Source organism: Chiloscyllium plagiosum, chromosome 40 (assembly GCF_004010195.1).
Source record: "Chiloscyllium plagiosum isolate BGI_BamShark_2017 chromosome 40, ASM401019v2, whole genome shotgun sequence".
Classification (NCBI taxonomy): domain Eukaryota; kingdom Metazoa; phylum Chordata; class Chondrichthyes; order Orectolobiformes; family Hemiscylliidae; genus Chiloscyllium; species Chiloscyllium plagiosum.
The window spans coordinates 12,902,482-12,965,835 of NC_057749.1; the positions used below are offsets into that span (position 1 = coordinate 12,902,482).

The following is a 63,354-nucleotide window of genomic DNA, read 5'->3' on the forward strand; positions in this document are numbered from 1 at the left end:
TCCCCTCTATACTTTCCTCCAACCAGCTTAAAACTATGACTCCTCGTGTTAGCCATTTCTGCCCTGAGAAATAGTCTCTGGCTATCAACTCTATCTATGCCTCTCATTATCTTGTATACCTCAAAACCTTCTATTTTTGTTTCAGATTTCCAACGTCTGCAGTCATTTATTTCATTTTAATGTTTCAAACAATAACAGGAATTGCTGGAGAAACCGCCGAGATTCTTTATCATTATTTCAGTCATTTTAGTGCTGTATGGGCAATTATATCACCTCCATCAAACTATACCTTATATCATGGAACTGGTGTCAAAGTATAGACAAGGCGTGTGAGAATAAAAATATTCACTGTCCCTATTTCTGGCAGAAGCAGCGACATTCCAGTGAAAATAAAAACGAGCATCTCTGGCCTGACCTTTTCATCATACTGGGCCATCCAATCATATCTGAGAAAGTGAGGACTGCAGATGCTGGAGATCAGAGTCCAGAGTGTGGTGCTGGAAAAGCACAGCAGGTCAGGCAGCATCCGAGGGGCAGATGAACAGCTTATGCCTGAAACATTGATTCTCCTGCCCTCGGATGCTGCCTGACCTGCACACCATCCAATTATATCCAAGTACATTCCAAATGATCTTCACTACATAAAAGTGACTGCTTCAAACCTAGTCTCAATGAAGTTCTACACTGTCAAACTTGCTCACAGACATTGCAGCTATCTTTAAAAAACAATTAAACTTGTGATCGCTTCTCAGCCTTTTGGCTAAGATCAAGTGTCTGTTCTTATCAGGACGGGGGTCGAGTTGCGAGTCATCAGAGCTAGTGGAGATCATCGCTGGATCGTGATTGGATGTTGGAGGATCGTTTGGTTGTGCTGACCTGCTATTGGTGGATCTTCATGCTGGCTTCGGCCTAACGCAAATTCAGGGACCAGCCAACCTCCGAGCTATGGCCTTAACAGCTGCCTGCACCCCGGGCCAGGGGGTTCGAAACACAGTCCGGGTGACTGTCAAGAAGGTGGAGGAGCGTACACCGGTTGATCGGACGGTGTTCGTCAAGAAGATTTTGCTCGAGTGCTGTGGGTTCACTGTAGCAGGATTTCCCTGGGGCAGGCTACTTTGACGTCACCTTCAGGAGCGTGAAGCAATGTGAGCAACTACTGAAGGTCTTCAACGAAAAGGAAGGGGAGCCGCTGTTCTCCATCTTGTCGGCGGTCCCGTTGTCTGTGCTTCCTGCACAGAGGAGTCGGGTTGTTACGATCCACACGTACAACCCCTATGTTCCAGCAACCGATGTCCTGACGTTCCTGAGAAGATATGTGCAGGTTGAGGGAGAAAGCACCGACGTGGTTGACCCTTTCGGGATCTGGACCAGCAAACAACAGGTCAAGGTAACCCTGAGGGTTGATGCCAGTGGGAACACCCTCCACCCACCCTCCAGCTTTGCTAATGGAGGGAGCAGAGGGTACCTGACATATGCAGGGCAGCCGAAAGTGTGCCAAACCTGCGGGAGGTCAGGCCACATGGCGGCGGAATGCAAGGTCACGATCTGTCGGAACTGCAAGAAGGAGGGCCACTCGACCAAAGAATGCAAGGAGGCCAAGAACTGCAGTCTGTGCGGGAAGGTGGGCCATGTGTACAAGGCCTGCCCAAAACGAGGGGCCGCCACCTATGTGCAGATGGCCAGAGGTGGGCCACAAAAGGACAGCAAGGCACCACTAACCAGCAAGGGAACAGTGTCTGTGGGCACGCAAAAGGAAGGACAGGCCGGAGCGGAGCAGCTGTCAGCTACAGGAGAGGTACAGCGGCCGAGCGAAGCTCCGACAGGACAGATGGAGGAGGAGGAGAAGGGAAAGAAGGAGGCAGAGGAATGGATCCTGGTACAAAACAGGAGGAAGAAAACCCGCCAAGCCGCCAAAACCTCCCAGAAAAGGGGGAAACGGCAGCTGCACGGGGAATACACGGACAGCTCCTCAGAGGGTGAGGATGGGCGCAAGGAGGGTCATCACCAAAAGAAGAGACAGAGCGCTGTGTGAGAAAGGAGGGCAGCACTTGCCAAACAAGGGACGAACCTCTTGAGGCAATGGGAAACGACCACCCCCCACCAGGTGAAAGCCAGGAGGGCCCCACCGTCACACAGCTCCAGGTCACTGGATATAGAAGCAGACAGCGTGGACCCTGGTCCCGGCCCGATGACACCGGAGCAGGCAAATGGGCCCCAGTGAGGAGCTGGACAGCTACCTCAGCCCCGCGAGGGTCCAGCAGTTCATGTTCACCATGGGGATGCAGACAGCTACCCCAGAGGGGCAGGACCAGCGGCAAATGGACACGGGTAACCTCACAACTTGTTAAAAATGGGGATAAGAATTGCAAGTATTAATGTGCGCAGCATAAAATCTGCTGCATGATGTGTTTCAACACTGGCCTTCCTCGCCAACGTCAAAGCCGATGTCCTGTTTCTGCAGGAGTTTGGGATACCACACCTCAGCAGTTACAGGAGATGGTTGAGCTTGTGGGCCCATGGGCCATCAGTTTGGTCGGGGGGCAACGATAACCGCTCCTCAGGCCTGGGTATTCTGTTGCGAGGAGGCAACTTCACCATCTCCGAGGTTAAGGAGGTGGTGGGCAGGCACCTCCTTGTCGCTGATATTACATACAGAAATGCTCCCCTGAGACTGATTAATGTGTACGCCCCAGCGGGTAAAAGTGAACGGTTGGCCGTCCTGCAGCAGCTTCCACTGTTGCTGGCTACGTCCAGGCCAGTCATTCTGGCCGGAGACTTCAACTGTATCATTGATGCAGATGGACGATCCGGTGGGGGGGGGAGGTTGGGACAGTAAACAGGATCCATGTCCAGAGCCCTGATGGAAACGGTCAAAGATGCCAAGCTGCACGACGTCTTCAGCATCCCTGCAGACGGAGCGCAGTGTAGATACACCTGGTCACGGGCAGACGGGTTTATCCGCTCAAGGATAGATTACCTGTTTGTGTCCCGAACGTTCTCGGTCAGAACCACCGACGTCTTCTCTGACCACTGCCTCCTGCTGGCCGACTGTCACCTACAGGACGAGCAGCAGGCTGGTAAGGGAACGTGGAAACTGAACACTAAGCTGTTGACCCCGGGAAACATCGAGGAGCTCAAGAGGGACTACGCAGGTTGGAGAACCGTGAAGCCCCTCTTTGAGTCCCCAGCGGACTGGTGGGAAACAGTAAAAGGGAACATCAAGAGGTTCTTCATCCTCAAAGGTGTTCAGGAGGCGAGAGAGAGGCGGGGAAAACTGTCCCAGCTCCAGGAAAGTATGCAGAACCTGCTCCTGCTGCAGACCTTGGGGGTCGATGTCACGGAGGACCTCAAGGAGGTGAAGGGCCAGCAAGCCTCCCTCTTTGCCTCGGAGGCCTCCAAGATAATCTTTCGGTCCAGGATCCGCTCCATGGAGCAGGATGAGACGTGCTCACGTTTCTTCTTCCAGAAGGTGCACAAAGAGAGCTCTGTGCTCAGCAGCCTGAAGGAAGAAGATGGCTCGATAACGTCATCTCAGGCTGACATCAGGATCAGCAAATCTTTCTATGCCAGTCTGTATGACTCGAAGCCAACCAACAGCGCGGCCTCCCAGTCATTCCTGTCCTCTATCACGGAGGTCGGAGATGACAGAACACGGGAGAGGCTGGACTAGCTGCTATCTCTGGACGAGCTGACCAAGGCCCTCGAGTCCTTCGAAAAGAATAAAACTCCCGGAAGTGACAGCTTACTGGTCGAGATCTATTCTGCTCTGTGGGACTTGATTGGCCAGGACCTGCTAGAGGTGTATGTCAGTATGCTTCGGGCAGGTACCATGAGTGAATCCATGAGGAAAGGCATCATCACCCTCTTCTACAAGTGGAAGGGGGAGAGGGAGGAAATTAGAAATTGGAGACCAATCTCACTGTTAAACACAGACTACAAAATCTTGTCAAAGGTCATCGCCAACCGGGTCAGGTCTGCTCTGGGATCGGTGATCCACCCTGACCAAACCTGTGCTGTACTGGGCAGGAAGGTCGCCGAGAGTCTCGCACTCCTCAGGGATACGATTGCCTACGTGCAGGACAGGGGGGTGGACACCTGCCTCATCAGCCTGGACCAGGAGAAAGCCTTTGACAGGATATCGCATACATATATGAGGGATGTCCTCTCCAAAATGGGCTTCGGGGAGGGAATCGCTAATTGGATCAGACTGCTCTACACCAACATTGTCAGTGCAGTCTCAATTCATGGGTGGGAATCAGATAGCTTCCCAGTCAGATCTGGAGTCAGGCAGGGCTGCCCCCTCTCTCCTGCCTTGTTTGTGTGCTGCATAGAGCCATTTGCCGAATCCATCAGGAAGGATGCGGGCCTGAGAGGGGTGACTATTCCTGGCAGCGGGGGCCTGCAGGTTAAGGCCTCCCTGTACATGGATGACGTCGCCGTTTTCTGCTCGGATCCGCTGTCCGTGCGCAGACTCATGTGCATCTGTGACCAGTTTGAGCGGGCCTCGGGGGCCAAGGTAAACCGAGGCAAGAGCAAAGCCAAGCTCTTCGGGAACTGGGCCGACCAATCCTCTATCACCTTCACCATCAGGACCGACTACCTGAAGGTGCTGGGTATTTGGTTCAGGGAGGCTGGGGCGTGTGCCAAGACCTGGGAGGAGTGGATCAGGATGATGAAACAGAAATAGGCAGATGGGAGCAATGGTCGCTCTCCATCGCCGGGAAGAGCCTGATCATCAGGTGTGAGGTACTCTCGGTATTGTTATATGTGGCACAGGTCTGGCCTATCCCCAGAACCTGTGCTGCCGCAGTCACCCGGGCCATCTTCCACTTCATGTGGAGATCAAAGATGGAATGGGTCCGAAGGGACACAATGTACAAAGACCAGAACAATGGGGGAAAAAACACGCCCAATACCATCCTCACCCTGATGGCCACCTTTATGTGTGGCTGCATCAAGCTGTGCGTGGATCCCCGGTACGCAAACACCAAGTGTCACTACGTACTGAGGTTCTACCTGTCCCTGGTGTTGCGAAGGATGGGCCTGGCCTCGCTGCCGCAGAACGCTCCGAGTAGTTGGACCGTTCTGTACCACCTCTCCTTCGTGGAGAAGTTTATGAAGAAAAACACCTTTGACCACAAGTCCATCAGGAAGTGGTCAGCACGTAGTGTCCTTGAGACCCTTCGGGAAAAGGAGAGGGCAGATCCTGTCGAGCGATTCCCTGAGCAGACTGTCAAAGCCATTTGGCAGAATGCTTCATCACCAGAACTTTCCAACAAGCACCAAGACATGGCATAGCTGGTGGTGAGAAGGGCTCTGCCTGTGAGATCCTTTATGTACACCCGGACTCTCTGCTGCCCCGCACGCTGCCCTCGAAGCGGCTGCGGGGGGGACGAGACTGTCACCCACCTCCTTCTGGAATGTGCCTATGCAGAGGAAGTCTGGAGAGGAATGCAGTGGTGTTTGTCGAGGTTCGTCCCGAGCAGCGCCGTGACGCGGGACTCCATGCTCTACAGCCTGTTCGCCGGGACGCACACTGAGACGAACATCAACTGCGTCTGGAGGATCATCAACTCGGTGAAGGACGCTCTCTGGGCGGTCCGAAACCTGTTGATCTTCCAGCTGAAGGAGTTGACCCCGACTGAGTGTTGTGGACTGGCACATTCCAAGGTCCAGGACTACGTGTTGAGGGACGCGCTGAAGCTTGGGGCAGCTGCCGCCAACGCATGGTGGGGAAAGACCACCGTGTAACATCTGCCTGCCTAACGAAGAACAGGGGGCCCACGCAGTCATTTGGGCTCCGCTGGCGTCTCAGCTAAAAATGTAATCGCACAGACCTGTAAATATGAATGATTACTCTGTTTCGGATTGCAAAGAAACTGAAGGCTTACATATGTATGGCATATCCAATTGTACAGATCATCAAAGTATTTTATGAATAAAGTATATTTTTAAAATAAAAAAAATTAAACTTGTGCAGTGAGACCCTGAAGGTCAATGCCAGTAGGAACATTCTCCACCCACCCTCCAGCTTTGCAATCAGAGGAAGCAGAGGGTACCTGACGTACGCAGGGCAGCCAAGAGTGTGCCGAACCTGTGGGAGGTCAGGCCACATGGCGGCGGACTGTAAGGTCACTATCTGTCAGAACTGCAAGAAGGAGGGTCACCCGACCAAGGAATGTAAAGAGGCCAAGAACTGTAATCTGTGTGGGGAGGCGGGCCACGTGTACAAGGCCTGCCCAAGACGAGGGGCCACCACCTACGCACAGATGGCTGGAAGTGGCAATGCGAGCTGTGGACCTCAAATGGCCAACAAGGTACCACAAACCAGGAGAACGGTGTCTGGGGGCACCCAGAAGGATGGAGCGGAGAGAGACGGCAGCCAGCGGGGAGGTGCAGCAGCCAATCCAAGCTCCTACAGGACAGATGGAGGAAATGGAGGAGGAACGAACCAAGGAGGCAGAGGAGTGGATTCCTGTAAAAAGGAGGAAACCTCGCGAGGCCCCCAAAATCACCCAGCAAAGGGGGAAATGACACTTGCATGAGGAGGATACAGGCAGTTCTTCAGATGGCGAGTACGGGCGTAAGGAGGGTCGTCATCAGTGGAAGAGACAAAGCGCCGCGGGGAAAAAGAAGGGCAGCACCCTCCAGACAGGAAAGGTCGAACCCTCTGAGGAGACTGGTAAAGACCACCCCCCCACCCAGTGAGAACCAGGAGGTACCTACTGCCCCACAGCTCCAGGTAACTGGGAGCAGCGACCCTCTGACAGCCCCGCTGTCAGACAGAGAACTGGACTGTGTGGACCCTGGTCCTGACCCAAAGACACCAGAGCAGGGAAATGCCTGCATTGTGGAGCTGGACAGCTACCTCAGCCCTGACAGTGTGTCCAGCAGTTCGTGTTCCCCACAGGAATGCAGATAGCTATCCCAGAGAGACAGGACCAGCAGCAAATGGACACTGGTAACCTCATAAACTGTTAAACTGGGGATAAAAATTGCCAGTATTAATGTGCGTAGTATTAAATCTGCTACGCAATGTGTTTCTATGTTGTCCTTCCTCACCAACGTTAAAGCTGATGTCCTGTTTCTGCAGGAGTGTGGGATACCGCACCTAAGCACCTACAGGAGATAGTCAAGCTCGTGGGCCGATGGGCCGTCAGTTTGGTCAGTGGGCAACGATAGTTGCGCCTCCGGCCTGGGTATCCTGTTGTGAGGAGTCAACTTCACCGTGAATCCCCTGTTTTGAGTCTCCAGCGGACTGGTGGGAAACAGTAAAAAGGAACATCAAGAGGTTCTTCATCCTCAAAGGTGTTCAGGAAGCGAGAGAGAGGTGGGGAATAATGTCCCAGCTCCAGGAAAGTATGCAGAACCTGCTCCTGCTGCAGACGATAGGGGTGGATGTCACGGAGGACCTTGAGGAGGTGAAGGGCCAGCAAGCCTCCCTCTTTGCCTCGGAGGCCTCCAAGATAATCTTCCGGTCCAGGGTCCGCTCGGCGGAGCAGGACGAGACGTGCTCACGTTTTTTCTTCCAGAAGGTGCACAAAGAGAGCTCTGTGCTCAGCAGCCTGAAGGAAGAAGATGGCTTGGTAACGTCATCTCAGGCTGACGTCATGAGGATCAGTAAATCCTTCTGAAGGGGGAGAGGGAGGAACTCAAAACTTGGAGACCAATCTCACTGTTGAATGCGGATTACAAAATTCTGTCAAAGGTAATCGCCAACCGGGTCAGGTCTGCTCTGGGGTTGGTGATTCACCCTGACCAAACCTGTGCGGGCAGGCAGATCGCTGAGAGTCTCGCACTCCTCTGGGATACGATCGCCTACGTGCAGGACAGAGGGTCGGACACCTGTCTGATCAGCCTGGACCAGGAGAAAGCCTTTGACAGGATATCACACATGTATATGAGAGATGTTCTCTCCAAAATGGGTTTTGGGGAGGGAATCTGCAATTGGATCAGCCTGCTCTACACCAACATTGTCAGTGCAGTTTCAATCAATGGGTGGGAATCAGATAGCTTCCCAGTCAGATCTGGAGTCAGGCAGGGCTGCCCTCTCTCTCCTGCCTTGTTTGTGTGCTGCATAGAGCCATTGGCCGAGTCCATCAGAAAGGATGTGAGCCTGAGAGGGGTGACTATTCCTGGCAGCGGGAGCCTGCAGGTTAAGGCCTCCCTGTACATGGATGACGTCGCCGTTTTCTGCTCGGATCTGCTGTCCGTGCGCAGACTCATGTGCATATGTGACCAGTTCGAACGGGCCTCGGGGGCCAAGGTAAACAGAAGCAAGAGCGAGGCCATGCTCCTCGGGAACTGGGCTGACCAATCCTCGATCCCCTTCACCGTCAGGACCGACCACCTGAAGGTGCTCGGTATTTGGTTCGGAGGGGCTGGGACTTGCACCAAGTCTTGGGAGGAGCGGATCAGCAAAGTGAGGCAGAAACTGGGCAGATGGAAGCTATGGTCGCTCTCCATCGCGGGAAAAAACCTGGTCATCAAGTGTGAGGCCTTGTCATTGCTATTATGTGTGGCACAGGTCTGGCCTATTCCCAGAACCTGTGCCGCTGCAGTCACCCGGGCCATCTTCCAATTTATATGGACATCAAAGATGGACCAGGTCCGAAGGGACTTGATGTATAAAGATCTGGGCAACGGGGGAAAAAATACACCCAATGCCACCCTCATCCTGATGGCCACCTTTGTGTGTGGCTGCATCAAGCTGTGCGTGGATCCCCGATACGCAAACACCAAGTGTCACTACGTACTGAGGTTCTACCTGTCCCCGGTGTTGCGAAGGATGGGCCTCGCTGCCGCGGAACACTCCAAGTAGTTGGACCGTTCCGTATCACCTGTCTTTTGTGGAGAAGTTTATGAAGAAAAACACCTTTGACCACAAGTCCATCAGGAAGTGGTCAGCACGTAGTGTCCTTGCGACCCTTCAGGAAAAGGAGAGGGCGGATCCTGTCAAGCGGTTCCCTGGGCAGACTGTCAAAGTCATTTGGCAGAATGCCTCATCGCCAGAGCTTTCCAACAAGCACCAAGACATGGCTTAGCTGGTGGTGAGAAAGGCTCTGCCTGTGAGATCCTTTATGTACACCCGGACTCTCAGCCGCACCGCACGCTGCCTTCGAAGCGGCTGTGGAGGGGACAAGACTGTCACACACCTCCTTCTGGAATGTGCCTACGTAAAGGAAGTCTGGAGAGGAATGCAGTAGTGTTTGTCGAGGTTCATCCCAAGCAGCTCTGTGACGCGGGACTCCATGCTCTACGGCCTGTTCCCCGGACACACACCGAGACGAACATCAACTGTGCTTGGAGGATCATCAACTCGGTGAAAGACACTCTTTAGTCTGTCCGAACCTGTTGGTCTTCCAGCTGAAGGAGCTGACCCCGCTTGAGTGTTGTGGACTGGCACATTCCAAGGTCCAGGACTACGTGTTGAGGGACGTGCTGAAGCTTGGAGCAGCTGCCGCCAAGGCGCGGTGGGGAAAGACCACCGTGTAAGGTCTGCCTGCCAAAGAAGAACAGAGGGCCCGCGCAGTAATCGGGCTCTGCTGACGCCTCAGCTAAATATATGGATAGTAAACGTACAGACCTGTATATGAATGATTACTCGATCTCTGTATGTAAAGAAATGCAAGGTACGCCTATGAATGGCATCACCAATTGTACAGATCATCAAAATATTTTATGAATAAAGCCTATTTTTGAAATTTAAAAAAAATTGAACTTGTGCAGTGAGAAAGAGAACCTGAAATCCAATTAGTTTGGTTTTCAGGAGTGTGAAAATCTGCAATTTGTCAGTTTAAAGCAGATAATTGTTCATCACCAATGGTTTTTAACTGATTTACTCATCAGTCAGCTGCCGATTCTAAAGAAAAAGTAAAGATAATATTAACATTTTTAAAAACTAAGTTCATGCAGAGAAAGGGAATTGACCGTGAACAACAACTTGGATCAATCAAACTTTACATTACAGACTGCACCTGGATTAATAGGAATCTGAAAACATATCATTTTCATCAATTCAACTCTTGAGCTTTCATTAGTAGTTTGAATCTGGAAGACAGGAAATGCAACAAATCAGTTGTAAATGAGATCAATACTTTGCTATAGGAAATATGAAAATATCTGGAAATTTCTATCGACTAGGGAAAAAGTAATAGGACATGGAAGAGCAAAATAACGTGGATGGTGGAGATTTGAAATAGAAATAGTAAATGCTGCAAATATACAGCAGGATGAGCATCATGCATGGAGAAAAAACAGTAAGCATTTCTAGTCGAGATGACCTTTCATCATAATTCTGTCTCTCTCCACAGATGCCACCCGACCTGCTGAGTGTTAACAATTTCTGTTTTAATGAGAACTGTATTGGAATCGTTATCAGAAATAGGAGTGTGATAGACAGAGAATGGGCTATGTGTGAATTGAATAAAACTATATAAAAGACCATAAGACATAGGAGCAGAAATTAGGCCATTCAGCCCATCATGTAGCTCTGCCATTCAATCGAGCCTGACATTGGTGGTGGGTAAGTTGTTGGAGGGAATCTGAGGGACAGGATTTACATGTATTTGGAAAGGCAAGGACTGATTAGAGATAGTCAGCATGGCTTTGTGTATGGGAAATCACATCTCACGAACTTGATTGAGTTTTTTGAAGAGGTAATGAAGAGGATTAATGAGGGCAGAGCAGTGGACGTGATCTATATGGACTTCATTAAGGCATTTGACAATGCCTTACTGAGACTGGTTAGCAGGTTAGTTCTCATGGAATACAGGGAGAACAAGCCATTTGGATAGAGAACTCGAAGGTAGAAGACAGAGGGTGATGGTGGAGGGTTGCTTTTCAGACTGGAGGCCTGTGACCAGTGGTGTCAGAAGGGTCAGTGCTGGGTCCACTGCTTTTTGTCATTTATATAAATGATTTGGATGTGAACATAGGAGGAACTGTTAGTAAGTTTGCAGATGACACCAAAATTGGAAGCATAGTGGACAGCGAAGGTTACATCAGCGTACAATGGGATCTTGATCAGATGGGTCAATGGGCTGAGGAGTGGCAGATGAAGTTTAATTTAGACAAAGGTGAGATGCTGCATTTTGGAAAAGCAAATCAGAGAAACACTTATACACTTAATGGTAATGTTCTGGGGAGTATTGCTTGAAAGTGGAGTTGCAGGTAGATAGGATATTGAAGAAGGTGTTTGATATGCTTTCCTTTGTTGGTCAGAGCATCGAGTATAGGAGTTGGGAGGTCATGTTGTGGCTGTACAGGATGTTGGTTAGGCCACTTTTGGAATATTGGTTGCAATTCTGATGTCCTTCCTATCAGAAGGATGTTGAGAAACTTGAAAGGGTTCAGAAAAGATTTACAAGCATGTTGCCAAGTTTGGAGGATTTAAGCTACAGGGAGAGGCTGAACAGGCTGGAGCTGTTTCCCTGGAGCATCAGAGGCTGAGAGTGAGCGTATAGAGGTTTATAAAATCATGAGGGGCATGGATAGGATAAATAGACAAGGTCTTTTCCCTGGGGTGAGGGAGTCCAGAACTCGAGGACATATGTTTAGGGTGAGAGAGGAAAGATATAAAAGGGACTTAAGAGGCAACCTTTTCAGAAGAAGGAGCTGCCAGAGGAAGTGTTGGCGGCTGGTACAATTATAGCATTTAAAAAGACATCTCGACGGGTATATGAATAGGAAGGGTTTAGAGGGATAGGGCCAAGTACTGGCAAATAGAACTAGATTAGGTTAGGATATCTGGTCAGCATGGACAAGTTGGACTGAAGGGTCTGTTTCCATGCTGGACATCTCTATGATTCTCTGATTCTATGGCTGATAAGTATCTCAACCCCATTCTCCCGCTTTCTCCCCATAACCCCTGATCCCTTGATACTCAAGACCCTATCTATCTCAGTCTTAAATATACTCAATGACCTGGCCTCCACAGACTTCTGTGGCAATGAATTCCATAGATTCACCACTCTTCGGCTGAAGAAGTTTCTCCTTTTCTCCGTTCTAACAGGTCTTCCCTGAGATGATGCCCTTGGGTCCCAGTTTCTCCTACCAACGGAAACATCTTCCAACATCTACTCTGTCCAGGCCATTCAGTATTCTGTATGTTTCAATTAGATCCCCCGCCCCCAATCCTTCTAAATACCATCAGGTATAAACCCAGGGTCCTCAAATGTTCCTCATGTGTTACATTTTTCATTCCTGGGACCATCCTCATCTGAACATGCTCCAGGTTCAGTATATCCTTCCTGAGATATGTAAATGTGGCCTGACCAGAGCATTATAGATCCTCAGAAGTACATCCCTATTTTCATATTCAAGTGCACAAAATAAATGCCATCATTGCATTTGCCTTCCTAACTGCTGACTCAACCCATAAGTTTACCTTGAGAGAATCCTGGACTAGAACTCCCAAGTCTCTTTGCACTTCAGGCTTCTGAATTTTCTCCCCATTTAGAACATAGTCCATGCCTCTATTCTTCCAAGCAAAGTACATGCCCACACATTTCCACATTGTATTTCATCTGCCACTTCTTTGCCCACTCTCCTAAATTGTCTAAACCCTTCTGAGGACTCCCTGCCTCCTCAATGCTACCTGTCCCTTTACCAATCTTTGTATCATCTGCAATCTTAGCCAGAATGCCCTCAGTTCCTTCATCCAGATCGTTAATGTATAAGGTGAAAAGTTGTGGTCCCAACAGTGAGCCTTGCGGATCACCACTTGTCACTGGCTGAGAAGGACCCTTAAATCCCCACTCTCTGCTTCCTGCCAGACTGCCAAGCTTCTCTCCATGCTAGCACCTTGTCTCTGACACCTTGGGTCCTTATCTTACTCAGCAGCCTCCTGTGCAGCACCTTGTCAAAGGCCTTCTTGAAGTCCAGGTAGATAACAGCCATTGGCTCTTCCTAGACTAACCTACTCGTTACGTCCTAAAAGAATTCTAGCAGATTTGTCAGGCATGACCTCCCCTTAATGAAACCATGCTGACTTTGCCCTTTTTTTATCATATGCCTCCAATTGTTCAGAAACCTCATCCTTCACAATGGATTCCAGGATCTTACCCATGACCGAGGTTAAGCTAATTGGCCTGTAATTTTCCATTTTTTGCCTGACTCCCTTTTTAAGCAGAGGCGTCACATTCGTGATCTTCCAGTTCTCTGGTACCCTTCCTGATTCTAGCCATTCCTGAAAGATCACCATTAACACCTCCACTATATCTTCAGCTATCTCCCTTAGAACTCTGGGATATAGTCCATCTGGTCCAGGTTATTTATCCACCTTCAGGCCATTCAGTTTTTCTTGCACTTTCTCCTTGCTGATGGCCAGCATTTTGGGATATTACTCGTGTCTTCCTCTATGAAGACTGACACAAATTAATTATTCAGTTCCTCAGCCATTTTCTTGTTTCCCCACTTCTATCCCTCCAGCATTATTTTCCAGTGGCCCAATATCCACCTTTGCCTCTCTTTTGCCCTTTATATATCTAAAGAAACTCTTACAGTCTTCTCTTATATTACTGGCTAGCTTACCTTCATATTTAATCTTCTCCCTCCTTATTTCTTTTTTTTGTTGTTCTCTGTTGGTCTTAGTAAGCTTCCCAATCCTCTGGTTTCCCACTGCCCTTTGCCACGTTACACTATATACTTTCTCTTTTGCTTTTATGCTATTCCTGACTTCCCTCATCAGCCATGGTTGCCTCATCCTCCCTGTACCATGCTTCTTCTTCCTCATAAACCTGGTAAATTGACTCTCAAACACTGAGTCATTCGCTATTACATTGTGATTTTGATGGGAGAAAATCTGGAGATCATACAGAACCTGTTGACTGGCATTTTAGTCTCCAGCACTCAAACCTCATTGAGATTCACAGAGGAGAGCAGAATATGTCATTTCAAAGTAGGTGGAGACTTTTTCATAAAGTTAATAGGTGTACGAGACTCTTGATGTCAAAACTGAAATACCACAGTCAACAAGATTGCGGATTTGGCAGAAAACTGACAGAATCCTAGTCAAAGCACTTTCCCTTCTCCTTATTTCTTGTGCTATAAATATACTTATGTAGGAGTTGGACAAAATAAACTGCAGGAGCTCAGACTTAACACAGCCTGGCTATGGACCCTAATTACAACTCTTTAATTTCATTCTAAAATTTAGAACTTCTGTCTTTCCAACTCATCCCGTCTCCAGTTAATTGGATACTGGCATTCCCAGTCTTTGTTTAAATGCTTTGGAACTGTTTTTCTAATGTGCGACTGTGGTCATTTTCTGGCAGAAAATAGTGAACTATTTTCTCTTAAACCACAAAGGAATGAAAGCCCCCTCTACTGGCAGAGTGTGGCAACTCAACAAAACCCACCAACTAGCAGAAGCATCAATGCTTAAGGAAGTTGTATTTATACACACCCTTTAACGAAATAAAACATCCAAAAGTATTTCACTGCAGCATTATAAAAACAATGACACCAAGTCCTAATAGAAAATATTTGACTATTAGACAGTAAGTAGGCTTTGAGGAGCATCTTACACCGTGGGAAAGAGTGGGACGGGTTGGGGGGCAAAGGTTAGTGATGTTCCAGAGTTACAACGGCCCCACTCCCCACCTTTTCCTCTGCTACATTGATGACTGCATCAGCGCCACCTCATGCTCTCGCGAGGAGGTTGAACAGTTCATCAACTTCACAACACATTTCACCCCAACCTTAAATTCACCTGGACCATCTCTGACAACTCCCTCCCCTTCCTGGATCTCTCCATCTCCATCAACGATGACAGACTCAACATTGACATTTTCAAGAAACCCACCGACTCCCACAGTTACCTGGATTACACCTCCTCTCACTCTACCTCCTGCAAAACTGCTATCCCGTATTCCCAATTCCTCTGCCTCCGCCGCATCTCCTCCCAAGAGGACCAGTTCCACCACAGAACACACCAGATGGCCTCCTTCTTTAAAGACTGCAATTTCCCCTCCCACGTGGTTGAAGCCACCCTCCAACACATATCGTCCACATCCCGCACCTCCGCCCTTGATCCCCACTCCTCCAACCGCAACAAGGACAGAACCCTCCTAGTCTTCACCTTCCACCCCACCAACCTCTGCATAAATCGTATCATCCGCCGACATTTCTGCCACCTCCCCACCACCAGGGATATATTTCCCTCCCCACCCTATGTGCAAAGACTGTTCCTCCGTGACTACCTGGTCAGGTCTACGCCCCCCCCAACAACCCACCCTCCCCTCCTGGCACCTTTGCCTACCACCACAGGAATTGCAAAACCTGCGCCCACACCTCTCCCGACCTCTGTCCAAGGCCCCAAAGGGGCCTTCCACATCCATCAAAGTTTCACCTGCACTTTCACACGTCATTTATTGTATCCGTTGCTCCCAATGTGGTCTCCTCTACATTGGGGAGACTGGATGACTTCTCACAGAGCGCTTCATGGAAAATCTCTGGGACACCCGCAACAATCAACCCCACCGCCCCATGGTCGAACATTTCAACTCCCCCTCCCACTCTGCCGAGGACATGCAGATTCTGGGCTTCTTCCACCACCACTTCCTCATCACGCGACGCCAGGAGGAAGAACGCCTCATCTTCTGCCTTGGGACCCTTCAACCCCAGGGCATCAATGTGGACTTCACCAGTTTCCTCATTTCCCCTCCCCCTACCTTACCCCAGTTCCAAACTTCCAGCTCAGCACCATCCTCATGACTTGTTTCGCCTGTCAATCTTCCTTCCCACCTATTCCCTCCACCCTCCTCTCCGATCCGTCACCTCCATCCACCAATTGCTCTCAGCTACCTCCTCCCAGCTCCACTCCCCTCCCATTTATCTCTTCCCCCCCCCCACCGAGGCTCCCAGCCTCATTCCTGATGAAAGACTTTTGCCCGAAACATCGATTTTCCTGCTCCTCAGATGCTGCCTGACCTGCTGTACTTTTCCAGCACCACTCTAATCTCCAGCATCTGCAGCACCCACTTCTGCCAAATGATGGATTATTTTCAGAACTTAGCGCCTAGACAACAAAAGGTATGACATTAAATAGTGAAACAATTAGTCAGGATGCTCAAGAGGCCAGAATTAGAAGAGAACAGATAAATTAGAGGGCTACAATGCTGGAGGAGATGACAGCAATAGGAGCAATTTGGGGCACTACCGTGTAAAAGCTGAAAAACAGGGAACAGAATTTCGAAATTGAGATATTGCTTAACAAGAGCTGAAATCGATCAGTGAGCACAAGGGTGATTCATGAACAGGACTTGGTAAGAGTTACATAAAAGACAACAGAACATTGAGATGTTGACCTTTAGAAGGTAGAAGCAGTACTGAGTTAGAGTCATCAGGTTTGGAGGTAAACTGCCAAGATAATCGTGTTTCTCTCTCTGCACAACTACTGTTTGACCTATGGAGTGTTTCCATCAATTTCTATTTTTTCTTGCAAGGATAGAATTGCTGTGGCACTGTATTCAATTTCCCTAATTACAAAGCCAAGTATGCCACATGCATTCTTAAGTGTCTTATTACTGGCTTGAAGATAGGAGACAGAGGATGGTGTTGCAGGTGTTGCACCTAGCACAGTGTGTTTTAACTCTGACAACGGCAAAAGAACTGTGAGTTGACTCTTAATAAAAAAAACCAATAATACTTATTTATTCAACACAATTAATGCTATAACAACAAAATACACTATAAACTAACAATTTACTCTACAAATCTATCTTGTGCTTTAACTTAACTCTGGATCATCATCTACCACCACACTAGAACTTTACCAAGCTCCACGTGGCAATGTCATCTAGTCTTGTCCCGATGGTCTCAAGGGTGTCTTCTCTTCTCAGTGGTTTTTCTTGAGTCACCATGCTCAGCGTGGTGTTGTGGCAATTCTTATACCTGAAAGTCTTGGCGTCCTTTTGGGAGGGTCTTGACTGTTCACCAACAGATTGATCAGGCTAGATCACCCTGATTGATCAGACCAAACCAGGCATTGGCATGTTGATGGCAGGGTGGTCCTTAGGCATCCATTCCTGGAGGTGCTGGGCACATGTAGCCTCCTCCAAATAAGGGTGTGAGGCGCCCCCGTGTCTGGTATACGCCTCAATATTTCTGATCACCATGAAGATAACCCAAATTTGGGTGTGTATTGTAGGATCTGCAGCTACCAGTTTGTTGCAAACTGTCTGTTGGTAGCTGCAGCCTGTCTGGATTCTGCAGCATGTTGATTAGCACAGTCACTTTGGTTAAGGCAGGTTTCCATTTCCCAACATGCTTTAGTTGGTGTTCATTTTTCACCAAATCCATCATAAACATTATCATTTTGGGAGGGCCATTCGGCCACACAAGGTTGCTTTTCAGGTTGGAGGCCTGTGACCATTCATGTGCCACAAGGATTAGTGCTGGGTCCACTGCTTTCTGTCATTTATATAAATGATTTGAATGTGAACATAGCAGATATGGTTAGTAAGTTTGCAGATGACAACAAAATTGGTGGTGTAGTGGACAGAGAAGGTTACCTCAGAGTACAACAGGATCCTGATCAAATGAAGTTTATATTAGAGAAATACAAGGTGCTGCATTTTGGAAAGGCAAATCAGAGCAGGACTTATACACTAAATAGTAAGGTCCTGGGGGCTGTTGCAGAACAAAGAGACCTTGGAGTGCAGGTTCATAGTTCCTTGAAAATGGAGTCCCAGGTCGATAGGATAGTGAAGAAGGCATTTGGATTGCTTGCTTTTATTGGTCAGAGCATTGAGTATAGAGTTGAGAGGTCATGTTGCAGCTGAACATTGGTTATGGCAATATTTGGAATACTACATGCAATTCTGGTCTCCCTGCTATAGGAAAGATGTTATGAAACTTGAAATGGTTCAGAAAAGATTTACAAGGATGTTGCCAGGGTTGGAGGGTTTTAGTTATAGGGAGAGGCTGAATAGGCAGGGGCGATTTCCCCTGAAGCGTCAGAGGCTGAGGGGTGACCTTATAGAGGCTTATATCATGAGGAGCATAGGAAGGGTGAATAGACAAGGTCTTTTCCACGGGTTGGGGTGAGTCCAAAACTAGAGTGCAAAGATTTAATCTGAGAGGGGAAAGATTTAACAGGGACCCAAGGGGCAAAATTTTCCCACAGAGAGTGGTACATGGAATGAGCTGTCAGAGGAGTTGGTGCAGGTTGGTACAATTACAACATTTAAAAGGTATGATTTGGAGATGCTGGTGTTGGACTGGGGTGTACAAAGTTAAAAATGACACAAAACCAGGTTATAGTCCAATAGGTTTATTTGGAAACACTAGCTTTTGAAGCGCTGCTCCTTCATTGGGTGATTGTGGAGAATAAGATTATCAGACACAGAATTTATAGCAAAAGACATTGGAAAAGACCTGGATTGTTAAGTTTCCCATCTTTTAGAATGAACATGTTGGTTTCAGTTCTTTAAAAAAGTTCTGCGATTTGCATATGAAACTTACATTCTCAAGTGAACTTTAACAATTGGTGTCATGTTGGCCCAGATAATGTATTGAAGTTGTAAGGTGGCCTGCATGAGACTGTCTGTGTCACAATATTCAGATTGATTCTAATCTAATAAACGGATTTACAGAAGCTTACATAGATTCATGCAATGTTTGAGCAAAATATAATGTAATTCTGCAAGTACAAATTCACCCCAGACACTTATATGTGCGTGTGTGAGTGGGTTTGGGGTTATGAGTGTCTGTACGTGTGTAAGTGTGAATGTAGAGGGGTATAAGTCTGAGAGAGAGTGCGTGTGCACCTGTGATTGTGGGAGTGTATGTATGAGCGCATGAGAGAAAGCTTGTGTGTGAGACAGTGTATGTGTCTGTAGGGGTGTGTGTGTGTAGGAGTGTTTGTGTCTGTGTGAGTGTGAGTGTTGGCAATGGGGTCACCTGCAGTGTGACATGAACCCAAGGTCCCGGTTGAGGCCATCCCCATGGGTACCGAACTTGCCTATCAGCCTCTGCTCAGCCACTTTGCATGTTGCCTGTCCCAAAGTCCGCCTTGGAGGATGGTTACTTGAAGGTCCAAGGTCGAATGTCCTACCCACTTAAGTGTTCTCCGACTGCGGTGTCCATTCATCTGTTGCCGTAGCCTTTGCTCGGTCTCGCCAATGTACCATGCCTCAGAGCATCCTTGCCTGCAGCGTATGAGATAGACAATGTTGGCCAAGTCACATGAGTACCTGCCACGTACACGGTGGGAGGTGTCCCCATGCGTAATGGTGGTATCCATGTCGACACTGACACATCTTGCAGCATCTACTGTGACAAGGTTGTATGGTATCGTCCTGAAAGCCAGGCAATTTGCTATGAACAATGATCTATTTGAGGTTGGCGGTTCTTTAAAAAGGTGAGAAGTGAAGGCGTGGGGAAGGTCTTGGTGAGATGCTCTTCCTCACTGATAATGTGTTTTGGCTGCGAAGAAGATGATGTAGTTTTTCGGCTCTTGGGAAGTGCTGGACAACATAGGGTACCCTGGGGCAGCATGGTAGCTCAGTGGTTAGCACTGCTGCCTCACAGCACCAGGGTCCCAGGTTCGATTCCAGACTCGGGTGACTGTATGTGTGGAGTTTGCACATTCTCCCGATGTCTGCGTGGGTTTCCTCCGGGTGCTCCGGTTTCCTCCCACAATTCAAAGATGTGCAGGTCAGGTGAACTGATCATGCTAAATAGTCAGAGGAAATGGGTCTGGGTGGGTTACTCTTCGGAGGGTTAGTGTGGACTGGTTGGGCCGAAGGCCCTGTTTCCACACTGTAGGGAATCTAACCTAATCTGTCGGTTGCAGCCTGTGTCTGTCTCCTGAGGATGTCATTACGGTTCCTTGCTGTGGCATGTTGGAACTGGCAGTCGATGAGTTGAGCATCGTACCCCGTTCTTATGAGAGCATCCTTGAGTACTTCCAAGTGCCTGTCACGTTCCTGCTCATCTGAACAGATCTTGTGTATGCGTAGAGCTTGTCCATAGGGAATAGCCATCTTAATATGTTTCAGGTGGAAGCTGGAGAAATGTAGCATTGTGAAGTTATCTGTTTGCGGTAGAGAGAAGAATGAAACAGACAGTAGAAGTTCAATCAAGACTTCTTCTCTACGCAGGACCTCCAACCAACACTATACACAAGATACATTGGCGATATTTTCTTCCTCTTGACTCATGGCAAAGTATCACTGAATATCAATGGGTTTCATCCACCATCAAACTCACCATGGACTACTCTGTAATATCTGTCTCATTCTTGGACACATGCATCTCCATCAAGGATGGGCACCTCAGCACCTCACTGTACCGCAAACCCACGGATTACCTTACGATGCTACACTTCTCCAGCTTCCGCACAAAACATATTAAAACAGCCATCCCCTATGGAAGAGCCTACGCATACACAGGATCTGTTCAGATGAGGAGGAACATGACAGGCACCTGGAAGTACTCAAGGATGCCCTCATAAGAATGGGGTACGATGCTCAACTCATCAACCGCCAGTTCTGACGTGCCACAGCGAGAAACCGTCACTTCATTACATTTCATCACTGTTTATATTTAAGGTACATATTTATATTTACATTGAATCATAATCTTGTAGCTAGGCATTCTAACTCCATTTTATAATCTACAAAATTCTAAATTCCAAGAAATGACTTGCTGGTCAAGGCATTTGGATTGGAGAGGTTTTATAGTACTTGTAAGTATACTTCTATTATCCTTTCAGTTAGTGAATGTTAAGGATGTGTTAGTAGTATTTCTGTGCTTTCATCTTCTTTCTCCTTCATTAGGTAATTATTCTACACTTGTATTTTCTTACAACAGTTGACCGAGTGTCAAAATACTTCGTAGGCAATTTTGAATGATCTGAAGGCATTTCTGTCTTATGCAATTTAAGAATTTAATTACTTTATACATATATTCACTAATTCATAAATAATTAAAAACAATTACATTTTCAAAACAAAATAAAGTAACTGAGCTAGATTTACCCCAAAAGTTGCACTCAATTGGAACCTTGTCTTTCCCTAAGGGCAAACATTGTCAAGCATGAAATTTACAAAAAACATTTCTAAAGATGGAAAGCCAACATTCGCTGACTATCTTTATTTGTCCAGACTGTATGACTTGATAATATAAAGTGGAGTGTTAAAAGCCAACGCTGTTGGCCTGAAATTACCAAAAGATTTTTAAGGATTGAAGATGTCATTTCTTCAAGGGTATTAGTGAACCTGAATATTTTTAAACAACAATCTGGTAGCTTCACAGCCAATTTTACTGCATTTTCCAGTTTTGAGTCAGCAAATACAAAAATAATAATTAAGACAGGAGTAATTCAGGCAATTCAGCCCCTCAGGCCTCCTTCACCGCTTAATACAATCATGGCTGATCTCATCTCGGCCTCAACTCCACTTTCCTGCCCACTCTCTATAACCCGCAAACCCATTATTAATTAAAAATCTTTCTATCTCCCACATAAACTTATTCAATGTCCCAACCTCAATCACACTGAGGGAGTGAATTCCAGATTAGGTCACTTTGAGAGTAATACTTTTTCCTTATCTGTATTAGATCTACTACCCTTTATCCTAAAACTATGATCTGTCATTCTAGATTCCCCCACAAGGAAACATCCTCTCTACATCTCTTTATCAATCATCCTTTAACATTGTTTCATCTCAATCAGATCTCCTCTCATCTTCTAAACTGCAGAGTGTAGGCCTAAACTGCTCAATCTCTCTTCATTGCACAAATATCCTCTGAATTGCAACTACATCCCTCATCAAAAAAAAGGGGACTAAAATTGTACACTAATTTAAACTCTCAAATTGTGATGGGAAGATATAAAACTTTCTGTACCATTAGCCCAGAACAGACAGTATCATTAAAAAAATGTACAATACCTTGGGGATTGATTAGTTTATTTAATTGAGCACAAGTCAATGCAAATGGAATTTCGAATGAGGCCACATTACTTTAAATGTTTATAAAGTAAATTAATGTCATCAAAATACAGACGAATGAGGGCTAAGGACGGTGGGGGTGGCAAGCACAGCTACCTGACAGCACCAGGGACCCAGGTTCGATTCCACCTTCGGGCGACTGTCTGTGAAGAGTTTGCACATTCTCCCCGTGTCTGTGAAGGGTGTCCGCCCACAGTCCGAAGGGATGTAGTTGAGGTGGATTGGTTTAGGGATAGGGTGGGACATTCTTCAGAGGGTCGGTGTTGATGGGCTGAGTGGCCTGCTTCCATGGTCTATGGTGTGAAAGGTATTTTTTTGGACTGTATGCATTATTTGATGTGAATAAGGTGGTAATGATGACTAAATCTATATTTTAAAGACATTTCCATCTCAGGGGTTTTTGAAGATAACAATTTACCTCAGGAGGCGGTGACATCGAGAATATTCTGAGGGCGTTACGTAAACCAACCCTTCCAATCAACCGCCAGGGGAACAATAAAGTCTTGTTGCTGAGGGGCAGGGAACAATAAAGTCTTGTTGCTGAGGGGCGGGGAACAATAAAGTCTTGTTGCTGAGGGGCGGGGAACAATAAAGTCTTGTTGTTCAGTGGTGGAGAACAATAAAGACACGGACGTTGAGGGGCGGGGCCTCTAGCCCGCTGTGGGAGTAATAAAGTTTTGTTGTGGTTGTCAGGTACAAGATGGCGGCGGAGCTACGGCCGCCTCTGATTCTCGATCCTGAGTCTGAGGGAGACAGCGCCGAGGGGGAGGACATCTTCACCGGCAGCGTGAGTCTGTTAGGCCGCCGTGAGCTTTCCCCTGAGCGGGGAGGAAGGAACGAGGTCCCTGCGGTTTGGGGAAACAGGAATAGGCTGTGGGCTTGAAGTGGGGGCAAGGAATGCGGTTTGAGAGTGGAGTGAACGAAAGAATGGAGAAGTTCTCTGGTCTTGGGGTAGTGGTGAACAAGCCCCTTGTATTGGGGCAAGTGAGGAGTGGAGGGTGTTTGCAAACTCCCTGAGGTAAAGGGCTGTTGGAGTGTGTGGGTTGTCAGTTGCAATTGTCAGTATGTTGTGACTGTCACTCCAAAGGAAAGTTTGATCTGGTCTTCACCACCAAATTCGGGGACTCTCTGTTCCCCAGAGCTTTACATTGCTGTTGCTTTGCACAGGGAAGCAATAAATGCCATTGGGGAAATATGCAACTAAAGGCTGCAATTTGGTCCATGAAGTTTTCCTGTGAAACAAACCAATTGGAACTATTTTCCCCTGTTCTATCCCTGAACTGCTGAAAGTTTGTCACTTGTCTATCTGATTTTGTTTTGGAATAATTCATTGCCTCTGCTTCCAACTCTATGCTATCCTCATAACTCTACACCATAGATAATCAGTTTGTCAATCTCTACTTGAAATAATTTTGAAGTGTGGAAAACTCCAAAGTTTCTCAACTCTTCCATTCAAAAAAAATCTTATCTTGGTCTTAAATGACATTGCCCTTATTTTTAAGTTGTGCCCTATGGTTATAGACCCTCAAACTAGGGGAAACGTCTTGTCTATGTCTACCCTGTCTCTTTAAGTATTTTGTAGGTTTCAGTTAGATTGTCCCTCCTTCAAAACTGTAGAGAATACAGGACCTGTTTACCCTGTCACTCTGTCCGTACCTGTTTTACCTGCATAGTCTTCAATGCCTTATTGAGAAGGCCACACAAGTTCCTTTGCCCATCTACACTTTTCAACCACTCATCACTTAACAAAATAGTTGGTCCAACACATTGGTCCTTTGGGACAAACTTGTTCTGTTGATTTGTTTTTTGCATTGCATGTGACTCTTAGCACCATTGATCAGACAAGTGTCAGGGATTGCTCACTGGGATCTGTATAAAGTCATATAATACCACTCCATGCTCCATGTATGTTTGATATTGTTGTTCATGGCTTTATAGCTTACCTGCTGCTGTATTACTTGAACATTGCCTTGTCTTTTGTCAAGCCCAGGTGTGCTTAGGCCAGGTTCATCCTCTGGTGCAAACCTTTGCCAATAGCCAGGTACTTGTGCAGGTGACACCTCAATGCGTTTTGGTTGTGAAATTTACAAATTTGGACTTGCATAAGTGGAATGACATCTCCAACCTTCCTGGCAAGTTCTCTTAAAAACAAATGCAAAATATTCACACTTCAGTCAGACTACACTTTTGGCCAAATTGTTACTTTCCACATACTGTTTTTCCACATACTCTCTTTTCCTTCCTCAATCTGTTGGCACCCATTAGCTATCTAAAGCAACCCTGTAAAATCCTTGGTCTTTGTGCCTTAACCCACTCGAGCTTCTATTGTTTCAACTTTTTAAAAATCAACACCCAAGGTTTTATCTTCTGAGTCTGCATGTTGCCTTCCCCCAGTCCCTTTCTGAAAGAAACCAGGACCTATTAAAGCCACAGCATCATTACGTTCTCCATTTTCTTCAAATGTTGATTTGAAATGAGCCTTGAATTTGGAGAAGTAAATGATGCACTCCTCTTTCAGCTTCTGCACTTCAATAATTTACAAATAATTTTTTTTGTTTCTTGTTCTCTTAAACAGTTCCTGCACTTGTCAGCCATGGTTGAATTTGTTTTTGTTCCACAATCAAACAATGTAAATTTAAAATGGTATCTATTGGGTACTATAGCAATACATTTTAAAGGGACAGTAAATTAATCCACAATAATTCTTCAAAGACATTCCAAAGCCTCTGCAGTCATACTTTTTGATGTGCTTTCCCAATCCAGCTCAACCAACTTGTCTCGTGCCTTCATAATCTTCCTCGTTCAAATGCAACACCTTTGCTTTAAATTGAACTACCTCACTTTCAAACTAAATGTAATATTCTATCATGCTGTCACTCATCCCTAAAGGTTTTTTACAATTATCCCTTTTGCATTTGTATAATGCTGGATTCAAAATAACCTGTCCTCTAGTTAGCGTTTCATAATGTCTTTCTAGAAAGCCATCATTAAGACACTTGAGAAACTTGTCCTTCACAGTTTTTGTGCTCACTTGATTTTCCTGGTCTCTGTCAAATTAGGCACAATGTCTCGTTTATTTGTGTGCATGGTTTTTAAATGGTTATCAAAAGGATGGCACCTGACTGAGCAATCATTACAAACAATGAATCTTTGAGTAGTCATCATTGAAAGCTTCTATGATGCATAGGACCTTTCAACTTCAGGGAATCATAAAGCATTCTTAGAGGGGAGAAAGAAGTAATATTAGCAAGGGAGAGATCCAGACATTTGACTCAGCGACCTTTACAAACAAAAGTAGTCATCATAGAAAGGTTAAAGCTCAACATCTGTTTAGTTGCTGGTCATGCAGTCTTATTCTGAATGTTATCTGCAGAGTAGCAATTGATATTGATAAGGGGAGATGATGGCCTAACGTTATTATTGTTGGACTGTTAATCTAGAAACCCAGGATTATCTAAAATTCCTGCGTTGCACGTGCTACGAACTTCTCTCATCTCCTGATTTGTATTATGTATTACATTACCACTACTATTTGGTAACCTATCAATGACTCCGCCAGTATGTACTAACCTTTGCTATTTTCTTGCTTTCCACCCAAACTGATTCACTTACTAATATACTGATCCTATTTTGTATCATCAGTACAACTCCAGTTCTTCTGTCCTTCCTAAATTTCAGATATCTGAAATATTCAGTTCCTCGTATTGGTTGTCACGCAGCAATGTTTCTGGAATGGCAATTATATCACAATCACTTGCCTTGTTTGTGCTTTTATATTTCTGTCTTGTTGGAAATGCCGTGAGCATTTGAATAAAGTGGAATATACCTGAAATTGTCTTCCAGGTGACCATGAAGAAAGATTAAAGTGGTTAAGGAATATCTGTGTGACAACCTGGGACTTGACGTTGTCTTTTTCAAATAATTGTGTTTGGGATATACTCGATTCTTGGCTTTTTTTTTCTCCTCTCTTTGAGTTTCTCTCATGGCATTTCTACTTGATCAGTTTAACTCTGACTCTTCAGACATTTTTTTGAACCAAATTATATAGATTGTCAGTCATCAATAGCTGGTGGATTTCCAAAATTCTGGAACAAATGAATTTTGCATTTTGTTCCAATTTCTTTCACTGTTCTTCCTTCAGTTTGTCACAAGGTGAACACTTAAGATTTTAAATTTAAAAAAAAATAATTTGTTCATGAAATGAGGCTGTCATTGGCTAGGCCAACATTTTGTACACAACTATCCCCTGGGCAATTAAGGATAAGTGTCAACCATGTTGTGGGTCTGGAGCCAGATGTAAGCCAGATCAGGTAAGGACGTCGGTTTCCTTCCCTAAAGGACGTTAGTGAATCAGATGGGCTTTTCTGACAGCAAGTTCATTAGACTCTTAATTCTAGATTTTTATTGAATTCAAATTCCACCATCTGCCATGGTGGGATTCAAACCCAGGTCTCCAGAACATTTCCTAGGTCTCTGGATTAACTATCCCAACGATAAAACCACTAGGCTGTCCCCTCCCCTTAACAATATCTATTGCTACTCTGCAGATAGCTTTCAGGATAAGAGTGCATGATCAACAACTAACTGAATAGTTGTTGAATTTGAAGTTTTCAATGATGACTACGCACTGTGCCACCGTGTGGGCGGCACGGTGGCACAGTGGTTAGCACTGCTGCCTCGCAGCGCCAGAGACACTGGTTCAATTCCCGACTCAGGCGAGGTAAATGTAGGGGTATGGGTGGGTTTCGCTTCGGCGGGTCGGTGTGGACTTGTTGGGCCGACGGGCCTGTTTCCACACTGTAATCTAATCTAATCTAATCTAAAAAAAAATCAAAGATCGCTGGGTCAAAATTCTGGAACTCTGCCTTGTGTGTAGCCCTACATTCCAAGGAGAGCTCACCGTACGTTCTCCACGACTACTGGTGATGGACAATAATTGCTGGCCCAACCAGTGGCACCCACAGCCAATGAACACTTTTTTTAATGAATGTTTTATGATTCCCCTAAATTAAAAGGTTTTGTATATCATTCCAGCCCAGGTACCATCCTTTTGATATGGCATTTAAACTGCACACAAATAAACGATAGACGTAGTGTCTAATTTCATAAGAATCCAGTTTCCTTACTATATCCCTCTTCCCCCAATTCCTGCTGGTTCTAGTCATTCAGGTACTGATTAAAAATCACAAGGCGTTACTTCAAAGGGATATGAATAGTAAGGGTTTGGAGGGATATGGGTCCAATGCTGGCAAATGGGACTGGATCAGATTGGGATGTCTGGTCAATGCGGACAAGTTGGACCATAGGGTCTGTCTCTGAGGGGTGTAACTCTGACTCCTCTGTGAACCTTAGCCAGAAGCCATTTCTGTGCCATTTCTATTTCCTTTCTGGTTGATTTCAGCAGCCCCTGTCAGGAAAATGACCAGTGGTGAAACATCCACTCAGTTTGTGACAAGATTACAGTGGATGTTTCTAAACTTGTGGAAATAAGATGTCTGCCAACAATTTGTATAGTGGAGGTGACCTGTGACCTTTCTTCCTTGCCATTGCTGATTTTAAGTGGCATTTCTGTTCAGCTGTTGATCCATGGTGATATCTTGGCAGTAAAGGCAATGATATGAAGGGAGGGATTCCCATGTTTCTGCTGCCCTTCTCTTCTAGATGGAAGTGGTCCTGGATTTGGAAGGTGCTGTCTAAGGAGCCTTGGGAATTTCTGCAGTGCTTTTGTATATGGTACACACTGCAGCTACTGAGTGGTGGTGGAGGAGGGATGGGGATATTTGTGGATGTGACACAAATCAAAAGGCTATCTTGTCCTGGATAGTGTCAAGCTTCTTGTGATGTTGGAGCAGCACCCATCCAGTGAAGTGGGGATTATTCCATAGATGGTGGATAGGCTTTGGGAGTTCGGGGAGTCACTCACTGCAATATTCCTAGCCACTGTTTGTGGACAGTCCAGTTGAGTTTCTGGTCAATGATATCCCCTAAGATGTTGATAACAGAGGATTCCGTAATGGTTAACACCATTGAATGGTCAAGGGACAGTCGTTAGGTTATTTCTTATTGGTGATTGTCATTGTCTGTCATTTGTGTGGTATGGATGTTACTTGCCGCTTATATCTTACAGGATCCAGCTGCTGAATGTAAGCAAGATATTTGAACTTGAACAAGAGATCACTCATTCAGATTTAAATTCAATTCCTGTGTAATAATGCAGATGCTGATCTTAGATTTGTAATGTTGTTAACAAAGAATCACAAAATTGGGAAGAACTATCATTGAACATGAGAATGTTAATGAAGTTGGCTGCACCCATAAGTTTAATTGTCCATCAGCTGGTCTGTATGGTGGTTCCTCAGTTTCATCATTTGTGATGAATTGGAGTGGAGCGAAGTGGGCAGATGGGTGGGAATCGGAACAAGACTTCCTTGTCTTTGCTGTTGTGCCAGAAGACCTCAGGCTCTGGAGTTCATGTTGAGGGTTCCCAGGACCATTCGTTCCTGACTACATACTATTTTCAACTATGAAACAACAAAACAAGCAAAGGTGAAAGGGATTAAAAAATCCTTGCCATGCATTGTCTCTACCCCACACATTGTCTCTACCCCACACATTCTAAAGTTAATCAGCATGTTCAATATTTCTTTTTTTTTTTCATAGAACTGTGTGCAGGTTTATGGGGTGAATGCAGATAAATGTAATTCCTCTACTGTACAAGGAAGTGAATTTATCAGCCACAAAGATGGATTTTGTTCCCATCCTACATCCTCTTTGATTATAGCCCAACGTCCTGTACTGATGGTGACCTCCTGTGCTACAGCTACACTTTTTTTTTTCTTGACAAATCTGTCCCTACTTTGAGCTGATCTGTTTGTATCCACACTGCACATTTCCCATGGTGGGATTTGTATGAATTATGGTACAAGTTTTGGTTTACATCAAACTCTACAGTAGACCAGATTTCAGAGCTTGGGTGTGTCTAGTAAAGTGGAGGAGGAATCATGCTAGTCAGAGCCTGCTGTTGCATGCAATCATTTAGGTAGGTCTCATTTTGGAGGTTTGGCTTAACAGGATTTGAATCAAACTACTCTAGTCTTGAAATTTAACCATAGTTGCTGGGATCCCAGTCTTGCTAATGCTAGAGTTGTACTATGTACTTGGTTCCTTGGGAGATTGGTCCCTTCTTATGTTATTATACTTTAAATGATTGTAAGAACATCTTTGTAACAGGAATCTTGACTTGCACTTCTTTTAAAGTAAGTTGGCAACTGGAAGTTGCTCCTGTGCTGAAGGGCCTCAACACGAAGGCAGAAGGGGTTTTATTGTGTTCTACAGTGTTCAAATCATGTTAGACAGCCAGATGTTTTTGGTTTTACTTGTACTGAAAGTAGCTGAATCATCACGTGATGTAGAGGAAGCAGTTGTGAGTAATATTTTATAGTTGACTACTTTTAAAAATCCTGTTCCTTTGCTGGAGTCAGTTACAAGTGCAATAGCCACATTCTTAAATTACTCGTCATCTTTTTAACTTGTGAACAGTTTGTTGACTGAGCCCATGGTAGGTTTCATAGAAGATCAAATCATGTCTTCAATTCTGATCACCCTTCAAACTGTGTCCCACAGGGATTGATACTAGGACCGCAACTATTTACAATATGTATATTAATGACTTAGAGGAGAGAAACGCATGTACTACAGCCACATTGTCAGATGACACAATTGAGTGGAAAGGCGGGTTGCAAGAGGGATACTGAGTTTACAGGACAATATTAATATTTGGCAAAAAGTTAACAAATTGAGTATAATGTGGGAAAATTGTGAAATTGTTCATTTTGAAATGAAGAATGCAATAACATATTTAAATGGAAAAAACTTGCAGAAAGTTGCAACGCAAGGACTTGGGGATACTTGTGTACAAAAAGTAGAAAGCTAGCACACAGTGCAGCAGGTAATCAGGAAGGGTCATGGGTTGTTGGCCCTTATTCCAACCCTTTGGAATATAAGTACAGCTGGAGTACTGAGACCGGTTTTGGGCCCCTCATTTAAGGAAAGGTATTTCACTGGAGGAACTTTGGAGAAGGTTCACAAGGATGATTCCTGGTATGGAGGGATTGTCTTGTGAGAAAAAGCTAAACAGGTTGAATGTACTGATTGTAGAGTTTCAATTACCAACCTCCAGCCTTAATTCTTTTTCATTATTTCATATTTGGGCATTTGTAAGTTTTACTTTAAGGACAGTTTACTCTGACAATTCAGTTTTTGAGAAACCAAGTCATCTTTTCTAATGAATTTAATTACCCAATATAAAATTGGGTGGGAAAATGTTTATAGAAATGAGTTCATATGATTTGACTTGAATGACTTTTTGAATTGAGTCAACTGTTAAGATCAGTAGGAACTGTTCCATTGCAGCTGATGTAAAAGTAAAGGGAGGAAGGTTAGTCTTCTGCAATGACCTTTGGCAATGTCAGTAATATGTGAATGATTATGCCTTAATCAAGGCTTCCGCTATCTTGAACCAGTTTAGTTTGTGCTTTTTTATTCGATCAATTCTGTGGAAGTAAGCTTGGATTGGAAGTGAAGTGAACCCTAAATGTTTCCTCTAATTTGAGTGCCTTTAATAGGATTGTGTTCATTTAGAATGGATCTGTTGAAAGTCCCAGATAAGGGTTATATTAATAATTGATTCATCTGAATAGCTTCAACAGTTCGAGCTCCTGTTCAGTGTTGTGCGTCTTGAGTTATGGTTGTTTTGCTTGCCTTTCAGTCCCTGTACCCAAGCCCTTTACCTGTTCTGACCAATTTGTTTGTTTTGCCAAACTGTTTGGATGTGTTCTCACAAACCTTTCTGAGCATCACATCCCAAGGTGGGACTTAAATCATGATATTTTGGTCCAGAGGTAAGGGCGATACCATTGGGACACAAGATCTTTATAAAACAAAGAATCCCTACAGTGTGGAAGTTTGGCCATTCATCCCATGGAGTCTGCACCAACCTTCCAAAATGCATCCCACCCAGACCCCTATGCTATCTCCGTAACCCGCATTTGCCATAACCAATCTACCTCACCTGCATTTCCTTGGACACTGGGCAATTTAGCATGGTCTATCCACCTAATGTTCACATCTTTGGACTGTGGGAGGAAACTAGAGGACCTGGTGGAAATGCAGGCAGACACAGACAGAATGTGCCAACTCCACGCAGCCAGTCACCCGAGGCTGGAATTGAACTCTGATCCCTGGCACCCTTTTTAGTTTTTTTAAGCACTGTGCAGTGTGCCCACTATTATCTTGTCCTTTTTCTTCATTCTCACCACCTGTCCTTTTCTCCATGCCTGCTCTCTTGGCCTCTTGAACAATAGCTTCCATTTGGACTGCAAAGTAGAACCTTTCACAGGAAGTTTGTTTTGCTTTGAACAAGGTAGTTAATTGCTCATCAGGAGTTGCGTCTTTAAGAGCGTATTCTTAGAAGATGAATTGAGGAAGTAACTTGGTTTCTCTATTTCCTGAGTTGCACAATTGTTTGAAGATGTGCCATAAGGAGTTCAGTTAGAGACAAATGGGCAATTTATAGGTCTTAAGTGTCAACTTGTGATCCCACTGGTTCAACCTTAACCTTGTGAATACATGCTTCTGTTAACAGTTCTTCACAAAACCTAAGTGGTTTCTATTGCTTTTATATTCAGTACAGTGAACTTTGCTGTTTTTTTTAGACCAGCCCCTCAGAAATGGATTCCACAAAGATTTCTGGCAATAGCTCCAAGACAAATGGTATACACTCTGATGACGAACAAGATATTTTTGCTGGTAATAAGTTTAAACTTTCAGTAATTTATTTATTAGTTTTTTGTATTGATTTTCTGGTAGTAGTGCAGGTCATGGTTGCATGTTTTCAAGACTGAGAAGTCAAGTTTTTTACCCCACCACTGATCTCCTCTTGTAACCCTGATTCAAATGGCTGGTCCAGTTGAGTTTCTGGTCAGTGGCTGCCCCCGTGTGGTGGTTGGTAGATTTGCTGGAGGTGATACCAATGAATGTCATGGGGCAGTGCTTTCAGCTTCTCCTGACAAGCAAGTCTTTGCCTGGCAAGATTGTTATTTGCCATATCTTGCATGTGGACACAGACTGGTTCATTACCTGAGAACTGCAAACTGGCCAAATGCCAGTGAATGTCCTCATTGCTGATCTCACGGTGGAGAGAAAGTATTAAAGCAGTTGAAAAAAGTAACACTTAGGATCTCTCAATTTCTAATCTTGAAGTGAGGTCCAGCCCTAACTTTTTTTCTCAAATATTATTCTCAAAAGGTAGTTATGTTTTAATAAACTATCTTTTGAGCACTGCAGTGCAATGTGGTTGTTGTGGTCCATGTCGGGATAAACAGTATAGGCAAGACTAGGAAAGAGGGCCTGTTTAGGGATTATCAGGAACTACGCAAAGAATAGGTCCTCAAGGGCTATAATCTCCTGATTACTGTCTTGACCACATGCAAATTGGCATAAGGATGTGAGAATAAGGGAAGTGAACTTCTGTCTAAAAGAATGGTATGGGAAAGTGGGGTTCCTTTTCATGGAGCACTGCCATCAGTATTGGGACAGGAGGGATCTGTACTGTTGGGATGGAGTGCACCTGAACCAAGCTGGCACCAATGTTCTAGTGTCAATAGGGTGGTCAACAGGACTTTTAACAAGAAAGTGGGAGGGAATGGGAAGTTAAAACTCCAAGGAATAGGGTGGTCACTGGGAAACAAAGCAGCAGGTTAACATCTGTAGGGTTGGATTCAACTGCATGGAAAAATGTGATTTTAAAAATGAAAAGGGAGAACTCTGGTTATTAAAGTCTCCATCACACTAGTAGGGCAGTATTTGGAAAGGGTTAGGAATCAAACTTCAAGCGCACCTGACAAATGACAAACCAAGAGGGACTGAAACTATTGTCTGAATGCGCACTGTATACAAAAAGATAAATGAGCGTGTGCTGCAGATCAGAATTGGCAGGTATGACTTGGTGGGCATCACAGAGGCATGGCTGCAAGGTGATCAAGACGAGGAGCTAAATATCCAAGGATATACATTCTATCGGAAAGACAAGCAGTTAGGCAGATGGGGTGGGAATGTCTTACTAGTAAGAAATGAAATTAAATCGATAATAAAAAACAAGCTTGGGTCAAATGATATAGAATTTGTGTGGGTAGAGCTGGGAATCTGCAAAGGTACAAACTTCATAGTGGGAGTTACGTACAGGTCTCCAAACAGTAGTCTGGATTTGGGACACCAAACTATGTCAGGAGATAGAAAGGCAAGGTTACAATGATAATGGGGAACTTCAATATGCAGGTCGACTCGGAAAGTCAGGAATGTTTGAGATGGCTTTTTAGAGCAGCTTGTGGTGGAACCCACTAGGGAATACTGGATTTACTGTTGAGCAATGAGGCAGACTTGATGAGGGTTCCTTCACCTTAAGTTTTCTTAGGCAGTGAGCATAATATGATAGAATTTACTCTGCAATTTGAGAGGGAGAAGTGGGATCAGATGTAATGGTATTGCAGCTGAGTAAAGGCAATTACAGAGGCATGAGGGAGGAGCTGGGTAGAGTTGACCGAGAGAGGAGCCTATCGGGAAAGACAGTGAAACAGCAATGGCAGGAGGTTGTGGAAGTAATTCAGGAGATTCAACAGCGATTCAACCAGTGGAAAAAGAAACATACTAAAGGAAGGATGAGCCAACCATGGCTGACCAGAGAAGTCAGGATATCCTAAAAGCAAATGAGAAAGCATATAATGTGGCGAAGGGCAGTCAGAAGCTTACAAAGACCAACGGAAGACAAAAAAAATTAAATGAGGGTAAGCTAGTCAGTAATATAAAAGATGGCATGAATTTAGATATATAAAGGGCAAAATAGAGGCAAAAGTGGGCATTGGGCTGCTGGAAAATGATGCTGGAGAGATAGCATTTCTTTGTTACCCAATACAAAGTACTTTATCAGTCTTCACAGTGGAAGACGAGTAATATCCCAAAATTGAGAGTATGGTGGCCATCACCAAGAAGGTGCTCGGAAAACTGAAAGGTCTGAAGGTGGATAAATTACCTGGACCAAATGGACTATACCCCACAGTTCTGAAGGAAATAGCTGAAGAGATAGTGAAGGTGTTAGTAGTGATCTTTCTGGAATCAATGGAGTCTGGAAGGGTCCAGAAGACTGGAAAATCGCTAATGTAACCCCCTTTTTTAAACAAGGAGTAAAGCAAAAGCGGGAAATTACAGGCTGATTAGCCTGACCTCGGTAAGATTGGAGTCCATTGTGAAGGATAAGATTTGAGCACTTGCAAATGTATGGTATGAGGGCAAAGTCAGCATAGTTTCATCAAGGAGAGATTGTGTCTGACAAATCTGTTTGAATTCTTTAAGGGGTAATGAGTAGATTAGACCAAGGAGAGCCAATGGATGCTATCTACCTGGACTTCAAGAAGGCCTTCGATAAGGTGTTGCACAGGAGGCTACTAATCCAGATAAGGGCACTTTGTGTTAGAGGCATGGTCTTAACATGGTAAGAAGATTGGTTGTCTGGCAGACAGCAGAAAGTGGGGATAAAAGGGTCCTTCTCAGAGAGGCAGCTGGTGACCAGTGGTGTTCTGCAAGGGTCAGTGTTGGACCCACAACTTTTATGCATTAATGATTTTCAATGAAGGGACGGAGGGCATTCTGGTGAAGTTTGCAGATGATACAAAGATAGATAGACAGGCAGGTAGCATTTAGGGGGCAGGGAGGCTGCAGAAGGATTTAGACCAAGTGAGAGTGGGCAAAGAAGTGCCAGATGAAATACAATGGGAAAGTGTGAGGGCATGCACTTTCCTCCGGGGCATAGAGGCTTGGACTGTTTCTAAATGGGGAGAAAATTCAGAAGCCTGAAGTGCAGAGAGACTTGGGAATTCTAGTTCAGGATTCTCTCGAGGTAAACTTGCAGACTGAGTCAGTAGTTAGGAAGGCAATGCAATGATGGTATTTATTTTGAGGGAGCCAGAACATAAAAGCAGGGATGTACTTCTGAAGCTTTATAAAGCTGTGGTCAGACCACATTTCGAGTATTGAGAGTAATGTCTGGTCCCATACCTCAGGAAGGATGTATTGGCCCTGGAGGGGTCCAGAGGAAGTTAATGAGAATGATCCGTGGAATGAAAAGCTTAACACATGAGTAACATTTTAAGGACTCTCTGGGGTTTATACTTGAAGTTTAGAAGGATGGGGGGAGGAATCTAGTTGAAATATACAGAATAATGAAGGGCCTGGATAGAATGGATGTTGGGAAGATCTTTCCATGGGTGGGAAAGACTAGGCCCTGAAGGTATAGGTTAGAATAAAGGGAAGACACTTTAGAATGGAGATAAGGAGAAATTTCTTTAGCCAGAGATTAGCAGTTTTTCCACAGGTTATTTCCACAGCAATTTATCTACCACAGAAGACTGGAGGCCAGGTCGAGTATATTTAAGACAGGGATAGGTTCTTGTTTGTCAAGGGTTATGGGGAGAAAGCAGGAGAATGGGGTTGAGAAACTTATCAGCCATGATCGAATGGCGGAGCAGACCTGATGGGCTGAATGGCTTAATTGCTGTCCCTGAATCTTATAGTGTCTCCCTTGATAGGTCTGGTAAGAAATGTTAACATGCTACAATATGTTGTTGCTGAGGGAGCATGGGCCTGTTGCTGTGACCCACATGCCATGCCATTTTGAGAGAGCTATGTGCATTGGCCCAAGGCTGCATGGTGGAGAGCAGAGTTACACGAGTTAAGATCGATTGAATCTAGAATCTAGGTTATATCAAATGCTGTATCATTTGCAGAAGCTACTGTGGAGTTATCTCTGGACAGCCCTGAAAATGGCAATCAAACTAAACCATCCACTGCTGGTCTGACTGTAACGGTTCCACCTGGATCTACTATACAATCCCAGACTAAAATCTATCAAGAGGTAAGGATAATTTCAAGTCTTCAATGTTATGATTCCCAGGCCATGATACCAGAGCCAAACCTTTAACTTGCATTTTGCAAGTATCTTCCCGCTTCTGTCTTGCTTTCCAAACTCCTCCCCACATTGTCTGTACCTTTTGTTTTTCTCTGCTAGTAAACAGTAACTTCACAAAAAGATGAGTTGCCTAATGAGGAAATATTATCTGTTGCTCATCAGTGCAGGGCATTGCATTTTGATCTCCTGGCCTTTGATCCAGTTCTCCTGCAGCACTAAGTAAACCGTTCATCTGCCTGAATTATTCATTATGGCAATGGCATGAGGTGTTCCTAAACCTATACCATTTGCAAACTGGCCAGTGTTTGCTCGAGTTCTTGTGTTGCCTTTGCTTATTGCGCTTTTTTAAAAACTGTTTCATTCATGGACTTGTAGCTAGACAGTGTGGTGCTATTTAGGGATTGCTGCAGCCAGCTGTAATGCTGCTGCACTGGATGAGCAACTAAAACCATTCTTTTTCTCCTCCTCGTTGTCCTCCTCCTCACAACTGAAACCAACAGCAATTTATCTACCAGTAGTTAATTTGGTACAGGCTAGTGTTAAATGGCTTTCTGGTGGGTGCAGCTCAACTTGCCACTAGCTGGGCATTGCAGTGAGACTGTTCTGACTTTACAGTAGAGCTGCTGATTGATTAAATGTAGTGTTTGTTTTATTTTCTGTCATCTCAGTAGTACCTTGCCAGGAAATATAAACGAATGGTTGAAATGTTTGTTCCTTTTAAGCTTATTTTTTCTGCTGGGATACTCATCATGCTGCGTCTGTTTGATTCCCTCGACAGTTGGAAGAGGAAGAAGTGGAGGATGAAGAGGATCAGTTTGATGTGAATGTTACAGTTACTGAGCCAGAGAAAGTGGGTAAGTCTATGATTCTGTTCCTGTCCCATTGCCCAAAAATAAGCTTATATTCGGGGAAAGTGATGCCTTTAGTCAATGAAGGGATGGCATGGTGGTCCAGTGGTTAGCACTGCTGCCTCACAGCGTCAGGGACCCAAGTTCAATTCCACCCTTGGCTGATTGTGTGTGGTTTACATATTTCCCCCATGTCTGCATGGGTTTTCTCAGGATGCTCAGGTGTCCTCCCACAGTCCAAAGATGTGCAAGTTAAGTGGATTGGGTATGCAAAATTGCCCTTAGTGTCCAGTGACCTTGCTAGGTTGGTTAGCCATGGGAAATGCAGGGATACAGAGATAGGTTAGCGAGGGTGAATCTGGGTGGGTTGCTCTTTAGAGGGCTGGTGTGGTCTCGATGGGCTAAATGGCCTGCTTCTATTGTAGAGTTAATGATTGAGAGTTCAACTTAAATATTCACGTGGCTAATATGTTACTATATGCTGATTTCTCATTTTAAATGGTAGCTGTAAATTAGAGTGCATTCTCCATCAGCTGTCTATTTCCCCTTTTTTGTCCAGCACAAATCTCCGATCCTGACAGCGTTGACTTTGGTGCTTCTGCAGATTGAGGGGTCCATTAGTCTTCAGTTTTCAAATTGAGGGGGATAGTTTAGTGGTGCTTTGAATAGACAGGAGCATGATGCTGATATGAGCTTCTCCACTGAGTTCGTAATCAAAGCTGAAACTCTGCAGAAGCTAGACTCTCTCAGAATTGGAGCCAGTAAATGAGAAATGGTGGAAAGAAATGACTAGTGGGAATGGTTCTACAGGCCCTCCAACACTTAACGATGATGTTGGACAAAGTATGCAAGAAGAAAGTGTGATAAAAGGGCAGCAAAAATCTTAAGTGACGATAATCTGAATATAAATTGGAATAATCAAATTGGCATTTCCAGCATGGATCTAGAATTGTTTTTGCGAGTCTGAGTAGCACAGACTGCACCAACTAGAGGGCAGACTGTTTGATTTAGTACTGTGTAATGTAATCGGATTAATTAATGACTTCACCATTGAGGCATCCCTATGTAGTAAGCAAGCACATGATTGAGTTTTACATCTAGTTTGTAAGGGAGAACTTTAGGTTCCAGACTAGTATTTATGGGCATGAAATCTGCACTAATTGTAGTGAACTAGCATATTAGGCTAGGAGATTAAGTAAAGACACAGTGGGAGAGGATATTTTAGAACATTTGTAAATACACATTCCTACTATAAAGAAATTAATCTAATATGCTGACCTACTGGGGAAAGCATCAAACTTGTGAAAAACATAATGCCAGCTTGATGGTTGGTAATTGGGAAATGGCCGATGTAATGAAATAATTTGCTTTTGTCTTCACTACAAACAATACAAAAATAATTCCAGTAATAGTTGTAAGACAGGAGATGGTTGCAAATTCAGTTAAGCTGTTACAATTCCCAGGAACGTGGCACTATGCAAGATAAGGTCTAGTTGGACCTTATCCTCTGTTCTTTAAAAGTTGTTGTTAATAAGGTAGTAAATACTTCTTTAATTTTCCAAGATTCCCTAAATTCAGGGAATGTTCTATCTGACAGGAAAGTAGCAATTTTAACACCATATATGGGAATATGCAAAGGTGATGAATCTTCTTGGTCCAGTAAAGTAACTAATGACTTTCAGTGCTGAGAATTAAGGAATGGTAATGAAGTCAGTAGCTTTGTCAAACCAACATCCCAGCACCTAATTTGAGAACTGACTAATAAGTGATCTCGTGACGAGTGAGGAGAGCACTTCCTGAATTTCACTCCAGAGCCCAAGATCTGTGTAAAGCTTTTTTTTTGTCGCCTTGGCAATGAAACCACTTTGTAGCTTACAGTTCTATATGTTTATACTGAACTGATGAGTGAAAACCCAAACTGCAGCAAATGACCGCTGTCCAAATAAGGACAAGGTTTTTTATTCACTTGCTGGCCATTATTCATGGCCCTTGAAGGCAGTGGTGAGCTGCTTGGGTAGACCTGCAGTGCTGTTAGGGAGGGCACGTTGAACCAGCGGTTGCAATTTAACATTGTCATGTTGTAATGATTTGAAATTATCTTCTATAGGGCAATTTACCATGCCAAATTTGTTCCCTTTCTGATTTTGAAACAGCCAATACTCCAATCACCAAATTCATCCAGTTGTTTTTTTTTTTAAAATTACACAAAGTATCCACCTCATTGACTGTTGTTTCTTATCTCTTTCTATTGCCCTTTTTCTGAATTATGCTTGCATTCTTTTGACCCTTCCAACTTTGACCTGCCAATTAGCCCCTCACTGTTAGAGACAAAATAACTTTAGAAGCTAGAATCCAGTACTCTGACTAATGGGCCAGGTGCTGTCACCAGTCAGTACGCTCCCCTTTTGTATAGTATAAATATTGGTTTCTCCTGAATTAGTATTATTGCAAAATGCCCTGATTTTGAGAGACAGGCTTTTGTCTAATTATATTGCTTGCTCAGTGTGTGGGAAAGAATCAACCTGTAGGTTTTGTGCATTTTGTTTGATTCTTCCCAAGAGGACCACCCTCTTGATGTAGGGAGCTAGCTTTGCTGCTGTGTCTGTAGCTGTATCGTAATGATCTGCAATTCAATCAGGATGCAGAACTGAAAGCTTACCCAAGGTGTCTCCACAGGTCTGGTGGGATTGCCTTGGCTGAGTTAATGCAGTTTGCAACTGATCAGTCTAAACATTTGTAGCAGAAAGAAATTTTTCTAAAATCAGTAAATTTGTTATCCAGCTTGCTAGACCCTGCCACCTTCCCAACCCTGTTGGCATTGCATACTTGATATTTAGAAGTAAAACAGCAGCTATGTACCTGGGATAACTTTTTTATTTTTGATTTCACTAGGTGATGGGATGGCAGCATACATGGCCTATAAAGTGTCTACTTTGGTATGTATCAGAGTTTGGATATCTTGTAGTATTAGATAACCTTTTGTGGTACACCTATATGACTCATTACTTCAGTGCATTGATCTTTCAATCAGTTATTTAAGGTATATGGCTTGTTGAATATTTTAAATGTCATTGTGATATGAACATGGAAATGGTCTGAAATATAAAATGGGCAATTGAATAAGAGAATATTCAACTGTCAAATGTTTTAATTTTGAGATAAGGGTTTGGATTTGATAATGATAATGGTGGATCTTGGGTCAATCTAATTGTGTGTGTGTATATTTGAGTTGTGTTTTTGCTGTTACAGACCAGCTTATCAATCTTCAAGAGGAAGGACTTTAGTGTGAAACGACGATTTAGTGACTTTCTTGGATTGTATGATCGACTGTCAGAAAAACATTCACACAATGGCTTCATAGTTCCTCCTCCTCCTGAGAAGAGCTTAATAGGTATATCCGTAATTGGGGTTCAGTTTTATTTTCTGTAGTCTGGTACTGGGGTGAAGATCTACTGAGTTTTGAATTGATCTTGAGAATCAGTTATGAAAGGAGGATTTGAAGAAGAATTGCCTTTTATTTAAGGGAGCACTTCATTCTGTTTGAAACTTCCCCAGAATTCCATTTAGTCTTTTTTGTGGATAATTTCTTCAAACACCTGGATTGTTGGTGCCTTGTTCTTCCTCTTCCATCATGCACTCACTGCCATTCCAGTACTCCTAAATATTTATCTCCGGATGTAGTGCTGGTTTGTACGTTACTTAATTTCTCTCACTTGTGGCGAAGCAACTGCTCTCCCCACAGGGTAAGTGTTCTGTTGCCTTGCCCTCCATGAGTCTTCCAGAGAAGAGAGATGCTTCTATCTGGCCATGGCTTTTTTTTTATGTTCTAAATCAACATTGTTAATTTAGCACAAAACATTAATCCCAAGCTTACTTTCTTATGGGATACAGACTTTTTGAATTGTAAATCTTAATCCTGTCATATTTGGAGTGTTATCCTTGGTAATAATCATTTTAGGAATTTTTTTCCCTGACTTTTTTTAAGAGACCACCTAGCTGTATGAAATATTCAAGTGCATGCTCAAAAACAGCTTTGCAGTGCCATATCATGGTATCTGCCTAGAACAAAGATGGTGCCATCCATGTAGTGCACTACACTATACTGCAGGGAGTAGGCAACTTCGAGATTCAGCTCTTGAGCTGGTATAAACTTCACGATTAATCCATACCTACCCATAATAAAGTCAGTGGGTTATCTAGTTTCAGTCATTGGGCGTTTAACAGTAGCCTCTGAGTATGTCTATGTGCTAATCAGAGAATGAGCCTTGTTGACTTCAGTTCCTGTATTGAACCTTGCACGTGACATCTGAGACAAAGTTCTGACTGGCCTCCTGCTTACACAAGTGACTTTTGCCAGGTATTCTTTTGGAGGTGAGAAGGGCAACTACAACCATTGGAAGGAATTGGTTCAACTGGGCCAAATCCACTCTAATCCCCACCTGCTTCATAAATGCTGGCAAAGTAATGCAAATAGAGCTACTGCCCACACTATCTAATACTGGTGTTAGCTGCTAATGAGCAGATGGTGGCAGAGGCCAACTTGGTGTTGGCTGCACACTCTCTATTCTTTCCTTCCTCTTCCCTCTTCTCTCCTCCTGTGCCCCCCCCCAAAAAAACTATACAGATTTCTAATATGGGTTCTGCTTTGGATAAGGTATGACCAAAGTGAAAGTTGGGAAAGAAGATTCTTCCTCTGCTGAGTTCCTGGAGCGGAGGCGAGCTGCATTAGAAAGGTGAGTACCAAAAGAAATTGGAGGGAGCCACAAATGACGATCTAAACCTTCAATCTACACTTTCATATAATGTAGGTAGATGCTTGGACAAGGAGTCGAGAGTAATGAGGAACAGGCAGGGATATGAAGTTAAGACTGCAGTCACACCATTCTTGATCTTATTAGCTTGTTGGGTTTATTTGTTAAACTTGTCCTGAGGTGCAAGGAAAAGTGGTGTCGAGTCTGAAAGCTTGGGAAAACTGACTAAGAAGTTCAGTCAGGTATTTGGGTTTAAAGGTGCCTTGAAGTGGGGACACCATGGTTGAAGTGGAGAAATTCATTCTTCAGATGGATTGTAAAACGTGAGGGAAGAGATTTGAGCAAATAGAATTTTTGAAGATGGAACTAAGGCACCAGTGTATCTTGTCAAAGAAGCTTCTGGATAAGTAACTTTTGGTGTGATTCTAAGCAGTATGTAAGATGTTGAGCATTAGAATAGTTGAGACTGAAGGGGAGGGGTAAAATTCAGCTTCATACAGCAAGTGGACTGAGCTGGTCTTGATTCTAGATTGTGTGGATCACAATTCTATGGCTCGATTTCCATGTGTGTACAGCAGGAGCCTGTTCTGGACTGTCAAGTCAGGTGAGACAAAGCAAAACATTTGCACGTACTTTAGTCAAACTAAGGTTACAGGCTAGCAAATTGTATTCCAATGGAAGCTGGTTTATTATCTGGAATTTACCAAAATGTCAATTTTCAGTGTTTTCAGCAGCTTTTGAGGGCAGTTTATATGTTCAGCTACTCTCTTTTTTTAAACCACTGGGAACCATAAAAAGTGAATTGAATAAATATGCAGATACTGTAGTCAAATTTTACCGGTTTCTTCATCCATGCTCACTACCCCTCAGTGTGACACCCTCCAGTACGTGCCTACAGTCTTTAAACCAGCTCAATAACTGACTTAGGATCAGAATCAAATCTGTGACATAATGTAGTCTGTTATGGTCTGGTATAATTTGCCTTTTATCTTATCCAGTCTGGAAAATAACTTTCTGTTGGTGATAGTGAGTGAGTGCCCCACCTGTTCATGTAGGCTTATTCCTTGTAAGATTAGTTGTTGTAAATTGCCCTGTTTTATCTGTTACACATTTGCTTTCAGCAGTTCATCTGACACAATAGGTCTCAGTATTTTACTAGCTGCTACTCTGCCAGTGTCCGTTATTAACTCTCTTTTGCGATTCTGCCATTCTTCTCAAAATATCTTTGTAGAACCCTTTAGTGTACAGAAATAATTTATTTCCTCTGCCTCCCCTGGTGCAGGAGGAAAATGGAGAGGGGGAGGGAGGACAGGGAAGTGACTTGTGTTGAACAAAATGGTAAATGTCACAATCCCTTTTGGGAAAGTACTGATACACCAGTCCCTCTACTCTTGAGGATCACCCCAGAAGTTAATCAAATTACTCACTCTTCATTGTCCTGTCTGAACTCTGGTTAACAAAAGAAGTCCATCAATATATAATTCTGCCAGCTGAAACTTTGTCCATCTTTTAAGTCCCTATATGTGTACACATACAGAAATGCATGTATGTTATTGGTGGCAAGAGAAGTGTTGGGGACACAGTTTAATAGCAACAGTCCCCAGGATTTGATGAGGTGTCCCTTTTTTGCTTCTTTAATCTCCTTATTAGATTCTTTGAAGAAATAAAGTACTGAATGCTACACTCATGAACAGTCTTTTAGTTCATGGTTTAGGGGCAACAGCTGAGAGCAGCTGGTGAGAGAGTATAGCTAGATGTCTTCCAGGTTTTATTTCATTGCACAGAAGACCTTGTGTGTCTCATGCGCTTGCTCTGTCTCGCGCGCACTCTCTCTTCTGGAGTCATCTGTTCCTGGAAGTTCTGTGTTCATCTACTGTCTCTTGATGTTTGCTGTTCTCATACACCCAGAATGCTGTGGTGTCTTACACATATTCCCCATAGTGCTTAAAGCAACAATGTAAGCACAACACTGAGTTCCATGAACTTATTTTTTAAAAAAGTGCAGTTATTTTTCTTTCTTCACCACCACCCCACCCCCCAACCAAGTCCTTGCTTTAACACAGTCCTTTCTCTAGTTTTGTCCACAATGCAATAAAGATGTGGTCTTTGCTTAAAGCAGGAGTACTGACATTCTTTTCCCTTGCCTGTGCAGACCTCTTGAACTGTGTATGTGTTATATAGCAAGCAACCAGAGTGGTAAATGATTTGTTAGCTTTTAGTAGATTGCAGTAGAAGAGTACAGTGCAATGATTGGCATTTGTGAGGGCTTTTCTGCAGTACTGTATATCATTTTTGTGTCTTTGCTTAAGGCAGACAATATTTGCTTTGGGAAGGCTGCACATGATTTCAGCTGACGAAGAAAGATTTAGTTGGCTAGGCTAATACTTCCTAGAACTTAGAATGAGCAGTGATCTGATCTAATTCAAATATTAATAATTTGATAGTGCTGAGAAAATGTTTTCACCCTATTAGGGAAACCTAGAACTGAGTCAGTTTTAGAGCCTAAGAACACGAGGAATAGGAGTAGGCCATTCAGCCCTTCAAGCTCACTGTGCTGTTCATTGAGATCATGGGTCATCTTGTATTTCAATGCCATTTTGCGAGATGGTGTTGGTAGCACAACGGTCATGTTGTGGGAGCTTGGATACAAATCCCATTTTGGCAGATGGTGAAATTTGAATGCAATAAACTCTGGAATTCTAATGTCACGAATGATATGTAATGGTAACATTTTACAATCTTGTGAAGAAATTCCTCATCAGACTGAAATAGTTTGCCTTTTGTGTGACGACTATCCTCACTCTGGTGCTGTCCACGTCATTATCTTTCCTTAGGATCTTCCTTAGTTTTACCATGCCCCCTTCTGGATTTCTATTTTACATAACCCCCTGTTCTTTCCATACTATAGGACATTAACTGTTTTGAATCCTCTGCCATAAGCTTTCCCTTTTTTAATCTGATCCGGTATGTTCATTGACATGTTTGTTTTTCCATAACTGCCTTCGATCTTTAGAGCTGTGGTTACTATCACCAAACTGATTCCACACTGACAATTCTGCCAGTTGCTCAAATAATGCAGCACACATTTTCTTGCATACTACCTAAATTTTCATCCTTCTCAAAATCGTGTTAATTAGAATAGCGGATCAGTGTTTAGACTAAGATGAGGAATTTCTTCATTTGAGGGTGTCCCCAAAGAGTGTGGATGATCAGGCTTTGTGTATACAGATGTTTTTGGGTACCATGGGAATGTGGAACTGAAGTAAATTTGATCTTAAGGTACAGTGAAAAGTGCTGTTTTGAATGCTGTACAGGCAGATCGTACCATTCAAAGTGCGTCAGGGTTGCAGGTCAGAGTGCAGAATAGTGTTACAGTAGCAAAGAAGTTGCAGAGATCAGAATTAACATTTGAGGTTGAGGGGCAGCCATGTTCTTTTTGAATGGCAGAATGGTTTGAAAGGATCAAATGGACGACTACAATTTCCTATATCTTTGAAGACCTGGTGTTCTTGACCAGTTTGGTATCTTGTGCACTAGGTGGCATCTGACCTACGATTGCTTGGCGTTAGCTGCATTCTGACTTTTGCATGGAGTATGAGGTTTAATTTTAAAGTTAGGGTGCATTTCTGTAAATGATAATACAGACAGCTGTCCATTATGCTGTGTTAACACAGGCATTTCTAAAAATTTAATTGTGTACAATTTATTATAAATACCTCTAGCCACTCTTCCCTACGTCAAAGACATCTAGGAAATGACTGCCAGACTACTCAGATCCCTTGGCATCATGGTAGCCCACAAACACATAAATAGGAAGTGAGCCTACACCACCAGTACTTCATCTGGAGGCTCACTGAAGATGTTGTGGGCGGCACGGTGGCACAGTGGTTAGCACTGCTGCCTCGCAGCGCCAGAGACCCGGGTTTAATTCCCGCCTCGGGCGACTCTGTGTGGAGTTTGCACATTCTCCCCGTGTCTACGTGGGTTTCCTCCGGGTGCTCCGGTTTCCTCCCACAATCCAAAAATGTGCAGGTCAGGTGAATAGGCCACACTAAATTGCCCGTAGTGTTAGGTGAAGGGGTAAATGTAGGAGAATGGGTCTGGGTGGGTTACGCTTTGGCGGGTCGGTGTGGACTTGTTGGGCCGAAGGGCCTGTTTCCACACTGTAGGGAATCTATCTGGAAAGCATAATTGGGTGTATGCAGATTTGATATTTGCTTGATATATTAAAATAATTTAAGTCCAAAGAAAACTGCTAACCCTCTGGTTATCATTCCAGATATCTACAGAGAATCATCAAGCACCCAACGCTCTTGCAGGATCCTGATGTGAGAGAGTTCTTGGAAAAAGATGAGGTAATGCCTGATAAAAGTAAGGTAATCTTCTCCATTGTGGCAAGAGAGGGTTTGCTTTTACCTCTCTTTTTTCCCCCTGCTAGTCCCCATAACCCCTTGCCCTTTCAAAATGTGTCCACTGTTCATTTCTGACCATCTGTTGGCCTTTATCCAGTTACCTGTCCAAGATGCTGTATCTTATTAATATCTCCGTGACATCTTGTCTATAATCTTGCACTTCATTTGTTAATATTTTTGTGTTGTGTCCTCATGACCTCTGCATCTAAATATCTTCTGCCTCACTGTTTTCTGGTTATTCATCCCACTTCCCCTCAATTTGGAATATTGTTTCCCCTTCTCTCTTGGCAGATTTTACTGTAACCCCTGTCAGATTGATCTGTTCTGATATCATGCTTTTTTATCAATTGCTGATCCATTGGCTGTACTTTTCCAGTACTTGCCTTTTCTCATCAGTATGGAGCAGAAGTATTAAACTCCTGTTTCCAGCCAAACTGCCCCTTTTCTTCCTCCACCCGTTTTCTACCATACATTTTTGTAGCTTATCTATTCTATTGCCCTTGTCAGTGGCTGAATCCAAAGATGCTATGCAGTGATTACCCAAGTTTTTTACAGAAATGTTTTGAAGCTGAATTTCGAGTTTTCCTAATCCTTAAAGTATGACAAAACTATTTAGAGGTGAACCAAAGTTGCTCAAAACCAATGCAGTCTTGCAAAACCTTTTCCTCTAAGCTTCTAATCTTAAAACGTTAACTAGAAAGATGTCTTGCAACCATAAATGTTTGTGTCCCATCAAGCCATGCATGTTAGACTTTGTAGAACACTTACATTCTGTCTGCAAAAATACCCCAAGCTTCCAATTGCCTGCCACTTCAACACAGTGTTCCCTTGACAGCATTTATCACAGGCCTGCTGCAGTGCTGCAACAAGGCTCAGTGGAAACTGGAAGAGCACATTTCATTTTCTGTTTGGGAACCATGGAACTTTCAGGACTCCTTTATAAAGTCTGTAACTTTGGAGCCTGGCCACCACTTTCTGTATCCTTTACCCACTCCTACACCTCCAGCCTTGCATTTACTGCTCTATTCTGGAGAAGAGTCACTGGATTCTGCTTTCCCTCCACCAATGTTGCCAGACCTGCTGAGTTTTTGCACCAGTTTGGTTTTTCAGATTTCCAGCATCCGTGATTCTTTGTTTTATTATCCTGCATGCTCTTTAGCTATCACTAAATGTAGTGAACTAGTGGATCAGCTGTCTTAGGCAACAGAGGAATTTAAGTGCTGGCATTTGTTTTGCAAGGTGGTGTGAATGTAGCGTGAATAGCAGTCTTGCTCCTTGTTAATGTGCTAACTGTTCTAATTGTTCATGTTTGCTAGTGATTATATTTTTATTATTGACTTTTAAAATTACTGCTATCAAAAAGTTGCTCTAACATTGATCATGCATGCCAATGGTGAACTTTCCAGGATTAGAAATCTAGTGGAAACTGTCTCCGACTAATTGTTTGTGTGGGTGGGAAATAGTGGTTTTTGGTAAGCAGTGTTCTGTATAGCATTGACATTTCAATCTGATTTACAGTTGCCACGAGCAGTAAACACTCAAGCTTTAAGTGGTGCTAGTCTCCTTCGGATGGTGAACAAGGCTGCCGATGCAGTCAGCAAGATGACCATCAAGATGAATGAGTCTGATATCGTAAGTGTTGTGCTATTGTGGAATGAGCAATAGGCTTCATGTTGTTTAATGTTCCCTATGTGTAAGTGATTTGATTCTGACCTCTGTAGATGAGCTGAAGGATGACTCGTATATTACATGAAAGTATTAAATAATGGTCAGAAAAAGAGCTATAGGTAATGGTTGAGCCGATTAAGTTCAAGTGGTTAGAAAGACCTATGGCCTATCTTGTGGTTTCTGTTGATTTTGGCCAGTTCCAGGAATAAAAATGGGAGCAAAAAAGACCAGCTTGTTCCTTTGCTGAACCTGTCAGCCATGGAGAAGAAATCCTATTCCTGATCTCCATACACACCCTCATCCTTAATGTGAGCGGTGGGTGAAGGATCCTTCTGTATACTGACCTTATGGGGTTCTGGGTTTGGTCTGTGATGTGCCCGTTACTGACCTGACATACTGTATCGTGTTGAGAATGTATATTGCTTTTGTTTCTCTGAATCTTGGCTATTTGATTCTAAAAGTTGGAAAATTATCTGCTTATGATTACATAAAGGGGTCACCACTGGGTCACGTCTGGTTGAAAAGCAAGGAAATTAAATAAAAACAATGTTGGGAGGTCATGTTGCAGCTGTACCGGACATTGGGTAGGTCACTTTTTAGAATATTGTGTGCGATTCTGGTCTCCTTCCTATCAGAAGGATGTTGTGAAACTTGAAAGCGTTCTGAAAAGATTTACAAGGATGTTGCCAGGGTTGGAGGGTTTAAGCTATAAGGAGAGGCTGAATAGGCTGGGACTGTTTTCCTGGGACGTCGGCTGAGGAGTGACCTTAGAGGTCTATAAAATCAAGAGGGGCATGGATAGGATAAATAGGCAACTTTAAAGGGCAACCTTTTCACACCGGGTCGTGAGTGTATGGAAAGAGCTGCAGGAAGTGTTGGAGGCTGGCACAATTTACAGCATTTTAAAAAGCATTTGGTTGGGTATATGAATAGGAAAGGTTTAGAGGCATATGGAACTAGATTATTTAGGATATCTGGTCGGCATGGACGAGTTGAACTGAAAGGTCCGTTTCCGTGCTGTACATCTCTATGATTCAGTGACTCTAAACCAGTTGGAAACCCTTTGCATGAAAAATATGGACTGAGACTACTCCATTCCCATCTATACTCATTTTCTGTGTGTGATATTTCTCTGTTCCATCTCCAGTGGTTTGAAGAGAAGTTTCAGGAGATTGAGAATGAAGACCAACAAATACGCAAGCTTCATGCTGTTGTTGAAACATTAGTCAATCATAGAAAAGGTGAGGCCAGTAGGTTTGAACATTCGGTGAAGTAGGATTAGCATAAACTTAATTCATTAAACTAATCTGTTTTGCAAACTGTCAAGTTTGCATTTTACCTTTTTTTTGTTTGAAGAAGTCAATAAATAATTTGTATGGAGAGAACTGGTCAATGTCATGGGTCATAATGAAGGAACCACTTCTGTTAAAGCAATAGGATGTGTGGTTTTTAGGGCCCTAGTAGATTACTTTAAGCTAAGTGGTTTATGGTTCACAAATGTACTATGCTGTTTTGATAGATTAGAGGGGTGGGGTTAACTATGCATTACTGGAAGAAGACAGTAGTTATTGTTATAAGTTTTATTTAAGACTGGGTGAGGTTGATTAGCACTAAGCAGCTCATCAAAAACATCAAATGCGTTGATGCCAAACATGAACTCAATGTTCACTTTCAGTTGCAGCCTTAGTGTGTAGAGTCTGATTTTTTTTTTTCTCTTTGGAGTACTGAAGCCTAAAGGGGAACTGGAAGTGAATGCATATTATGGACAGATTTTCCATGGTTACCTTCCACTGTTCCAATTCAATGCTACTTGGAAAAGTCCCAGTAGTCCCAGAGGGCCAAGATTTATCAACTAGTCAAATTCCAACCTCCATTCAGTCTGGAATTTTGTAAGTGTCATATGCATGTTATGTTGAAACATTCCCTTCAGAGAAAGGAACCCAAATTCACTCTTTTAAGCAATAAACAAGTTTGTCCAGTTTTGAAAAAAAACTAACCACCTATCGGCAAACAGCTGATGTGTAGAGTACTCAACTGTGGAGGAAATAGTCTCGTGCGGTACAAGATTGTGGTTTAGGCACTTTTGGGACAGTTGAATCCTGTTATACCTGGAGTGTGAGGGGGCAGTATAGCTTCACGCTGTATCTGACCTTTGTCCCTATCCCAGAAGTTTTTGATGGGGACAGTGTTGAGGGACCTTTCCTTTTGTTTACTTTTAAGGGTAGGTGGAGCTTTTTTTTTTTGATTAGATTACTTAGTGTGGAAACAGGCCCTTCGGCCCAACAAGTCCACACCGACCCGCCGAAGCGTAACCCACCCAGACCCATTCTCCTACATTTACCCCTTCACCTAACACTACGGGTAATTTAGCATGGCCAATTCACCTAACCCCTGCACATTTTTTTGGATTGTGGGAGGAAACCGGAGCACCCGGAGGAAACCCACGCAGACACGGGGAGAATGTGCAAACTCCACACAGAGTCGCCTGAGGCGGGAATTGAACCCGGGTCTCTGGCGCTGTGAAGCAGCAGTGCTAACCACTGTGCTACCGTGCCGCCCATTAACTCTGCTGTACTCTGCTTCCTTAATTCTTCCTCCACTCTCCACCCAACCATTCCCTACACCACAAGAGTAGAAGTGTATTTTATTTAGTTATCCTAAGGCACAGCATGCAATACCTTTTACTAAATGACAGTCAGTTATGGGAAGGAATTCTGACCTCTGTATAGGCAGAATGGGTGGAGATATGATTGTACAATCTCTCCCCAGCAACTGAGTGGCTGAGTGTTATCTCCTGTATGACCTTCCTCATAATTATCTTCCTTTACAGTTTGTACTGGGCCATGCCAAAATAAACTCTCGTCTAGCTGCAAGACCCAAACAGAACATTCCCTTTTTCTCAGTGCAAATGTTCTTAATGAGATCACAGTATGTAAGGAAGTGTCTAGAAATAGTGGATGCATCGGTAGTCATTCTTTTCAAGATTCTATAGCCTCTGAAACAGTTTCTATAGATTGGACAGCAGCTAATGTAATACCTCCTTTTTAAAAAGAGAGAGAAAAACCTGGGAATTGCAGGCTGGTTAGCCTGACCACGATAGAAGGAAAATGCCAGAGCAGGTAAAAATTAATAGTGAAGCACTTAGAAAACAGTGACTCTTTCTAATCCAGTCAATGTGGATTTACAAAAGGGAAATTGTTCTGGACAAATCTGTTGGAATTTTTTTGAGGATGAAACCAATAGTCTGGATTAGGAAGAACTAGTGGTTTACTTGGATTTTCAGAAGGCTTTTGATTATACCAAATGAGAGATTAGTGTGTAAAATCAATTAGTGTGGGATTGGAGATGGTGTACTGACATGGACGAGGAACTGGCTGGTAGATAGAAAACAGGTAGGAATAGATGGGTCAGTTTGGCTGTCCGTGACCAGTGGGTACCAGACAGATCAGTGCTTGGACTGAGCTATTCCCAATATATGAATAATTTTAGATGGGGAGCTAAGTGCAATAACTTCACGTTTGCAGATGACAGTTGGGTGGGAGGATAAAGAGATGCTTCAGTGTGATTTGCTAAGTGAGTGGGCAAATGCATGGCAGATGAAATTTAATATGAATAAATGAGTTAACCATTTTTGGTGGCAAAAGCAGCAAAGTGGATCATCTGATTGTGTTGCAACTCCCCCTTTCCTGATCTGAATCTCTTTGTTCACCAGTCATTGAAAGTAAACAAGCAGGTGATGAAGAATACAGATGGGATTTTGGCCTTTGCTGCACAAGGATTTGGGTACAAAAGCAGGGATGCCTTGCAACAATTGTATGGCGTCTTGATGAGACCATACATAGAGTACTGTGTGCAGGTTGGCCCCCTCTATCTGAGGGAGGATGTACTGGCCATGGAGGGAGTGCAGTGAAGGTTTGAGACTGCTTCCTGGGATGGAAAGACTGATGTATGAAAATTGTTTGGACAGGTTGGGATGTGTTCATTGGAGTTTACAAGAATGAGGGGGTGGGGGTAGATTCTCATAGAAACCTACAACATTCTAACAGGACTAGACAGTATAAATGCAGGAAGGCTGTTCCTGATGGCTGATTGGCGAGCCAGGATCAGGTCTTAAGGATATAGGTTAGGCAGTTTAAGACTGAGATGAGCAATTTCTTCAAATGACAAGCAGTTGGAATTTTCCACCACAGAGCATGGCTGAAGACGAATATTGAACATTTTCTGGGAGGTGGATATGGTTTCTAAGACTAAAGGGATCAAAAGCAGAAACCAGGTACTGAGTAGATCAGCCATGAATGGCTGAGGAACTGATTGGCTTACTCTTCCTATTGTGTGTTTCAAAGAAATTACATTTTGGAGGGGTTGGGAGGCTAAATGATTTGAGGAACTTGGAATTTTTTTGAGACAAGCTGAACTGAAATTGGAGATGAAATTGAGCTATTAATAAAGTGAGTACTGATACTAGTCATACTGCTGACAGAAAATCATTAGGTCTCTAGTGGGTGTGTATTTAAATAAATCTCAGTTCTGAAGGTACTAAATTGACCTGTGCTTAAATTCTGTTTGATCATCAGAGCTTGCGATGAATACGGCCATCTTTGCAAAGAGTGCTGCCATGCTGGGGAGCTCCGAGGATCACACCGCATTATCCCGGGCACTGTCACAGCTTGCAGAGGTTGAGGAGAAGATTGAGCAGCTTTACCATGAGCAAGCCAACAATGACTTCTTCCTGTTCGCTGAGTTGCTGAGTGACTATATCCGTCTGATTTCTGCAGTGAGGGTACCTGCTATTGCTAATGGTGCCACCTTGGTTCTCAGCTTCTCAAATGTCAAGTGCATTTTCTGATCGCTGGGTTATCGCTCAGTTTTCTGTTTGGGTCATTTGCGTACAAAGTACTTCAGCTGATAAATGAGTTGTGCTAAGGGATGAGTGAACCGGTCATGGTGAAAACTGGGCTCTGAGGAGATTACCAAGCTATGTGCTGGAGGAATAATTATTTTGAGTAGAGGGCATATCTTCTCTCTTGTTCCCCTTAAAGTGATGATTCTATGATTTGAAGATATTTCTGATACTTTGCTCAAAAGGCTATTCTTCTCCCTCACAGGGAGCTTTGACCAACTCTTAAGGGGAGAGTCAGTTCTAACTGGATCTTGAACCTGCCTGTCTCCATCACTGGGTGGAGATCAGGATCAAGAGTCCTTGAAGCCACAGACCAGCCTCCTGTGATGACCCCAGTTATGAGCTAGCTTCTCCAATTGGTGCATTGTAATAGTATGTGGCGGTTTAACCTAGACACTGAGTACTGTGGTCTGGTTGTCTTGGTGCAGGGAGTCTTTGACCAACGGATGAAAGCATGGCAGCGTTGGCAAGATGCTCAGACCACGCTGCAAAAAAAGCGAGAAAACGAAGCTCGACTGATTTGGGCCAATAAACCTGACAGACTGCAACAAGCTAAAGATGAGATATCAGAGGTATGGGGCCCATAGGGGTGGCACCTGCCTGATTTAAACCAATTGAACAGGTGGAAGTAGAACATTAGTTGTTCTGTGCTTTTTACTAACACCCATGCAGGCATTGGTTTTCTTGGTCAGCAGTTTTGGTGCTATGCACTGTACAACCGGTAATTTTTTGGGGGGAGGGGGGCGTGGGAGGAGGAGGAGTGGGGTGGGTGGGAAGAGTGTCAGTTAGCTCATTTGGCTGGTTGGTATCCTTGCAGCTCAGGTCACCTCTCCCCTCACCTGATGGATGAAAGTCCTTGTGTCTGCGTGGTGCAGTTACTACTTTTGCAACCAATAAACCCCTTAATGCATCAATCATATTTGTGCTGCACACTATTTGCCAGTACTGTTTGCATAGGTTCAGATCTTTCCCTCACCATTGACCAAGTTGAGTGAGACAGTCTATAATCTGTAGATGTACACACAATTTCTGCTAGGAAGGTAGAAATGGAATTGTTTGGTTCCCACTGCCTTCCATAGGCAGCATGAACTGCAGAAACTAGAAAGGTTTCATGTTTCAGCTTGGATTTGTGCTCTGTGAGCTGACCACAGTTGGTGTGCTGCTAAAATTGGTGTCTGCATGTTAGAGTGAAACTCTGTCTCCCTCGCAGCGATGCAGTAACTAATCTGGAATGTGGGAACTGTTTGACCTGTCGAGTGAGAAATTGGTTTGGTTTGGTTTGTGACAGCTTCCCACACTTCAATAAATTGCCAGTGTGCGTCCAGATTCTGTTATGAATGCTCAGTGACTGGACAGAACACCAAAGGGCACCCTGGATCAGTGGGGGTTGTGCAGTAGCAGGGATTTACCCTCAGAAGGGGAAAATAATAATGGCACAGAAGACTGCAATGGATTAGTTGCAGTGGATCTATTCCATTGTGAAAGAGAGGTTAACTTCTGTCTCCTGTTTTCTATCTTCTAACTTCAACTCACCAAACTTCTAACTATTTTCTAATTGCATCCAAGTCCCATTCATCCTGACCTCTCTGCTCACTTAAGGCATTGCTTAACTGACGTCCAAAGTTTCCTCAGTGTGGGTTCACTTCTGGCCGAGGTCACTATGAATGTCTTGCTGCCTAACCTTTTCACTAGCCTAAGATGTGATTTTTCTCTCTCGTGCACGTGCTGTTTGCTCAAAGCAGCCTTATGGTCCCATGGCAACTTTACCTTTTATCACCAGTCAAACCCTTGATGCAGAGATAATATTCATGCAGCACACTATTTGCTTTCGAAATCTGTAGTCATCCCTGACTCTGTCACCCTGACTCTATCCTCTCCTTGCTGAAACTTTATTGCTGGAACAGCACAACAGGTAAGGCAGCATCTAGGGAACAGAAGATTCGACGTTTCGGGCACACGCCCTTCTTCTTCCTGAAGAAGGGCGTGTGCCCGAAACGTCGAATCTTCTGTTCCCTAGATGCTGCCTGACCTGTTGTGCTGTTCCAGCAATAAAGTTTCAGCTTTGATCTCCAGCGTCTGCAGACCTCACTTTCTCCTCTATCCTCTCCTTCCAGACTTAGACTTTCTGTGCTGCTCTAATTCTGACCTCCTTGAACATCCCTAATTTTCCTCGTTCACCACTAGCATCTTGCCTTCAGCTGTTGTGCCCAAGTTATGGAATTGCCTTTCTGGATCTCTACAGCTTGTGTTTTTGTTTTGTATCAAGTGCTCTGTAAAGCCCACCTCTCTTTAATCATTGTTTAGTCTCCTGCCCAGTATCTCCTTGGGTTGCTTAGTATCAGTTTTTTTTTGTTTTGCCCATGTGAAGTGCTTTAGGATGTTTTACTATGTTAGAGGTTCTCTGTAAATGCATGTTTTGTCTGCACTAGGTAAATGTAGACTTTCAAGCACTGAGATTGGGGTTATGTTCTGTGCAGCCACAATGTGACATTCCAACTCTATGCTCAATGCACTGACCGACAAAGGCAAACGTGCCAGATGCCATTTTCACACCCTGTCTACCTGTGACTCCACTTTCAAGGAACTATGCACTGTCATTCTTGAGTTTCTCTGTTCTACAACACTTCCTAGGGCCCTACCATTTGTGTATCAGTCCTGCCATGAGTCGCCTTACCAAATGCACCTCAGTCATCTAAGTTAAACTGTCTGGCACTCCTTGGCCCACTGACCCATCTGATCAAGATCCCATTGTACTGTGATATACATTTCTCTGATCTCTATACTGACAATTTTGATGTCATCTGCAAACTTACTAACCGTACCTCCTCTATTTACGTCCAAATCATTTATATAAATGACGAAAAGCAGAGAGCATGGAGTTTTGAGTCTGGTGTGTCTCTGTTCTGTTAGAGCTGAAATACTCTGCCATTGAGGCAGAAAAGGCTCCATGAGATCCAGTGGATGATTGAAGTGATGCTAATTAGTTCCTCTGTTTCTAGTGGGAGCCCAAGGTTCTACAGTGTGAGAGAGATTTTGAGCGGATCTCCCTAACCATTCGGAAGGAAGTTGCTCGGTTTGAGGTAACACTCTTTTAATGGAGTCAGCTAAAACTGGCTGTGCCTTTTATGAATGACCCTAGTCAGCTAGGGAATACTGGGGCTGTTACCTTGTGGAAGTTGGACCCTCTTATGTTTTAATTCTCCTTTTTTTGTTTTCGTACGCTTTCAGAAAGAGCAAATCAAAGACTTCAAAAGTCGGATTATTGTGTATTTGGAAACACTTCAGAACTCTCAGCAACAGGTGAGCTAATACCTGAGCATTTTCTTATTCTTTTAAAACAGCTTGTTGTTTGCATCCTGTTCCAGATACTGTTTAATATGAGAAGCTGGAATCTTGCTATAGAATGTTAAATGATTGATTGGAGGGGCTCGAGAGGGATGTTTGGTAGATTTTCAGAACATATCAATTTCAGAAGTTATTCAACAAACTACCTAATGAATTGTGTATAGCTCCTTGGTCTACACCTTACCATCAAGAAGGTCAAGGGCAGCAGATACATGCACGTTCCCTCCAAGCTACTCCCCATCCTGACTTGGAAATATCACTGTTCATTCAGTGTCACTGGGTCAAAATCCTGCAACTCTCCCTGAATCTCACTGTGGGTCTATCTACACCTTGTGAAGTGTAACAGTTCAAGGAGACCGCTTACCACCTTCCCTAGAGAAATTAAGGATGGCCCAACCAGTGAAGTACCCACCTTGATTAAAAAATGCATGGAAAATCTCCATCTACAATCATCCCCTCCCAAGTGTATCTCCATCCTGACATTTACAATATATTTCTGTTGCTTCATTGTCACCGGGTCAAAATCCTGGAGCTCCCTTCCTTCCTAATAGCCCTGTAGGTGTCCCTCTTTTCCCCCAAGGACTGCAGAAATTTGAGGTCAGGTCAGTTAGGGATGGCAGGAAGCACTAGCCTGGCCAGTTTCCTCTATCTCATGAATTAACTAGTTGAAAAGCATAGGGTGTGTGGGAGAGGCAAACAATCAACACAAGTGTACCAGTTCAGGGAAGTGTTGGAGGATTTGAAGAAGCAATTAGATTTGGAACGGGTGGGGGGTGGAAGTAGCAGGTCTGATTTTGAGTTGGACATTTTCTCATTTCTAATCTTTTCTGCAGACTTTTACCATGAAACAGTGTTATAAAACTTACTTTTACCCAAGGAATAAGCTTCCTCAGTTGAATGCTTTCCCTGCTCCCCTCCAACCTGAGCCCTTCTAATCAGTTTTTAGCGCACTGGTTCAACTGGTAGAACGTCAGAAAGACAATAGCTTGGGAGATCTCTAATTCCATTTTGCTCAGAGTTGCACTATCCCTTGTAAGCAAGAGCAGCAGATTCACGCTGAAGGATTTGATTTAGCTTTTTGTAAGTTTGCAGAAATTGGGAGTCTCAGCCTCTGGGGCATTCTAAGGTGAGACAATAACCTAAATTTCCTCTTTGATGCCTGTAGCCCTTTTAAATTTTCATGCAAGAGTGGTAACTAAAGGTTCCCAAGTGTGTAAGGGCTCTGTGCAGAGTCTTGTGTTGCCAAGCAGCTTGTAGGGAATAGCAAAACTACAGATCAGAAAGAAAGTGTTTAAAAGCTGAGTTTCACTTGCTTGCAGTTTATTTGCAAATGGACTTTTGTTTCAATTACTGAACCTCATAACAATACTTTCTGTTGACAGCTCATCAAATACTGGGAAGCTTTCCTACCAGAAGCAAAAGCCATTGCGTAGTGGAATTGAAAACGGAGTGGACACTTGCTGCCTTTTATATTGTATCTCCAGCCTATAAGTGAATCTGCAATATCATCTATAAAAGGGGACACTTTTTTTTAATGGTTGCAGGTTTTTCTTGCTCTTCCTATGATAAATCTTGAATTATCTTTCATTTTCATATATTTTCTTATGAATTGATCAGTTGGGAAGCCCAATTGTGATGGAATTTGAATTTTTTGAATGCCCATTGCAGATATGGGTTTGGGAAGGGGAGAGGAGGGAGGGGAGTGGAGATATTATCAGAACTTGTCCCCACAGCATCCACTCTTTTTCTCCTAATGACAAACTCCTGCTCTTCTCCAACAGAACTGTTGGGTTTTTTTAAATAAAAGAAAACCTGTCTTTCCTTTAACCTGAGTTCCACAGATCTGAGAGGACCAAAGATTTTGAGGGATCCAAGTGTTGAGAGCTCTGTAGTCAGGACTAGGACAACCAGCGGTGGAACATCAGACTGACACCTTTTAAAACTCTAATCGAGCTTTCAAAACAAAGTACTACAGCTGGCCTGGAACTCCAAGCAGCCAGTACTAATGGCCAAACCATGATTGCCAGTACATGAATAGGCAACATTGTTTACACATGTCCTCTTTTTCTCTGAACCTGCATCCATGCTGTTTGTATTGTTTTCTTGCTAGTCTTTGAACTTTGCATTACCATTATAGTTATATAGCTGCTGGACTGAGTAGAAGTGAAGAAGGTCTCAACAAAATAGGTTTATAGGCTAAGTTCACGTTAAATACAGTTAAACATGGGGGTCTTAAATATGGACTGTGCTGAGGACTGATAAAGAATTCCTCCCATTTGTGAACTTTCAATGACTCAGCCGCTGTGTTTGGTTAAGGGAATTCTGTAACATGGTTGTCTCTGGCTGAGATGACTACCCATGTATTCCTGAGCCAAGTTGAATTACCAGCCCTATGTTCCACTTTAAATTTTCTATCTTGTAGTGGTTTCCAAGACTATACTTTTTCACAAGTGTCAAGACAATAAATTGTATGCCATAACTGGAACAAGTGGCTCCATCCAAATATAACCTGTTTACTGCGGCCTGATTTAGCTGACTAACATTACTGTTCATGCACAAGTGTGAGCAGTTGCAACTTACCTTGCTTAGTGCTGTTTTATGGACTGATTGTGGAGTCTAAATACAAAGAATTTGGGGGTGAAAAATGAAATAGAGACTGGTAAAAGATTGATTTACAACAGTGCTGTAGAACAACCTGATAAACACTGGTGTATTTGACTCTAATCTGTTTATGGTGCAACAAAAAGGCCCTTGTCACTTGCTCCTCCATTGTCATTGAACTCCTGTAGTAACCATCCAGCCATGAGTGAGACTAGCAGGAGAGACTTTCCCGGAAACTGTGACCTGACAAAGCCAAGTATCCTTGTCTGCTTTCCTGACTGACAGTCAAAGCGAGTTGGAAGGCAACAGAACCGTCTGTTTACAAACCTGTTTATGGCCTGCTCTCCTGTATTACTTCAGTATTCTGGAAAAAGATACTGGTGTTCCTGCACACACAATCGGTAATCTTTACTCATTATGCACTAAAACCTTTTTTAAATTTTCAGTTTAATGTACTTTCAGAGGAACTGAGAATTCTCTTTCACTTTGTTCTCAAGTAGAAAAAAAAATCAGTTCCTCGTCTAGTTGTGACCTCAACTTTCAAATAAAGTTCACAAATGATTTACCAAACCTGTTTTAGTTTCTTTTTTGTCAAAGTAATAAATTTGTATTACAACCAGTATAAGCACAGTCAGGAATTTGCCTGGTTTCTGCATTCAGTGTAATGTAACAGAGCAGAAAGTTCCCATCTCTGTGCTGTGTTCATTGGAATGTGACAACCTGTCCTTTTTAGACTTGGGTCAGAAAGGAAATCAGCCAGGATTCTTGCTTCCAGTGAAGAATGCAAGCGTGCAGTCAAATCCACTCCATCGGCATGATTCCTTACTTTCAATGAAGGAAGTAGAACTGGAAAGATTTTATCTTGTCTGATTTTGAAATAATTAGATCTTTTTGACAGTCTGTCCCCACACTGCATGTTTGAGTTCTGTGCATACCATCTGCAAAATATCAATCTTTCCAAACTAGTGACCTCTAACCTGGAAGGATGAGGGTAGTAGGTTTATCAGACAACATAACTACCAGTCTCTCACCCTTCTGACATTACGCTGCATCTGAATCCTGGACTACCCTGTTCTCTGCACAGTGTTTGGAGTAGAGTGAAGGTGGCTCACCACTGTCCAAAGGGCACCTGACTTAGCAGTGGTGACCTGACTATTCCAGTTTTGTTGGTGATGCTTATCTCCTAAGAATGAATTTAAAAAAAAATACATTGAGGCATTGTTTTGTATGTAGGTTTCCTCATGAAGGAATGTTTCAGATTTTGTTTTGAACAGATAAAGGAAGAGTCTGGCTGCAAGTCTAGGTGAAGAATGAATTTTGTTTTGGTCACCCCACCCTCTACTGTTGACCGTAATGGCTAGGGTTTAATTTGATTTGTGTAATCTAATTATTTTCCTAATTGGAATGTTCCTGGTTCTTGTTCAGCGAATGGATGCTCCTGCTGAAGATCACCATTTGCTTGTATCTTGCGTTACAAGCTCCACGTAATATAAATTGGCATCAAAGAGCATGTTCTAATAGATCTGTTTGGATTTCTAATGAGCTTTTGTCCCTCAGAAGTTTATTTGTGGCGCTCTGGCTTCAGAGTTTCCTTGTCTGAAAAGCCCTTTTGATTGAATTTTACATGCAGTGTTTTCATTCCCCTCTTTGTCTGCATTTTGTTAAACGCTTTCATTGCAGCCAAGATTAAAAAGGGCTGATGGAGCTCGCAGCTGCTGATGCTCATTGGGACACGCTGTCCCCTTTCCCACAAAGGAAATATATTCAACAACTGCTTCAATCATCCTGGTAGCCAGGCCACTGTTGATCTCCTCTAGTCCGTGTCTGTGGATTGAGATGCTGGGTATTAGTCATTGAATCTGATTCTTGGCTCAAACCTATCTTTTTCAAGAAAAGAGGGGCAAGTAATCAATTAAGTGTAGAAAGTTCTTAACAATTGTGGGTTAGGGTGGGAATGTGGAAGGAAGGATCAGGGGTACAATATAATTAGGTGCCAGCAGAGTTTTTATATGACTGCCGTTGTTAGTGATTGGAAAAGAGAAGTGGCGTTTGCTGATGTGACAGTATGGTTAGCTGCTGTAGTAATTTGTGTAATCATCAGGCACCTAACTTCCCCGTGGCTAAGGAAATTAGAGAAAGAGGTTTTTTTAAATTTCCTTCTGGAAGTCATTGTCAGATGAGCAGAGACTTCCTGTGTGTTAAGTAATCTTTCCAAGTCACGTGTATGTTGGTGTTTTATTTCTACGTATACTGTTTTTATTAGTATATGGCCAGCTCAGTGGGAGCCAGATTTGTCTCAGGGTACAGTTCTTGCACCTAAAACCACTGGCAGTTCTCACTTGAAGAAAGCTTTGCAGATATTTTCTTCCACAGATTTCTGCCACTTTTCATTCCAGTACTTCTAGCACAAACCATTTGTCTGATTATGTTTCTGTTTTGTAGAAACACAATTGCTATTTGGAGAAAGTGGCTAATGAGACAAAATTAAAAATCTCACAACACCAGGTTATAGTCCAACTGGTGTGTGATTTTTTTTTAACTTTGCCCACCCCAATCCAACAGCGGCACCTCCACATCATACACGAGGCAGACTACCATTCTCTGATTCCTTGAAGCGGTTTGCGTATGCAGTTGGTAAACCATGAACATTCCATTCCAGAGTTTGAAGATGCAAGAAAACTAACCAAAGAACTGCAGATGCGAGAAACTTGAAACAAAAACAAATTGCTGGAAAACTTCAGATTGTAGAGAGTCCATTGTTTTTTATGTTAGATAATTAAAATTTGTTTTCTTTTACCAGCAAAGAGAAGCTATCTGGAGTTGATGCTGTCTGTGTTCCTCGTTTCCCATGATTGATGACAGCTACCCATTCACCACGGCAGTGAATTCACTGAAACTACTGTGCACACTGGAGATCTGAAGGACTCAGCAGATCTAACAGTTAGTGCTGAGTGGTTCGCTTCTGATTCATTACAGTTATCCTGACATCACCATAACTTATTGTCCTCAATCACAATCTAACATTAGTTTATTCAGAAGTTAATGTGTATTAGTTCTTTCTAAAATCGTTTTCTCTTCACCAAATGGCAGTGAGATGTTCCTTTGGTTGCCAATTCTTAGCATCTTCCTTTGGTTTATTTAAATTCTCTTAAATTTACAGGTTTAGATAAAATGAAATGGCATCACCCCACCTCTCTAGATTGTGATTCACTGGATGCGGGTGGCCATATCTAGACCAGAATTTTCGGCAAATTCTGACTTGCTGTTTTCCTAATCAATCTGATCGCAGATGTAATTACCCTGTACACACCTCTGGGGTGGGTGGGTCTTGAACTCAGGTCACCTGGCTCAGAGGTAGGGACACTGCCATTATGCTACGAGAATGATTATTAGTGCCACATTGCTATGTGCTTCCATCCATGTGGCTCACAAATAGTGTGAAATCAGCCTAGATGTTGCCAGGCTCCTGAGCAGGTACATGTTAACGGAAAGACTGGGCAGATCGCCAGTGCACTGTTTAATGTCACGTCTTTATCTTTCAGAGAAATACGTAAAAGTTGCACTGAAATAGGAGTTTGGTTCAGTTGATCTGTTTGCTTTCCACAACAACAAATCCTTTGCATCCTATTTACCTACCCTGTTTCCATGTCCATTAATGTCTGTCATTCACTTTTCCAATCTAATCTTAAATGAGCCTTTGTGCTATTTAAAGATCTGCCTCATAACTTCACTGCTGGCTAATAACAAGTCAACTGGTGTTTATTATTCTTTCCAGAATTTATTTGTCGGTGCTGTTTGATGTCTGTTCTCTCCCTAAGTAACTTTTAAAAGTAGTCTGGAGTGATTCAAACTGTGATTTTTACCCACCTTAATCCAAACCCTTTGCATGGTCAGTTATTCTGCCTTTTGTTACCTCTGCTGCCTTTCCACCTGTGTTCTGAGTCTACCTCCCCTTCCGTGGTCAGCTTTGCACACTGAACCTTGCCTTCCTTTTGGCAGTCTCTCTCTCTAACTAATTGACCCACTCACACTCTTCCTCAATTCGCTCAGTGCCCTGACCTCCATCACACTTTTGATTTTGCGGATTGATGACCCTTTTGATGATTAATTTCTCCCCATCTGTTTTAAATCTGCTACCACTTATCCCAGAACCCTGACCTCGACATTGTCCCACGTGGGGAAATATCTTCGCTGTATCAAATTTAACATTTTACAGATCCAAATGTGATCTCTCATTTTTCTAAACTCTGGAGAGTATAAGACTAAGAAATATTTAGTCCTGGTTTGATCAGTCTGCCTCCAATCCGAATTCAATCCAGATCCAGTCCTTCTTTAATTCTGCTTTAATATGAATTTAATCTGTCTGCAATCCGATTTAATCCGGGATAGGTCCGCTCCGCTCCAGTCCGGGTTTAACGTGGTTCCAGGAGGAGGGGCCGGTCACTCTCGGAGACTCGGAGCTGGAGCTGGAGCTGGAGCCCGGGATGATCCAGGTCCGGATCCCGAGCATCGGCCAAGGGGCGAGCGGGGACTCGGAGAAGGTTCATACGGTGAGGGGACCCCCAACCCCCCGGGGGGACAGGGAGAGGGACAGAGACCCCCCCCCCCCCGGGGGGACAGGGAGAGGGACAGAGACCCCCCGGGGGGACAGGGGGAGGGACAGAGACCCCCCCCCCCGGGGGGGGACAGGGGGAGGGACAGAGCCCCCCCCCCCCCCGGGGGGGACAGGGGGAGGGACAGAGACCCCCCCGGGGGGGACAGGGGGAGGGACAGAGACCCCCCCCCCCGGGGGGACAGGGGGAGGGACAGAGACCCCCCGCCCCCCCCGGGGGGACAGGGGGAGGGACAGGGAC

At 43.8% G+C, this 63,354-nt stretch overlaps 2 protein-coding genes across 3 annotated transcripts in view; both read left to right on the top strand.

Moving 5' to 3' along the window:
• The first annotated feature begins 22,597 nt into the window (after positions 1 to 22,597).
• On the top strand, positions 22,598 to 59,071 carry LOC122542525 (sorting nexin-1-like). 2 transcript variants are annotated; one of them, XM_043680361.1, is made up of 15 exons: positions 22,598 to 22,746; positions 31,673 to 31,766; positions 35,795 to 35,922; positions 36,755 to 36,830; positions 39,717 to 39,760; positions 40,074 to 40,215; positions 41,479 to 41,557; positions 45,855 to 45,930; positions 47,506 to 47,619; positions 48,803 to 48,896; positions 52,230 to 52,429; positions 52,984 to 53,127; positions 55,555 to 55,635; positions 55,784 to 55,855; positions 57,283 to 59,071. In XM_043680361.1, the coding sequence occupies exons 1-15, from the start codon at positions 22,660 to 22,662 to the stop codon at positions 57,331 to 57,333; spliced, it is 1,482 nt and encodes a 493-aa protein (XP_043536296.1). In that variant the 5' UTR covers positions 22,598 to 22,659; the 3' UTR covers positions 57,334 to 59,071. The 2 variants fall into 2 exon arrangements, with proteins under 2 accessions (XP_043536296.1, XP_043536295.1); XM_043680360.1 differs by having other exon boundaries at positions 22,599 to 22,746; positions 52,230 to 52,435.
• Positions 59,072 to 62,887: 3,816 nt separating this feature from the next.
• Positions 62,888 to 63,354, top strand: part of LOC122542527 (sorting nexin-24-like) — a 22,660-nt gene continuing 22,193 nt past the window's right edge. The window contains exon 1 of the mRNA XM_043680363.1: positions 62,888 to 63,051. Coding sequence (XP_043536298.1) covers positions 62,986 to 63,051 — 66 coding nt within the window. The 5' untranslated portion in view covers positions 62,888 to 62,985. The remainder of the gene's footprint in view (positions 63,052 to 63,354) is intronic.

What these genes read in the sequence shown, in the direction of transcription:
- LOC122542525 (XM_043680360.1), top strand. Translation starts at nt 22,660, where the DNA reads ATGGCGGCGGAGCTACGGCCGCCTCTGATTCTCGATCCTGAGTCTGAG. An exon ending in CCTATAAAGTGTCTACTTTG is followed by an intron (nt 39,761 to 40,073) that starts GTATGTATCAGA and finishes TTGCTGTTACAG; the next exon opens with ACCAGCTTATCAATCTTCAA. An exon ending in GTCTGATTTCTGCAGTGAGG is followed by an intron (nt 52,436 to 52,983) that starts GTACCTGCTATT and finishes GTCTTGGTGCAG; the next exon opens with GGAGTCTTTGACCAACGGAT.